Here is a 62,043-nt window from a genome sequence, read left to right as displayed (position 1 = left end):
TACAGAAAATCACTGATTAGAAGGAATTCCTAAAATAAAATTAAAAAGAAAATTCCGTCTATTAAGAAAAACAACCGAGCACACTATTTTTGACTTTTAGTTTTGTACACTCATATCAGTCAGGATCCTGCCAGGATAAGAGATATTGCACTTCAAATTAAGTAAATGGACAATGTACAATGTCCATTGTGCAATGACAATATTCTCGAAGCTGTGAACAATGTAAGAGAAAATGAGAATTAATGCAAAACCCTAGACTAGTGACAGCAGGGGTAACATTATTCCTGGGCCTAAAAGGGACAAGGTTAAAGAGGAATTGTAAAAGTCTAGAAACAGAATGTTTTCTGGATGGAGAGGGCCAGTAAAGAGTAACACAGCCAGCCCACTATAACCTTAAAGAGAAGAAATAAATAAAATGATCAGATCTTAGGTGTCAGATCTCTTGCTACTGTTCTACTCTGGCCAAGTCTAACAGAAAATAGAGGCAACTTGGCCTGTTTATGATCTGAGATCAGATTCCCAACACACAGAAAAAAGCAAAGAATTTAGACTGAAACCAAAGGGACAAATGGAGGCTACTTTTATGCTTTGCAATCAGTCTTCTATTTCATCAAGGTGACAACAGGAAAAAGGAAACTGGACATCATACAAGAATTATTAGTTACCATATCACTGCAAAGTGATCTAATCCCAAAATGTGAGTCACCATCAATGTACTGCTTCTGAATTAGGTAGGAGGAAAAAAGAAATAAATATGTAGTTAGCACAACACATGGCTCTCGTCCCCACTGTGTGTACCTGCTCATGAGGCCTATTTTGACAAGAGAATTCTCATTCTACTTTATCTTCCATTAGTACCTACCCTTCACATCTGTTGATGGACACCTAGATTGGTCCCACAATTCGGCTATTGTGGATTGTTCTGCTATAACTATGGTTATGCATGTATTACTATAATATTCTGATTTCACTCCCTTTGGAAAGATACCCGGTACTGGTACAGTTGGATCATATAGTGAATCCACTCCCAGTTTTCTGAAGAATCTATACACTGATCTCCATAGTGATGTCACTGCTTCCAAATTATGAGAACTACTGGGCAAAGGAGTACAAAGCATGCTCACAAATCAATTGTGAGCTTCCATTTCAACTCATGTCTCAGACCCACAAACTGCTCAAGATAGATGCTTCCCAACTCAGGCTCAGTTACAAGAAGAGCCCAGAAGGTCAGAGGCTGTCACCAGCTGTATTCTTTTTTTTTTTTTTTTTTTTTTTTTGCGGGTCTGGGGATGGAACCCAGGAGCATTAAACCTCCAAGCTACACCCACCTGCCCTAATTTTTATTCTTTATTTTGAAACCGGGTCTCACTGAGTTGCAGAGGGCCTCACTAAGTAGCTGAGGCTGTCCACCAACCGCAATCCTCCTGTCTCGAGCATCCCGAATGCTGGAATTACAAGCGTGCACCACCAAGACCAGATAGCTGTATTCTCTTGTATTCTGAATTCTCACCTTGGAGCATTCTTTTCTGGGCACAAGACCTCCAAGCCTATAAACAAAGTTCAGAAGAAAAGGAGGCATAAGTTTTACCTATACATTATTTGGTTCTTATAGTAACTTTTTTCACCTTCAGTTTATATATTGGCCACTGACTTAATGAATCACATTATTTGCAAATAGCATGCAAAACTTGCAAGCTGAATACTTACTAGTGAATGGCTTCTGGGTTGGGGAGTATAAATAAAGCCAACAAATTAAGTGGTTATGAGTCCATTGGCACACTTCATTTCCTATAAAAAATGCCAAGAGTCTACGTTATGCCTTGACAATAGATACGGCAGGAGAGATATTCTATGTCCACAGTGATAGAAGAAACATTATGGGTAGGAAAGTAAAATCAGGACCCAGAATACATTTATATCTCTATGAAAACAGGTCTCTAATCTTTCCATAATATAATGGCTTAACTCTATTCTGCCTGCCACACAGTGGACAGCTAGTCAGCCGAGAACATAGTTAAGTATAGTACCATACAGTATACAAAGGGTTTGCCTCTGTGTTGGTACTTTGGACACTCAGCAGTGACCGTAGCCAGATTAACCTAGTAAGGGAAAATTCTTGTTGATTCTATGCAAAGACTTTATCTCTACTGCTATAGCCACTTTTTAACACCAGTTAAGCACCATTTAAATACCAAATTAAAACCAAGAATGGTGGTGCACATCTGTAATCCCAGTACCTGGGAGGCTAAAACAGGAGGACTGCAGATTGGAGGACAGCCTTGGCAAGTAGTGAGACTCTATCAACCTAGTGAGACATCGTTTCAAAATAAAAACAAGGCTGATGATGTATCTCAGAGGTAGAATGTCCCCCCCAGTTCAATCCTCACTACCACAAAATATAGTTATAATAAATAAAATACCTAATTAATACCTAGTACCTACCAATTAAGCACTCCTAGGACAGTTGAAGAAAATGGCCAATTGTCATTATAGAAACAAGTCATTTTATATCTATACTAAGAATAATATCTAGTAGCCTTCTTCTTTTCTTTCTTTTTTTTTTCTTTCTTTTTTACCTCCATCCTACATCCCCAGCCTGATTTTATTTCTTATTTGAAAACAGGGTCTCACTAGGTTGCTGAAAGCCTCGCTAAGTTGCCGAGACTGGCTTTGAATATGTCATCCTTTTGTCTCAGTCTCCCAAGTACTGGGATTACAATTGTACACCACACCTGACTCCAATAGCCTTTTTCATATGGAATAAATATCATAATTTCTGGGGCCCTTTCTGAAAAATCCAGCTGTATTCTCTCATCTCAGTAGTGTGTGTGTGTGTGTGTGTGTGTGTGTGTGTGTGTGTGTGTTACTGAGGATTAAACCCAAGGGCATTCTACCTCTGAGTTATATCCCAGCCTTATTTTTATTCTTTTGTGTGTGTGTGTGTGTGTGTGTGTGTGTGTGTGTGTGGTACTGGGGGTAGAACCCAGGGGCTTTTCTACCTCCGAGCTATACTCCCAGACCTATACTTTATTTGGAAACAGGGTCTCACTAAACTGCTCAGAGCCTCACTTAGTACCTGTGATCTGGCCTGTCTCCCAGCCTCCCAAGCACTGGGATTACAAGTATGCTTCACCACACCCGGCTTTATTCTTTATTTTTGTAGCAGGGTCTCAGTTATGGAGGACTCACTAAGTAGTTGAGGCTGGCCTTGAACCTGAGATCATCCTGTCTCAGCCTCCCTAGTACTGGGATTATAAGCATGTACTACCAAGCCCGGCTCATGTCAGTAATTTTATGATCTTTTTCTGGCTCAGATAACCAAACAAACCATTATCCCTGCCCACAAATTAGAAAAAGCTGCACCTCTGGCTATCATACCTTCCAAGGGAAATGTACAATGGATTCCTAGAAGTTCTTCCCATTAAGAAGGTTTTACTTCACCACTATTCCCAGGATAACTTCTGAGTTTGTTTTGGCTATGCCAGATTGAAGATTAGCAATGTCAGAAAAAAAATAATACTTCTGCCAGCCAGGGAAATAAAATTTTCTGTCCTGGGCAGGGAATCTAGGTGGTACAGCAGGGCCCATGTGACTTCCACCTCAGAGCCCCGTGCACCTTGATGCTTCACTTGAGTTCTGAGAAAAACTTCTTCAGGACCTTGGTGCACTTTTTCCCCTGGAGCATCTTATAAGAGAGAAGTTCATGGGATGAGTGGCAAAACTTGATCCTGAAGTGAGCCTGTTGCATAAATTCTCTGGAAAAATCTACCCAGTGCCAATTAGGGTGGGAAAGAGGAAGTTTATTACACTGGCGGGCCAAAGTTAGAATAGTTCCTGAAAAACTCCAGCCCTGAGCTCCATGTGAGCTCTCATTTGTAGATTTGAGAAAAAGAGTGGAAGCAGGCAGGTTGGTTTAAAGAAGCTGAAATGTGGTCCTCAGTGATTGCAGGGTCTCTTGAGGAAACTGGATAAGGGAAGGGCAGGAGGAAATTCCTGAGCAGGCTACTGACCTATGACCTTCAGAGTCATCTTATTTATAGGTGGTTGCCTGGAACATGGCCCTCTGCTGGCCACTTATCTGTAGTTACATTCTTTTTCAAGTACCGAGGAAGGGGTAATTCTCAGCCTTCCATTGTAGTAATTTTTATTATTCTACCACAAGCCTTGAAAACACAACTGGTACTCATATTCTTCCTGTACTATACAGTCTAGATTCCTTGGCTGGCAAATCTGCTTGGCTCATAAATTCACTAAAGCCCTCATCCATGAGCATTCCAAGCCACTGTATACAATGCCTTTATCATCACAACTGGTTACGGGAAAAAAAAAAAAGTGAGCTATGTGGACCAGCTGGTGCCAAATGCTGGCCTCCCTGCTCCCATTAAACAACAGCCTGACTTTTTTCTAATGATCAGTTATCTCTCCTAAATTAGCAGTTGTTCTTTTTGCTGGGTTTTTTCTTGATAGAAGAAGCTTGACTTTCCTGGGAAATTGGCCATTGACCAATTGTGTCTCTGATGGAAGAAGCTTTCTCTTATGAAAACCAGGACTTCAGCTGGACATGGTGGTATATGACTATAATCCCAGTACTTGGAAGCCAGAAAAAAGAAGGATCACAGGTTTGAGACTAGCCTCAACAACTTAGTGAGGCCCTCAGCAACTTAGTAAGACCCTGTTTCAAAAAAATTAAATAAAATAGGGCTCGGTATATAGTTCAGAGGTAGAATGCCCTTGGGTTCAATTCCTACTACCACACTCACACACACAAAAAAGTAGAGGAAATAAAGAAAGAAACCAGGACTTCTAAACACATAGTGCCAAGTTAAGAGGATGAGAAGCTCAAATTATCAATCATATCTTGTTTCCTGGACCTAAACTTGTTATTTAATATGGGAACACTATAGCCAATAAGAATTATTAGATATATATATGCACATATACATACATATGCATATATATAGTATATAATATTATATTGTATAGATACATATATAAAATGGGAGTAGGGAGGACAGAGTATGGCACCAGTTGACCCACATAAATATACATATATATATATATATATATATATATATATATGTATAGTAACAGATGTACATACTATGTATGTATAGATATAGTAGCTCAGAAAATGCCACCTCATTCTCAAACTATTGTCTCCAAGCAGGTTCTTTTTTGTTGTTGTTTTGAAGATTTAAAGAAGTTTATTAAAAAGATAGAAATACAGAAAATAGTTACAGCCCCATCCCAAAATGGCATGGCGGAGGGTGGTCCGAGCCGATTCACCACCCACCCCCAAGCAGATTCTTCAGCTGTACTTGAAGTAAAGCCTCACTGCTCTATTAGACCAGTAGATTTTATGTGACAGGGCCACTAGATCTAATGGACATGTGCGTACTCCCACACCTCCATTTCTTCAGTATGGGTTCTTGGTATAATCTGATGTTCTGTGGCATTCTGTGTCTGCATATTAATTACTCTGTACTCCTAAGGAAAGTGGTTGCTCAAGCCCATAAAATCCTGTGTTGTAATTGACCAATATGTGCTTGATGGAAACTTTGCATCTTTTATTTCTACCAATTTTTCTAATACCACAGGATATGCCAGGTAGTATTACCTAAGTGCCAGGAACATTTTCACAAAGCTTTTATCCACTGCAAAACAAATCTTTTCCAGATCTCCACTCCACAAAAAAAACTGACAGTCTTTTATGTCTTCCAATACATAGGTTTGGAGTGGTGTTTCTGATTATAGACTATGCTTCCTTCAGAAACAGAAGAAACCTACCAGGCTTTGGGATTGCTTATTAGTGAAAGGGGGTACAAGATACAATAATTTTTCTTCATTTTGAAGGGAATTTCCTGACAGGCTCCAGATCATTGAAATCCTAAAATTTTAATAATGTGAAATTTCATGTTTTTTTTTTTTTGCAATACTGGGAATGGAACTCAGGAGCATTCTACCTCCAAGCTACACCCCCAGCCCTAGTTTTTATTCTTTATTTTGAAACAGGGTCTCACTGAGTTGCAAAGGGCCTCACTAAGTAGCTGAGGCTGGGCGCAAACCACAATCCTCCTGTCTCAGCCTCCCGAATGCTGGGATTACAAGCATGTGCCACCTCATCTAGCTATTTCATGATTCTTCAAAGAGTCTTCCCTCCTTTGAAAGCACATGGGTATTACAAAGTACCCAGTACATGACAATTCTTCATCTGTTTTTATAGAATGATAGTATTGATAGAATCGGCCATCATGGTAGTCTGTAAATCATTCAAATGGTCCAGGTCTTTTCAGATTATATAGTATGACAAAGGATAAAACTGCAAGTACATTTGTGGTCCAGTCCAAGCAAGTGCTATCTAATTCTCATTTCTGAGGAAGATAGAAATAAAATCTACTAGATGAATTAGATCAGCAGTCACATATACCCAAGGCTATGTTTAACTGCTCCAGTGAAGATATTGCCTTTGGTACAGCAGATGCAGTTTAGGCTATTATTGGGTTGATTTTACAATAGTCATCTGATTTTTATAGGGGGATGCACTAGTGATTTAAGTTGGGATCAGCATTTCTGTATTTTTAGAGTATCTTTTTGCCGCTGCTTCCCCTAAAAAATAAGAGACATTTTTTAAATACTACCTTAGACTGGGAATGGGACAGTCATAATGGTCACTGAGGGGTTGTCATTTTAGTGAGCTCAATATGAACACTATACAGAGTAGGAATCTATGTATCACCTAACTCCTGTGTGCTTCACCTCAAAAGGATAATGATGACCCTTCAGGATAGACATAAATGTCAACTCTGTGTCAAATAGTCCTTAAAGGTGATACTTCTGTTTTCCTAGTGTTTGATTATGCAAGTATATTGTCATAGGTAACTCTGGGGAAAGTATCAGTAGAATCACTAGGCTTTTGTACAGTCTTTTCTCCTACTATTTTTATACTAAAGTAACGTTGGTGATGCCATGTATGCCAACCTCTCCTAAAAAGGTAGTATTAAAGCCAGGCATGGTGGCTCACACTTGTAATCCTAGTACTTGGGAGACTGACACAGGAAGATTGCAGGTTCACAGCCAACCTCTGCTACTTAGTGAGGCTCTCTGCAACTTAGTGAGACTTTGTTTCAAAATAAAGAATAAAAAATAGGGCTGAGGATACATCTCAGAGATAGAATGTCCCTGGGGTCCCATCCCCGGTACCACAAAATAAAAGGATATCATTAGGGTGATCTAACCAGGTTATGGATCTAGATCCACTCAGATACCTTCCTATATCTTTATACTTTTTCCTTTATACTATATCAGAAAAATTCTGACATTTCAACTTTGCTGGCAGTAGTGAGTGCCTAGAACAAAATATCAATCTTTTAACACATACATAATAAATATTTGTAAATTTATTGGCCTATAAATGCTGGACCTTGGGGGAGTCACCTAGAGGAGGGCCCACAAATATGGATTGATTTCAGATATAAAGGTTATTTTGATAACTTTATCACCAGAGAGGCACTATCATGCAGGGATTATGATAATAGATCCTAGTCTACATTGCCAGACTTTGAGTCTAGCCCCACTGCCCAAGACAATTTGATGATACTTAACATCTCAGTGACTCAGATTCTTCCTCTGTAAAATGTGAATAATGAAACAATCTGCTTCAAAAAGTTCAAGGTAAAGCATTTAGAATACTACTTGGATCCCAAGAAGTACTTTATGAGTCACATCATTTGTGATCTCCCTTGGAATACAAATGATGATAAATAATCCTAACTCCATCACCTCAGAAAGGAAATTGCAATTAACAGGCTCCTTTCTATTCTTCGGTAACCATATTAAAAAACAAGCTGCACAAATTTTAGACAAAGAGAACTTTCACACATATCTTAGTAAAATTTTATTTTCTATTTGCTGAACTATTTAAATTGTACATTTCTGAGAAAGAAGTATAATGATTTTAATGTGACTTACTTATGCAGAGTACACAGTTCATCAATCACATTCCCCTCCCCAAAATATCATCCATGTACACTGTGTGCATGTACAGAAATGTCACAGTGAAGCCCATTAATAGGTACAATAAATATGTGGTAATTTTTAAAGTTTTTTTTTAAAGAATGAGTAAGAAAAGTATAGATATGAAGTTGAGAAGGTGGCCTTTTCAGAGGTTAACAGTTATCATAAATCCACAGTCATTAAAAGAGTATGGTATGGCAAAGCAATAAAAAAAATAGAATAGCCAAAAAAATTGATTCCAGAAATAGATCCCAGTATATATCGTAATTTAGTATAGGAAAATACATTGCTTCAGTTCGAAGAAAAGAAATAAAACAAATGGCTATTCATCCAGGAAAGAAAACAAATTGAACACTTTCTTGCCAAGTATCATATAAAAATTCAAAATAGATTAAATATTGAAAATTGGGCTGAGGGATAGGAAGCACATCAACTGTAAGTATTTGGGGGGATTTCAGAACCTGATTGTAAATTATAATCAAGGGTCTCTGTAAACATCATTGTAAACAAAAGAATACTGTTTAGTAATGAGGTTTAAATCTTTTTGTAATCAAAACAATGGCTTGAAATTCAGCTGTGATGGGGCTTGAACAAAGAAATATAGAGTAGTGGTAGAGATTAGGAGAGGATTTTGAAATGATAAAAAAGTTTTTAAATGCTAATTATAATGTGCTGGAAGGAAGAAATACAAATGAAGGGTGCAAAGTTCTCATTCAAAAATAGGCCTCTAGGAAAAGCTAGAAGAATGGAATATGAGCATAAATTCAACTACAAAATTGATTTGAAAGTGAAAGGGCACTGATATAGAAACCAGGGCCATAGTTTCTGGTTCTTGACTCTCTCTGGTAATTTCTAATTATGTGCCCTTGGGCAAATTACAGTCACCCCTCTATTTTTTTACTTTAGCATGTTAACTTGAACAGATTAAAACAATGTTGTCGGCAATTCTTTCTAGCCCTAAATTCAAATTGTCTATATATCAGACTAACAAGACTGTGAGATAGAGGAGTCTGATAGAGTCAAAACATAGGCAAATTAGAAAGAGGGGCAACAGAAAGCAAACAAATTAGGAACAAAGGTGTTAAAGTCAAGATAGATAATAAACAGATCAAAGATCACCTGAATAAATGCTTTGTCTATCAATAGAATAATCTATCCAATATAGAAAAGGTAAAAATATTATTTGCTCATTTGCATGACACTTTCCTAGAACATGAACTTTCAACATGGTAGGTTATAAAGGACATATAATTTGGGTTTTCAATACTTTGATATAGAGAGTGTCAAAAAAAATACATCCCTTCTAATTGAATGAGGAAATAGACACCACCAGTAGATTTCTGGGCATATAGCATATATCTTGTGTATTTCTTTGAAACTGCATAATGTCCTTTCTGCAGCTACCAGGAGGGAGAATCTGTAATTCCATACCTTCATAGCCAATCCATTTATGAAATTTTCCTATAATGCACAAGATGATTGCACAGTCGCCTCATTGCCACTTTCATGTCCTTGTTCCTGAATGTATAGATAACTGGGTTCAAAAATGGAGTGATGAATGCATCAAAAATTGCAAGATATTTATCCAGGTGGGATGTGGGAGAGGGCCATGTGTAGAAAAACATCAGTGGCCCGAAGAACAAGATGACCACGGTGACATGAGCTGACAGTGTAGAGAGGGCCTTGGAAGTACCCCCAGAAGAGTGTTTCCAAACAGTGAAGAGGATGAAGATATAGGAAATGACTAGCAAGACAAAGGAGCCCACAGAAATGAGTCCACTATTGACAGTGACCATGAACTCAAGTTCTTGAGTATTTGTGCAGGCAAGTCTGAGAAGCCGAGGAAGGTCACAGTAAAAACTATCAAATATATTAGGGCCACAGAAAGGTAAACCTACTACAAAAACTAACTGGACCAATGAGTGGATAAGGCCAATGATCCAAGAAGTGACTAAAAAGGATATACACATTTTGGGGCTCATGATGGTCAGGTAGTGGAGAGGCCTACATATGGCCACATATCTGTCAAAGGCCATGGCTATGAGCAGCACCATTTCAGTGCCCCCAAGAGCATGACTGAAGAAGATCTGGGTGATACATCCCCCAAATGAGATGGATTTGTGCTTCTTGAAAATATCAGAAATCATCTTAGGAGCTGTGATTGAGCAAAATACCATGTCAATGATGGAGAGGTTTGCCAGGAGGAAGTACATAGGGGAGTGCAGATGAGAATCCAGGGTTACAGTGAACACGATGACGAGGTTCCCCATCATGCTTGCAGAGTAGAACAACAAGGAGAAGACGAAGAGGAGAAGCTGGAGCTCCCATGAATTAGTGAATCCCAGGAACACAAACTCTGTTACCACAGACTGGTTGTTTCCATCCATTTCCTCAGATACTAGGATCAATTTTCATCTTCCCTAAAGGAAGGAAGAAAAATGAAAAAGTACTAGTACTCAAGAAAGAAAGGCTCTGACCATGGAATAATTATATTAACACTTCACACAGCAAAATAACCTTCATTACATGCATCCTGGGTTTCTATGTAGAAAAGTAGCTGGTTCCCAAATGGTATTATTTTGTTACTACTATTACTAAGTTAGTTCCATCTCTATTTTATTTACTATTTGTTTTGTTTTGTTTTGAAACAGGGTCTCCCTAAGTTGCTGAGGGTTTTGCTATGTTGCTGAGACTGTCTTTGAATGTCTCAGCCTCCCAAGTACTGTGATTAGAAATATGTGTTCCCACACCTGGCTTTACCTTTTGACTTTGATTTTTCATATGAATGGATGTGATTTCAACCGTCCCTTTTTTATGTTATTTATATTGTTTAATTGTACTTTAAAAGTTTCCCTTCTTTCTTCAACTTTCTTTTGTGTGTGTGTGGTACTAGGGATTGAACCCAGGGGCATTCTACCTCTGAGCTACACACCCAGCCTTAGTTTTTATTCTTTATTTTGAAACAAGGTCTCACTAAGTTGCAGGGGGCCTCACTAAGTAGCTGATGCTGTCCATGAATCTGTGATTCTCTTGTCTCAGCCTCCTAAGCACTGGGATTACAAGTGTGTGCCACCACATTCAGCTCTGTCTTCAACTTTCAATTTTTCTCATTCTCCAGATCACAAAATTCAAATCTCAAAGTCCCAGGTAAAAGATCCTTCATATGCTAAATCTGTCCAATCTGCCTGCATCTCTGTGTGTAGTTAGCATTTATTTCACTTTACTTCTGATGATTATATAAAAGTTGATCTCTCCAATTGTAAGAATCATGCCTGGTCCACATGGGTTGCCCCCACCACCATCACAATCACCAACAGGGACTAATACAGTCAGTCACAAGTGCTTCACATTTGTTAAACCAAGAAATAAATTAATAGGACTGAAGGATGACATGAGTTAAGAGAGCATATCATAATTTAGTAAATTCAGCTGGATATGGTGACGCATGCTTGTAATCCCGGTATTTGGGAGGCTAAGGCAGGAGGATCACAGTTCTGCAGCCAACCTCAGCTACTTAGTGAGGCCCCCTGCAACTTAGTGAGACCCTGCTTCAAAATAAAGAATAAAATAGAGTTTGGGGTTAGAATGCCTCTGGGTTTAAATTCCAGTACTGCAAATAAGGAGGAGGAGGAGGAGGAGGAGGAGGAAGAAGAGGAGGAAGAGGAGGAGGAGGAGGAGGAGGAGGAGGAAGAGGAGGAGGAGAAAAATTTAGTAAGTTCATATTAATAGTATGCCAATCAGAAGATAACACAAGACTGCAAGATCATTCCTAAAATTGTTTAATCACACAAAGAAATAGGTGCACAAGAATATTCTGTCATAAAATGAATATGGCCGTTCAGTTATTAATTTTTAAAAATCAATAAAGGGCTTCTGTCTCAGATAGAAGAAATCATTTTATTTTATAGCTGATACTATCAAAACTCATTGTTTCTTACATAAAATAATGTTCTCTGATGGAGATGTACACATCTATTTGACTTCCAAAAATAAGAATGATGTTACATAAGGCAGTCTGATGCACCTTCTTCCCAGTCTAAAATTGAGCAAGGCTCATTTTAGCAGGAATGCTGCACAGCAGACATTCCCAGGAATGGGCGTGCGGCATCTCCTTCTGAGGAATAGTATTAGGCATGAGTATTTTGGGATTTTTGGAAATTGGCCTTGTTATCAAAAAGGTACTTGAGACTTATGTTATTTATGGCCCCAAATTGTTTAAAATAATTCAAGATTTACCCCCTGAAGCTTGAACATTTATGTACGGTTGCACTTGAATTTCCAAATGACCAACCTAACAAAAATTCTATAAAGATTCAGACAATCACAATCAAAACAAGCCTTAAAGGCAACTGATCCTCCCTGGGCTTTTCCCAGGCAAATATTAACAATAAACCTAAGACAGAGCCAAGACAAGTTGTTCCCACCGTCATGAGTTCTGGGAGGCCAGCATATGTAATCAGAGGTAGGCTATGGTAGAGTGCCTACTGACCCCCAGTAACCCTAGCCCCTTGGTCATACACTGGGTATGTGGACAGCAGCAGAATACATGGGTACCCAATCACGGCCTTGGGACATGAGAAAGTATAAAACGTTCCTCTCCTCAGTAGTGCCTATTAATTAAAAAACAATGATGCATATCACTCAATTTAATGCTTACTATAAAATATTGTTATAATATTGCATTAGTAGTTAATAAATTCTGATCTTTTCCTTAGTTGCTTTAAGAGGAAATGTTCCCTTAAGAAAAAAAAAAAAAACTGGCCATCTGTCACCTTACCTTGATGTATTATTTCTTTATGTATTTACTGATGTATTAATTCTGAAAAAAAAATTGTAAGAGTAGAATGTAGCCAAAAATGAAAGTATAAAATGCTTGCCAAAACCGAAAGTAGAGAGAGCAAAAATGTAAAATAAAGAGAGCAGCTTTACCCTCCACTGAGTCTGCGTGCTGTTTCTCCACCGAACTTCACCGACTCCTCGCCCCACCGCTCGCGGACCCCAACTCCTGCTAGGGCTGGATCCTGGCAGTAGTCTTTTTTCAAAATACATTTGGAGTGGATAAAAAAGTACCAGAAATATAATATTGTGGAGTGAGGAGTTAATAATGTCTGTATCTATACTTGGGAAGAGGATGATAGTTGAGATATAAAGTCCATAAAAAGAACTAAAGGGTTAGTGGCCAGATCCCAGCATGGGAAGGTAATATAATATTAGAGTTCTTTAGAGATAAAGAAAAGAATTATTTTGTTCATTAATTAATAAGCACTTTGAAAGATTAGAATACCTGACACTGTTCAAGAATTTGAGGCTATCACACTGAGAAGAATTCTTGCTTTTGTATAGTCAGTATTTACCATAGAAAATGAAATTCTGCTGACAGCCTCAGCAGGTAGTAAGACTTTCATCAACCTGTTGAGAGCCTGTTTCAAAAATAAAATTAAAAATAGGGCTGGGGGCATCATTTGGGGGTTGGATGCTCCTGGGTTTGACCACCAGTGCCACTACATAAATAAATAAATAAATAAATAAATAAATAAATAAATAAATAATAAAGTCTGGGGGTATAGTTCAGAGGTAGAATTCCCCTGGGTTCAATCTCCAGTACAAGAAAGAAAGAAAGAGAGAGAGAGGAAGAATGGTAAACTTAGCTACTAATGAATTTATAAGAAAAAGAGCAAAACTAGAAGAGGATTTATTGGATCATTCAGGGGGGAAAAAAAGTTGAGATTCTGTGTAAAATTTGCACAAAGACAGAGCCTAGGCAGAATTCAAAGTGAACATTTTTAAAAGCTAAATTCACTTTTTAAATCAGAAGTGAAATGGATTAAAACATGAGAAAAAAAGACAAAGAGAAAGTAGATTACTGAATGCAGCAAGAGGAAAAGATAGTCATTTAGATGAGAAGTTGTGATAAGGAAGAGATGGTACAGTGGAAATTTGTTTAAATGTACCAACTTAAAAGTTTCGTGCCCCAAACATTTCCTATTAACATCCAGTTGTATTATTTTAGGATAACATACCATGGTCTGTAGTCTTGCTTTCACTGCTAATGCAAGGCTATTCCATTAAGCTATTATAAACAAATAGATATGTTACCACATGGCTTTCTTCAGCTGAGATTTTTTTTTCTTTTTTTGTGGTGCTGGGAATTAAACCCAGGGATGTTCTACCTCCGAGCTACACTGCAGCCCTATTTTTTACTTTTTCTTTGGAAACAGGTCTCGCTAGGTTGATAAGGGCCTCAATGATAAGTTGCTTATAATCCTTTAAAAAGCAAAGAGAAAACAATGCAAATAGCAAATGTCAGCATATCTGGAAACTTACTCTGCTATCTTCACATTTCTTGAGGACTGCATCTCTGGGTGACCGTCTCTGTGGCCTCCAGGAGACCCTGGGCTCTGAGCACCTGATCACTTTCAAGCATTCCCCTCAATCCTGGAAAGACGTGTCCTCCCCTAAGATCAGTAGGAGATATTCTGTTTTGAGTATTCTACTTCTGTCTTCACTTTATGGAGCTGGGCAATGTTTTAGAATAGATTTATGACAACTTTACATTTTAAATTTTTGAAACAAAAGAGAAATGTCTATTTTCCTCAATTAATAAAAGTGATTAAGCTAGAAGAAAACTAAAAATATGTTGTTCTGACTTAATTTCTTTTTTTGTTGTTGTTTTTTCATCCAGTACCTACATATTAGTTCTTCCTTGGTTTATGAGGTTTGAAAATTTATTTCCTGGGTTCCTTGCTTCTTATTAATGTAATAATCCAAAGGTTCTCCTCTGCAAAAAGAAAATCTTTCACCTTTTAATAAAGCCGATGTCAACTAGGCATGGTGGCGCACACTTGTAATCCCGGTACTTGGGAGGCTGAGACAGGAAGATCTCAGGTTCTTGGCCAGCTTCAGCTATTTAGTGAGGCCCTCTGCAACTTAGTGAGCTGTTTCAAAATAAAGAATAAATAGGATTGGGGGTGTAGCTCAGGGGTAGAGTAACCCTGGGGTTCACCCCCAGTACAGCAAAAAATTAAAGTAAATAAATAAATAAATAAATAAAGCCAATGTTCACTAATTCCTCCTTTGTGGGTTTAAAGTTGTCACAACTCTCAGATTAATGTTTAATATTCTTCAACTTGGTAAATGTGCTCCTCTGCACCCCCTAGTTTTAATCTCTCAGTTCTTCAGCCTTTGCTCGTAGGATCCACCTTCTGTCCCTTTATTTTGACTAATCACCCATTTCACCACCAAGCTGCTCATTGTATTGACCTAGAAAAAACACAATAGATATTTTTAAAATGTAAACAAGAACCTGACAACTAGCTGCTGGCTGTCAAACATTGCCTTTAATGCCCTGCTTTTTTTCTCCATTCTTTCATCATCTAATTTTAACCAATACTATAGCATTTTCATTTGGGGTTAATTCGGTACCTAAATTCAATAAGTGTTTTTCTTCCAAACAAAATTTCAATCACTCTTTCTCCATCTTCATTCCATAAAACTGGGGTTTTCTTTTTAAAACTGTACTTGTACCACCACTTCACCAACTTTCTATTTAGCTCTTCTCTAAAGAAAAGCAGACGACAAGCTTGTTAGGACGATCAGCACGTCTCCCAGTGCTACTAAATGTCCCTTAAGATTCCTGGCTGAAGCAAATCACGGTGCGGATTACAGACTGCAGTGTCCCTCACCAAGTCATTTCCCAATCCTAGTTTTATTTTTTCTTTTTATTTTTATTTTTTGGGGGGTGGGGGGTACTGGGAGTGGAACCCAGAGGCTTCCTACCTATACTCCAAGCCCTATTTTATATTTTATTTGGAAACAGGGTCTCACTAAGTTGCTAAAGCTGGCTTTGAACCTGTGCAATCCTCCTGTCTCAGTCTCCCAAGCGCGGGGATTACAAGCGTGCACCACCACGCCCGGCCCCAATCCTAGTTTTAAAGCAGGGTTGCAACAAGCATGGTGGCGCACACTTGTAATCCCAATACTTGGGAGGCTGAGACAGGAGGATCGCAGGTTTACAGCCAGCCTCAGCTACTTAGTGGGGCCCTGCTTCAAAAACTTAATGAGACCCTGCTTCAAAATAAAGAATTTTAAAAAATAGGGCTGGGATATATCTCAGAGGTAGAATGCCCCTGGGTTAAATCCCTAGTACCAAATACTTATATATGTAATTAAGCTTGCCTCTTGTTCTCTGTAGCCACAGAAATTTATATTCTGCTGTGATCCTCATCGCTTCCACCACCAACACCTGTTTCTGCCTGATCCAAGCCAAAGCTTCATTGAGAAAAGCAGCTGGTTACCTGCCTCTTCGTTGTCGCTGGAGATTATCTAGTTTAACATCTCCTTGTCATTCTTCCTTTGCAGCTATTCACAGCTATTCACAGGCTATTATCTCAGTCACATGGAGGTATATAAAATGTTTCTATAAATGGAAAAGTTAGCTAATTAGCTGCAGTGGAGGACAGTGACCAAACAAAGCTATAATGACCTGGTACTGCAAAACTAATCAATTAGCCTAGGAAATTGTCTCCTAAAAATGTATTCATTGTGGTCAAAGCAACGAGGGGAAAGGTTGATAATGGGTCACAGGAGGGCAAGGTGACAATGAAATATTTAAGGAAATCAATCTCTATCAATTTGTGTGTGTGTGTGTGTGTGTGTGTGTGTGTGTGTGTGGTACTGGGGGTGGAACCCGGAGGCTTTCTACCTCCGGGCTATACTCCCAGACCCATTTTATATTTTATTTGGAAACAGGTCTAAGTTGCTGAGAGCCTCACTAAGTAGCTGAGGCTGGCTTCGAACCTACGCGATCCTCCTGTCTCAGCCTCTCAAGCGCGGGGATTACAAGCGTGCGCCACCATGCCCGGCTCTATCAATTTCTTTGCCCCTTTAAAAGCTATCATAATGAGTGAAAATAACTCCAAGTAATCTAATAATATTCAGTTTCCAAGAGATTCATAAAACTCATATGGCTGGGGGTGCAGCTAGGAGGTAGAAGGCACCCTGGATTCAATCCCCAGTGCCACACACAAACAAATATCAATTTCACTACATTCCTTGTTTAGGTTAATATCCTTTATTTTTCTACACAGCACTGAGTACATTTGACATACCAAATCACTTATTCACTATGGTTGTCTGCCAAAAAGCCAACCAATTTTAGTTGAAAGACTATTAGTTATTTAAATTAATTTGGACAAAATAATTTCTGAAATAATTATTCTCCCTATGGGAAACTTGGCAAGAATCTGTTTCAAAATTAAAAATAAAATAGGTCTGGGGGTTGTGTCTTAAGGGTAAACTGCTCTGGGTTCAATCGACAGTACTGAAAAAGAAGAGAGTTAATCTGACATGGTATTTGGGGTAGGGCCTTCTGGGAGGTGATAAGAATAACTAAAGTCATCAGGATAGAACCTCCATGATTATTAGTAGCCTTCTAAGGAGAGACACATGGAGAGATTAGAAGAGACACAGATAGCCAGGCGTAGTGGCGCACGCTTGTAATCCCAGCACTGGGAAGGCTGAGCCAGGAGGATTGCGGTTCGCGGACAGCCTCAGCTACTTAGTGAGGCCCTCTGCAACTTAGTGAGACCCTGTTTCAAAATAGAGAATAAAAAATAAGGCAGGGGTGTAGCTAGGAGGTCAAATGCCTCTGGGTTCCATCCCCAGACCCACAAAAAAAAAAAAAAAAGAAGAGACACAGATACATATTCATACCCTCTGTCTATTGCCATGAGATATGCCAGACAGGCTACGACAAGATGTAGCACCTCAAACTTGGGTCTCCAAAAACATGAGCCAAAATAAAATTCATTTCATGAAAACTTAAAATCATTTAAAATACCCTTATAAATATCAATTTTTTCTATATATAGACAAGTGAAAAATAAATTACAAAAAATTAGCTATCTCATCAACTGGGCTTGGTGGCACACGCCTGTAATCCTCGTACTTGGGAGGCTGAGATAAGAGGATCAAAGGTTCGAGACAGCCTCAGTAAGGCTGCAAGACTCAGCAACCTAGCAAGCTCCTGTTTCCAAAAAAATGGCTGGTGTGTAAGTCCAAAAGAGTACGCTCCTGAGTTCAATCCCTAGTACCACAAAAAAAAAATTAAATATCTTATACTATGACTTTGATTACATTCTAACTTTAACAAATTGTCATAAGCATTTTGAAGATAAAGGCTTTGTCTGCCTTATCATATGTTTTCTTCCAAAGCAACCTTTAAAGTTCCCTGCAGTCAAGGAAACCTAACATACTTGTTGACTAACAAAAGAATCCAATTGTTGAAATAATTCCATTGTCTCTTACCGTGTCTGTCACTTGGAAGCAGAAATAATATTAATAAATGTTGACTTTAAGATAATAAGAAAAAGAAATATTAAGAAGCAATAGGATTTGTTTCTCTGTACCTTTATTTTTTATTGACAGATAATTTTACATCTTTGGCAGAGGCAGTGCCATTCCTCCTGTATGACAGGGTAGCAGCTGGGAAGTGAATTCCTCAGGGCTGGAAGGCTCTGGCAAAACTGAAGCCATCATCACTCTTGATTTTAGTTATAATAATGATAATATTAATGATTCTTTGGGGGAAATGAAAATTGCTTTAATAGGGATAGCTGTTCTGTAATAATTCAGAAATTGATATGAATATGACTGAAAAAAGCCCTAAGACTTATGCTGGGAACAGCACTAAGAAGAACATGACCCTTGGAGGGTTAAAACAGAAGACTTCCCTCTTTTGTTGTTGTTTCTTTAGGTGGGTGGGTTTGTTTTTGTTTATTTTGTTTGTTTGTGCAGAACTAGGGATTGAACCCAGGGGCATTCTACCTCTAAACTCCATCTCCAGCCCTATTTTTTAATTCTTTATTTTGAAACAGGGTCTCACTAAGTTGTGGAGGGCCTCACTAAATAGCTGAAGCTGACCATGAGCCTTCAATCCTCCTGTCTCAGCCTCCCAAGAAATGCGATTACAAGCATGCGCCACCACGCCTGGCATGGAAGACTTTGTTATTACACTGACTCAGAAGTTTTGAAGTCTCTGGTTTGGTTTGGTTTGCTTTGCTTTGCTTTGCTTTGCTTTGCTTTGGTTTGGTTTGGTTTGGTTTGGTTTGGTTTGGTTTGGTTTGAAAACTGGCCCATTTTAAAGTTCAGTCTGATTATATAGCACTTAGAACAGTGAGTCCATTATACTTTGGTCTGGTCTGCTGGAGCCCAGTGTAGGAGGCTAGATCAAAACAATGGCTTCAGCCAGGTGCGGTGGTACAGGCCTGTAATCCCAATACTGGAGGCTGAGACAAAAGGATCATAGGTTCAAAGCCAGCCTGAGCAACTTATCAAGGGTCTCAGCAGCCTAGCTGTTGAGCCTTTTCCAAAATAAGAAATAAATTCAGAGTAGAGGTGTAGTTCAAATGTAGAATGCCTCTGGGTTCAATTTCCAGTACCACAAAAAAGGCTTCCCACCAAAATTGTTTAATACAATTTTATGCTTAGTTAGCAATTATTTATGTCAAAATTTATCTTTTCAAAAAAACTGGTGTGATTTCTGTCTCCTTACTGGACTTTGGAAAAAAAAAAAAAGCCAGATTATGGCTGGGCATGGTGGTACACACTTGTAATCCCAGTACTTGGGAAGCTGAAACAGGAATATCCCAAGTTTTGAGGTTAGCCTCTGCTACTTAGTGAGAACTTTTTTCAAAATAAAGAATAAAAAATAGGGCTGGGAGCAGGGAGTGGTGGCGCACGCTTGTAATCCCCGCGCTTGGGAGGCAGAGACAGGAGGATCGCGCAGGTTCAAAGCCAGCCGCGCTGGCTTGAGACCCCGTTTCCAAATAAAGAGTATAAAATAGGTCTGGGAGTGTAGCCCAGAGGTAGAAGGGTTTCCAGGAACCCCAGTACCCGAAAAAAAAATAGGGCTGGGGACGTAGCTCAGATGTAAAATGCCTCTGGGTTCCATCCCCAATACCGCAAAATAAAAAAAAAGAAAAAGATTAGTAGTAAATAGCTGGCAAATAATGAACTAAAGAGATCAAAAACAAATCAGCTAAGTAGGAATACAAACCAAATGAAGTAAAAATAATTATCTTTACAGTAAGATAGCCTACGTAAAATAGGAAAAATATAAGATGATAACAAGCCACATTAATGACTTTAAGAAATGGATTCTTAGCCAGATTTGATGATGCACACTTGTAATCCCAGTGCTTGGGAGGCTGAGGCAGGTTCAAGGACAGCTTCAGCAAGTAGTGAGATTCTCACCAACTGAGCCATATGCTGTTTCCAAATAAAAATAAACAGGGCTGGGGATGATCTGAGAGGTTGAATGCCCCTGGGTTCAATCCCCAGTGCCACAAAAAAAAAGAATTGTCGAACATTTATTTACTCTATTTACCATTATATAATCCCGTTGGTGAGATAAGGTAGCCGTGACCTGTAGTCTTCAAGTCTGTTATATAAGATTGATATTACCACTCAATATAGGGAGAAAACAAAAGACAGGGTCAAAACACATTAACAGATAGTGACGTTGTGGTTGTTTAACATGGTTTATATAGACTATATCCATCTGAAATTCAAGTTACACTTTGCTTTGTCGTATATCCTCAGTGTATTTAAGAAATTTTACTATAGCTCACAAACTGAGTGCATAGTCTTCTCATTGCCGCCTTCATCTCTTTATTCCTAAAAGTATAGATAACTGGGTTTAGAAAAGGAGTAATGACGGCATCAAAGATGGCAAGGAATTTATCCATATGTGATATGGGAAATGGGCACATATAGAAAAAGATTAAAGGCCCAAAGAACAAAACTACCACGGTGACATGAGCTGACAGAGTGGAGAGGGCCTTGGATATACCACCTAAAGACTTCTTTTGAACAGTCACCAAAATAAAGATGTAAGAGATGATCAGAATTAAAAAAGAGGCCACGGAAATAAATCCACTATTGGCAGTAACCATGAGTCCCAAAGTGTAGGGCTCTATGCAAGCAAGTTTTATAAATCCAGGAAGGTCACAAAAAAAACTGTCTAATTCATTAGGGCCACAGAAGGGCAAATCCACGACAAAAGCCAACTGAGTCACTGAGTGAATAAGGCCAATAATCCAGGAAGCCACTAAAAATAAAACGCATCTTCGGGGGCTCATGATGGTGAGGTAGTGGAGAGGCTTACAGATGGCCACATATCGATCAAAAGCCATGGCTATGAGCAGCACCATCTCCGTGCCCCCAACTGCATGGATAAAGAAGATCTGAACTACACAGCCCCCAAAAGAGATGGTTTTGTGCTTTCTGAAGAGATCATAGATCATCTTGGGAGCTGTGGAGGAGCAGAATATCAAATCGATGATGGAAAGGTTGGCTAGCAGGAAGTACATGGGGGACTGTAAACGAGGGTCCGAGGTCACAGTCAGCAAAATGAGAAGGTTTCCCATCAGACTTGCCACATAGAACACACAGGAAAAGAGGAAAAGGAAGAGCTGGATTGCCCACGAATCCGAGAGTCCCAGGAACACAAACTCAGACACCACAGAGTGGTTGGCTCCATCCATCACCTCTGTCAGTAGTGATGATGCTCATGCTACCTGAAAGAGGAGAGTAAGGAGAAATTGACTTAGGACAAATGGCACTGAACTGGGCAAAATCATGGGCAATTCAATAGTTGTCAGAAAACTAGACAAAGGCCAATGTATGCATCTGGAGACAATTTTCATCACAAAGCAATTCATATTATTCTGTTGTATATTTTATTGCCAAAAATAGTTTGCACAGAAAAAATAGTTCTTTCACTTACTTGGATAGATATCTCTATTGCAATTTTTGTTGTTGTTGTTGTTGTTGTTGTTGTTGTTGTTGTTGTTGTACTGGGGTTCCTGGAAGCCCTTCTACCTCTGGCTACACTCCCAGACCTATTTTATATTTTTATTTGGAAACAGGTCTCTTAAGCCAGCGGGGCTGGCTTCAAACCTACATGATCATCCTGTCTCCACCTCCCAAGTACGGGGATTACAAGCGTGGCCCTACTGCATTTTTAATATTATTTTATAGTCATATCTCATATGTAACTGTAAGATAAAAGGCCTTTTAAGTATTTGAAATATTTAACTAGCCGGGCGTGGTGGCGCACGCTTGTAATCCCAGCACTTGGGAGGCTGAGACCGGAGGATCACACAGGTTCGAAGTCAGCCTCAGCTACTTAGTGAGGCTCTCAGCAACTTAGTGAGACCCTGTTTCCAAAAAAAATCTATAAAATAGGTCTGGGAGTATAACCCAGAGGTAGAATGCCCCTGGGTTCCACTCCCAGTACCACACACACACAAAAAGAAATATTTAACTATTTTTGTGGGTTTGGTGATGGAACCCAGGGGCATTGGACCTCCAAGCTATACCTCCTGTACTATTTTGTATTTTTATTTTAAAATAGGGTCTCACTAAGTTGCAGAGGGCCTCACTAAGTAGCTGAGGCTGTCCATGAACCGTGATCCTCCTAACTCAGCTGGTATTACAAGTGTGCACCACCACACCGGGCTTCACTATTTAACTATATGAAATATTAAAGTGACAATGGGTTTCATAACTAGGAGAGTCCTCAATATATTAATACCATATATAATCAAATTGTCTGGTCTTTCCAAATACTTCCTTTTTTTGCAGTACTGGGGATGGAACCCAGGGGCATTCTATCTCCAAGCTACACCCCCAGCCCTATTATTTATTCTTTATTTTGAAACAGGTTCTCACTGAGTTGCAAAGGGCCTCACTAAGTAGCTGAGGCTGTCCGTGAACCAAGATCCTCCTAAGTCAGCCTCCCAAATGCTGGAATTGCCTTCCTTTAATTTTTAAATACTAGAGATGTAAATTTCTCTTCTCTGTAAGTTGGACAGACAAGGTAAGTTATTTTAGAAGAAAGCAATAAATACAGAAGTAGAGGATGCTAGATCATGGCACTGCCATGAGTGCTGGAGAAACTAGCACAATTATGGGTACAGTGGAAGAGGTTTTGGCTAAGAGTTTGAGGAGGGAAAAATGTAAGGCATGGAGTAAAAGAGGCAGCCAAAGAGAAAGCAAGAAGCCACAAATCCCAAGTAGAGGAGAACACGTAAGAGTGAATGTATGGGATGAGAGAAGATTATAAATGTTCCTATCTACTTACATAGAGAGGAGCTCACTGACAAATAAATGCCTAATAAAATAGCAAGACATGAGGGGTTTTTTTCTCATAAGTTTGACAAATATTTAAACATTTGACAAAATTCAAAATTTTAGAGGAAAAGGAAAGAGAAGCATGCTCATAACACCTGATGGTGGGAAAGCAAGCTGATGAGAAATTTTCCAATTTGGAAATATCTTCTACATTTTTATATGTTCATAGACTTTGACTCAGTTGTTCTACTTCTAGGACATTTTCTGAAAATACATATGTGTGCAGGTGAACAAAGCAGACAAAGAATAGCATTTTGTTGTTATTTTAGCCAAAGCACTGTTTCTAAGGATAGAAGCCTGACAATACAAGCTAAATATTAGGAGATTAGATAATTAGCTTTAATAGAACCCTTCCTTGGAAAACTATTTTTGTAGCCATTTATGATACTAAGATAAACCTAAGTATATTTAAACAGGATAGACATGAGAGAGGTTGGCAATTTCCAATACTACTTTTACCCACCTGGGTTTAAAAATAAAATTAGAGCCGAGCATGGTGGCACATGCTTGTAATCCCAGCACTTGGGAGGCTGAGACAGGAGAATCACACAGGTTCAAAGCCAGACCCAGCTACTTAGTGAGGCTCTCAGTAACTTAGTGAGACCCTGTTTCCAAATAAAATATATAATAGGTCTGGGAGTTATAGTCCAGAAGTAGAATGCCTCTGGGTTCCATCTCCAGTACCACCAAAAAAATAAAAATAAAGTTAGACAAAATAATAAATGGAAAATGTCTAGGTTAACACAAAAAACATGCTGACAACTATTGTTTCTAAGGAATGGTTGGAAAGTAATGAAGAGAACATTTAGTTCTCACTTTGTGCTCTTCCTATCTTAAATTTTTGTAGTGCGAATATATTAATTTCACTCTTGCAATGAAGATAAATGTAGGCCTTTTACCAAGATGGCGCCAAAGGCGAAGAAGGAAGCTCCTGCCCCTGCCAGAGCCGAAGCCAAGGCAAAGGCTTTGAAGGCCAAGAAGGCAGTGTTGAGAGGTGTCCACAGCCACAAAAAGAAGAAGATTTGCAGGGCACCAACCTTCTGACAGCCCAAGACACTGCAGCTCCAGAGGCGGCCCAATACCCCAGGAAGAGCGCCCCAAGAGAAACAAGCTTGACCATTGTGCCATCACCAAGTTCCCCCAATCACTGAGTCGATCATGAAGAAGATAGAAGACAATAGTACATTTGTGTTTATTGTGGATGTCAAAGCCAGCATACCAGATCCAACAGGCCGTGAAGAAAACTTTATGACATGGAGGTCGCCAAGGTCAACACCCTGATCAGGCCTTATGGAGAGAAGAAGGCATGTGTTCCATTGGCTCCTGACTATGATGCTGTGGATGTTGCCAACAAAATTGGTATTGTCTAAACAAAGTTCAGCAGGATAATTCTAAATATATGGCTTTTCACTCTGTAAAATAATAATAATAATTAATAATAATAATATGAGCCAGGCATGGTGGCACACATTTGTAATCTCAGCATTTGGGAGGGTGAGGCAGGAGGATCAGGTTCGCAGGCAGCCTCAGCTACTTAGTGAGGCCCTTTGCAACTCATGAGACCCTGTTTCAAAATAAAGAATAAAAAATCAGGCTGGGGGTGTAACTCAGAGGCAGAATGTCCCTGGGTTCCAGCCCAGACCACAAGAAAAAGAAAAAGAAAAAAAATACGAGTGAAGCTCTCTATTTAACTCACTAAAATAAAAAGAAAATAGGTTTTAGTAGGGATAAGCAACTAAGTTCCAGTGCACCTTTGCAGAGTTCTAAACCCCACAACTTTGTTTATCACAAAGCACCACCACTGCCACAGAATGTGAAAACAGAGAAATGTCTCAGAGACCATCCACTGCCCAGTCAACTCTCCTCTGCCAGGGTCTGCTCATCCTTGTGCAAACCAACGTAATCATCTGTGAAAAATAAACTGAAATTTTTGTGAGATTATCTTCAGTTCAGCAAAGCCAATAATTACAGAGTTTTTTTTTTTTTTAAATAAACCAATGTTTGGAGTCACTCAGATAAAGCTTATCTGCTGGACTATAGTGGCACACACCTGTAATCCCAGTACTTGAGAGATTGAAGCAGGAGGATCTCAGGTTCAAAGCCAGCCTCAGCAATTTAGCAAGGCTCTCAGCACTTTAGTGAGAGCCTTTTTTAAAATAAAAATAATAAACTGGGCATGGTAAGGCACACTTGTAATCCCAGTACTTGGGAGGCTGAGACAGGAGGATCTGGGTTTGCGGACAGCCTCAGCTACTTAGTGAGGCTCTTTGCAACTTGGTGAGACCCTGTTTCAAAATAAAGTATAAAAAAAATAGAGCTGAGGGTATACCTCAGAGGTAGAATGACCGTGGGTTCCATCTCCAGTACCGGAAAAAAATAGAAAAAATAAAAATAATAAAACAGAGCTGAGGTTATACCACAGAGGTTTAATCTCCAGTCCTGGGGATTAATCTCCAGTCATACATACATACATACATACATACACACACACACACACACACACACACACACACACACACACACTCATATCTTCTACCTTCTAAACTTTAGTCTCAAGTTACTAACAAAGTTCAATTATTTAAATCTACTGGATAATACTAAAATTTTCAAGAAAGCATTTCAATCTGATGCTCACAGAACTTCCGCCACCAGTTTGTTCTTCCTGAGATGAGTAGGAAGAGTCCAGGACACCATTTAGTACACAAGAACAATGTGTGGGAAGCGGCGCCCGAGTTATATGCTTCCAAAATGATTGTTCTTACCAGCTATCAGTGCAGCAAGACTTGTAAACAGCTGTGACCTGAATAGGACTTTTTCACTGAATGCAAAATTCATTTATTTAGAATTAAAGAAGCCAAATACAAGGAGGGTAAATGACTCTCCTGAAACTACAGAACTAATTGATGGCAAATTCAGAATTAATATGTTTGCCCTCTGGCCTCTTCCTTTCAGATTACCTCCACTATACGATTTTCTCTAACTATGATTGATCTTATTTTTGCATCCAGTCTGTAGCCCAGTAAACCATAACATACCAAAGATACAAAACAGCAAGAGAAGAGTTTGAAATTTTCACCATAAAAGAAAAGAATAGCTGGGTGTGGTGGCGCACGCTTGTAATCCCAGTGCTTGAAAGGCTGAGACAGGAGGATCGCACAGGTTCGAAGCCAGCCTTAGCTACTTAGTGAGGCTCTCAGCAACTTAGTGAGACCCTGTTTCCAAATAAAAATATAAAATAAGACTGTGAGTGTAGCCCAGAGGTAGAAGGCCTCTGGGCTCCATCCTCAGCACTGCACAATAAATAAATAAATAAATAAATAAATAAATAAATAAATAAATAAATGTTTAAAGTAATGGATATGCTACTTATTCTGAAATGATAGTTGCACAATGTAGACAAAAACATCACATTGGCTGGGTGTGGTGGTGCACGCTTGTAATCTCAGTATTTGGAGGCTGAGACAGGAAGATTGCAGGTTTAAGGACAACCTCAGCAAGTAGTGAGACTCTCGTCAACCTAGAGAGACCCTGTTTCAAAATAGAAATTAAAAAAAAAAAAACTAGGGCTGGGGGTGTGGAGGTAGAATGTCCTTGAGCTCAATCCCTAATACCAAAAATAAAGTCACACTGTACCCCATATATCTGTACAATCATTATGTGTTTTTAAAGTTTTAAAGTAAAACCAAGTGTGTGTGTGTGTGTGTGTGTGTGTGTGTGTGTGTGCGTGTACCGATGTAAAAGCTAATAGTTTCTTTAGTATTGCTCGAAATTCTTTATATTTTACTTCAACTAGACAGATCTTCTGGTCTTTCTTTCTTGCCTGAAGACAGACCCACATGCAAAACATCTGTGCAAATGCTACAAAATAACCCCTAGGATACTGGACATGAAATCATGGCATGTCTGCTCATTCCTTGGTCTGCTACATTTTTTTTTTTTTTATTTTTTGGGTGGTACTGGGGTTCCTGGAAGCCCTTCTACCTCCGGGCTACACTCCCACACCTATTTTTACATTTTTCATTTTGTTTTTTTTTTTTTTTTTTTGGTGGTCTGGGGTTCCTGGAAGCCCTTCTTCCTCCGGGCTACACTCCCAGACCTATTTTTTATATTTTTGAAACAGGGTCTCTTACGCCAGCACGGCTGGCTTCGAACCTGCGCGATCCTCCTGTCTCCGCCTCCCAAGCGCGGGGATTACAAGCGTGCGCCACCATGCCCGGCTACATTTTTCATTTTGGAAACAGGGTCTCCTAAGCCAGCATGCGCGGCTGGCTTCGAACCTGCGCGATCCTCCTGTCTCTGCCTCCCAAGCGCGGGGATTACAAGCGTGCGCCACCACGCCCGGCTATCTGCTACATTTTAATTGTTGGTTAATCTGCTTTGAATAGCCTATAGAATAACAGAACTGGTTCATTTCTTGAGGTGGATTAAATTTTCCCTCTAATTGCCATGTGTTTCCTCTTGAAGTGCTGACCTCCATCAAGACAGTTTCCATCCATCAAACCTACCTGGACCACTGTTGAAATTATCATAGAATTAAAAAGACATCGAATGCAGAATTCTCGCCTTTGAAATGTTATCATCACTTGGCATAAAATGTTATATGTAATACCTTCATAGACGAAAAATAGCTAATTAACAGCACTTAACAGTTGCTTAAATACTGCTGTAGAAACCTGGAATTGCCATTTTGAGCACATTTTGCCAAGGGAATTGTTTCCAGGGACCACAAAAACTTGACCACAGCAATCAAAGAGAAAAGTTGATAATGGGTCACTTGAGAGAAAAGAAGAGAGACTAGGGAATTTGTATGTGTGAATATCATATACTTTTTAATCTTGTTACCTGCTTGCTCTTCTCATTTATAAGGGGAAAGACCCTGTAAAAGTGAAAATGTAAACTTCCCAAAAATGAAAATAAAGCTTATCACCTCTGTAGGAAGAAAGGAAGAGCAAAAAGAGAAAAAAAAATCCTAGAATGTGATCCACATCTCATATAAAGGATAACTAAATTAGATGTAATAAGTCGTACGGTTGTCTGGTCAACACTTAGCGAATCCTCTGTTATGTGTATGACATAAAGAAATGAACAGATGCCATAAGAACAGCACAGGAGGACGAATTCAAAAGGCTAGTGGGACTGCGATGAGGGAAATTGCTAGTACTTTAACCTCTCAGAAGTTGAGATCTTTTTCTTTAAAAACTTCAAAAAATTATGCATACACATGTACAAATATGTAACAATAAAACCCACCATTATTACAATTATAATGTACCCATAAACATACAAATAAACAAAATCAGCAGAACAGAAAATCTCTGGTTATATTTTCTTTCTTTACCTAAAAACTATTCAGAGAGTAAGTGGAAGGGCCTTTGGTAAACTGTAACTACACAGAGTGCTTTATGTCAATTTTCTATTGGTGTATAACTAAGTAGCTTACAGCAATAACATTTTTTACTCATGAGTACAATTCAGGCTAAGCTTAGTGGATAGTTTCCACTTGTCTCCCCTGTAGCCTCGATCATTTGATGGCTTGACTCGGGTAGTAGGTTTAAGAAGGACTCATTCACATGTCTGGAGCCTTGACATGACTTACCAGCTGGGCTTCTCTCTCATAAGGATCCTACTGAATGACAAAACTTTCTGTTTATTGAGAAGGGAGAGAGGGTGTTGGGGATTGAACTCAGAAGCATCAACCTTTGAGCTACACCCTTAGCCCTATTTTTTATTTAAAAAAAAAAAAACAGCGTGTTGCTAAGTTGCTGAAGGCCTCTCTACATTGGTGAAGCTGGTCCCCAACCCTCAATCATCCTGTCCCAGCCCCAAGTACTGAACTTACCATCATGCCCAGCTTCCAAGTTTCTTTATATGCTGATGGGGAGTGCTACAAGAGAACCCAAGGAGAGAATAAATTTCTGCTGCTCAAGCAGAACAGAAAAATATCTGAAATATTGTGGTACACAGGACACATTTGTCTTTACCAGGTCTTGCAGCCCAATGTTTTTATTATCTTAATGTTACTTAACTTTATTCCAGTGTATACTTTTCATGTGTGATGACATTATTAAAATTCTAAACACCAAGATAAATATTTTACTTATTCCAAATATTATTCTACCTCTTTACTAACCGAAAAATATTCAAGGCCTCCTTCTATTGACAAAATGAATAAATCCAGATGTGAAGGATTTTACTTACAAAACCCTAAATTTACAGTTGAAAACATTTGTGACCATCATTCATATAAATGCTATCAAGAAAGCATACTAATATCTTTCCTCTAGATTTTATTGTTCTACTGTGCCTCATATAACATAAATGAACTTTTAGTGTCTGCTATCAGATATGACAGCTATTGTTAAATCCTGCTGTAAGAGGGCATCAGGATTAAAACTCCTTTTCCAATTATACTTCCATCACCAGTTGGCTCACTTAATAAGTGATCATTCTATTCTCAAAGCAAATTCACAGAATTTTTCTCTTCTTTCAAAAATACATCCTGAATTTGTCAACACTGAAGCATCTGAAATGTTACAACCCTTGGTGAATATACAGCTAATCTCCACCTAATTTAATACATCAGCCTCCTAATAGGTCTCCCTGTTTAAACTCTTCCTTAAATCTATTCTCCAGTAGAAAGCAAAGTGATATTTCCAAGTGAAAGCAGCATCTTGTCACTCCTCTACTTGAAACTTCCCAGTGGTTTCTAACAGTAACAACCTAAAGTTGAGAGGGGCCAGCAGGAAAAGATAAGCCTGAAGACTAAACAAGGGCCAGATGGCTGAGCATAGCAACACACCCCATAATCCCAGTACTTGGGAGGCTGAGACAGTAGAATTGCAGGTTCAAAGCCAGCCTCAGCTACTTAACAAAACTCTGTTCCAAAATTAGAATTTTAAAGCAAGCTTGGAGTGTAGCTCAGGGGTAGATGCTCCTGGGTTCAACTCCAAGTACCAGAAAAGGGGGTTGGGACAAAAGATGAAGAAATTTATTACCCTGTTAATTAGTTCAAACTTCATTCTGAGGACAATAGGGAGATACACTGAAGACTGATGCAGGATGTGATGTGACAGGATCTTTACTAGAGCAGCTGGGTAGAGGGTAGATTCAGGGAATCTTAGTAACTACAGAGAAACCCATCAGGAGATTATTATGATGGTATAATAAAAGTGCCACTGAGTAATGATATAACTGAATAAATTCAAAAATATTTAGAAGGTAGATTTAACAGTCCTTGGGAGCTGATTAATGAAGAGGTAAGGAAGAGGATATTCCAGTTAAAGGAATAATGGAGCCACCATACCCTAAGAATGGACAATAACATGAAAGCTGGTTTTGAAGAGGAAAATGATAAATTCAACTTGTGACACTGAACATCACTTATTGGGCAGATACTGAAGTGGCAATGTCCAGGAGTACATGGCTGAATCTCAGCAGAAACATCCAGACCGAATATGTAGATTCGGGTGTCATCCAGGGGTACCTAATGACAAAAAGAAAATAAGTCTCATGAGGAGACTGTATAAATGAAAAGACAGTAGGCTTGAGAAGGACCTCTAAAGTCAGCCACAACTTCAGGGATAAGCAAGAGGAACAAATGCCAATAAAGAACACTAAGGAGAAATGGTGATTAAAAAAAATATCGAGAAGGGGCCAGAGAGAAGGGAAAAAAAACAAACCTGGAAAGGACAGGAGAATAAGAATTTTATAGAGCCAGGCATGATGGCACACGCTTATAATCCCAGTACTTGGGTGGCTGAGGCAGGGGGATCCAGGTTTGCAGCCAGCCTCACTCAGCTACTCAGTGAGTCCTCCGCAAGTTAGTGAGACCCTGTTTCAAAATAAAGAAGAAAAAATCGGGCTGAGGGTGTAGGTCAGAAGTAGAATGCCCCTAGGTTCAATCCCTAGCACCATAAAAAAAGGAATTTTATACAAGATTTAAAAATTGGCAACATTGAATTTCATTCAAAAAATAGAGAAAAGCACTGAACCTCCCAACAAAGAAAAGCCCAAGGCCAGATGGTCTCACAGCTGAATTCTGTTGTCCTTTGCTGATATTTCCTGTGCATTTGTGATTTTCTCCGTGTATTCAAAGGCCTCGAAGAATCTAGTTATTTATTTTATATAGACTTCCTAGATCACTAGGAGATTAATTATACCAATTAAGTCCACAATGAGGATGCCCTTTCTTGCAAAGATTTAAGGCATGGGTCTGACATGCTATATTACAAAGCCTTGTGACTGAGAAAAACATTTACAGATGTTGTCTTTTTTTTTATTGGTACAATATAAATTCACATCATAATGTGGATCATATTGGAAAAGGTATACATTCACACAGTGCTTGGTGCCCTCTGCCCCCCCCCGCTTCCCCTCCCCCACTCCCAGCAATGAGTGCCCAGGTTGACCATGCTACATTCACACTTACACACATATTTGAATGTAGCTCCTCCATTAATCAACCTCAGCCTTCTTCCTCTCCTAACCTTCCTTTCTAGCTTTTCTAGCTTTTCTGAGGTTTCTCTCTATTATCTGGAATCCCTCTGGTATCCCAAATACTCCCTAGTTGGGCATATTAGAGAAAACATATGCCCCTTCTCTTTCTGTACTTGGCTGATCTCACTTAACATAATGTTCTCCAGGTCTTTCCACCTTCTTTGCAAATGACATGATTTTGTTCTTCTTTATTGCTGAGTAGAATTCCATTGTGTGTATTTCCCATAATTTCTATTTTTTTTTTTTTGATGGTACTGGGGTTCCTGGAAGCCCTTCTACCTCCGGGCTACACTCCCAGACCTATTTTTATATTTTTCATTTGGAAACAGGGTCTCCTAAGCCAATGTGCGCAGCTGGCTTCGAACCTGTGCGATCCTCCTGTCTCTGCCTCCCAAGCGAGGGGATTACAAGCGTGCGCCACCACGCCCGGCCATAATTTCTATTTTTAGAATAGAAAATAGCCAGGCAAGGTGGCGCACGCTTTTAATCCCAGAGGTTGGAAGACTGAGACAGGAGGATCACATAGGTTCGAAGCCAGCCTCAGTTACTTAGTGAGGCTCTCAGCAACTTAGTGAGACTCTGTTTCCAAGTAAAGTATAAAAAAGGTCTGGGAGTATAACCCAGGGGTAGAAAAGCCCCTGGGTTCCACCCCCAGTACCACAAAAAAAAAATAGAAAATAGAAATTTTTTACAGCTGGGGAAAAAAATATCCAATCTTTCTGAAACTCTTCCCCAAAAAAGTAGAAATAACATTTCCAAACTCATTGCATGAGACCAGCATAATCTTAATGCCAAAGCCAGATAAAGACACCACAAGAAAAGAAAACTATAGGCCAATATTTCTAATGAAGATCACTGCAAACATCCTCAACAAAATACCAGCAAATTGAATTCAACAGCGCACTCAACTGCTTAACCAAAGTCAGGTCCTTCAGCCTGGGACCTAACTAGAGAAGACATCGACTTGCTGAAACCATTCTCAAACCAGTCTGTAAAGATGGGCAGGTCAAAGGGAAAACAGAGTGATGTTTCTTAGCTAAAAGCAACATCTTGCCATTCCTCAACTTGAAACATTCAGTGGTTTCTAATAACAGGATAAAGTTGAGAGGAGCAAACAGGAAAAGAATAATCTGTATCAGGTCCACTTGGCTGAAGCTGGGTCTCCAACAGAGGCTGCAGGTAGCAAGACCTCTTATCTGAGGCTCTAGCAGGTGTGGGAAACAATGGTTCTTGGTTGGACTGGACTGTCTCCAGGATCTCTAGCTTTCACATATGATAAAAACATGACCCTTGACTTTCTCAGACTGGTTGATTCATTTAGTACAATGTTCTCCAGTTCCATTCATTTTCTTGCAAATGATATAACCTAAAATAAATTTTCTTGGTTAAAAATATAAACAACCAGGTGTGTTAGCACATACCTATAATCCCAGGACTTGGGGACTGAAGCAGGAGGATCACAGGTTCTAGGCCAGCCTCAGAAACTTAGTGAATCCCCATCTCAAAATAAAAATAAATAAATAAAATAGGGCTAGGAATGTAGCTCAGAGGTAGAATGTCCATGGGTTCAGTCCCCAGCACCAAATATATATAAACAAAAAGCAAAACCAAAAAATATCTGAAAAATGTTTAATGACATACTTCACTGATTATATGATAAACACTAAAATTCATGAGTTCATCAAAAAGTTTAAAAAATCTCATGTCCAAAAATGATTACATAGTGACAATTGAAGTTTCCTATAGAAATCTGGGAAAATATGAGCTATACAAAAAGATGAGGCATAACAAGATGGCCTTTCCACCCACGCTTCCAAACCACCATAGTAGCACCCCAGATTTCTGCCAAACACCCTTACCTCTGTTTCTTTCTCCCACCTCATCCCCAAACAGTTAAGAATCTAGGGTGCTTTCATAGAATGGTATGTTTCTAGGTGAGCTTTTATCTTCTGTTTCTTAAACCTCAAACACACATTCCTTAAATTGTGCTCTCCATAGGAAGCAACATCAGTGTTACTACATCAGAGTTGGAAGAGTGACATCATCTTTAGAATCAGGAAGGTCTGCAACAAAGTCTCCAGTTACTAAACAGCACAATTCATGTGCCTGATCTGAATGCTTAGGACCACTGTAGGTCAGTGCTAGCAGAACCAGCTTTCAGGATGGCTCAGTCTCCCAAGCAGTCATTGCTTTAACCAGGCATGGTGGTGCACACCTGTAATCCTAGAATTTGGGAGACTAAGACAGGAGTATCTGGGTTCAAGGCCAGCCTCAGAAATTTAACAAAATTTTCTTTCAAAATAAAAAGTAAAATGGGGCTGGTGGTGTAACTTAGAGACAGAATGCCCCTGGATTCAATCCCCAGTAATACACACACACACACACACACACACACACACACACACACACGCATACGGCCCATGCTAAGAGCAGTGTGCTCTCGACCCAGGTGGAAAACATTAAGAACTCACACAAAAAACCCTTCAGTATCCAGCTTCAACTTATTAAGAAGTTCTGGCATAGCCAGGCATGGTGACACATGCCTATAATCCCAATATTTGGAAGATTGAGACAGGAGGATCACAGGTTCAAAGCCAGCCTCAGCAATGTAGCAAAACCCTCAGCAACCTAGCAAGACATTTTTTCAAAAAAAAAAATGAATTGGGGGTGTATCTCAGAGGTAGAATGCCTTGCCCCTGGGTTCAATCTCCAGTACTACACACACATACACACACACACACACACACACACACACACACACACACAACACACACAGAGTTTTAGCATGCTGTAGCATGGTAGGGGGAGTGTAAATAACAAGTATCTACTGTATATTTGAAAAAGCCAGAAGAAAAAATTTTAAATTATTACCATAAAGAAATGATTTATGTTCAAGGAGATAGATATATTAAGCCTAATTACATGGCTACATAATTATACTTGTATCAAAACATAAGAATACCCCGGGGACTACCAAGAAGATGAGGACAGAGAAAAGCAGTGTTTACAAGTCCTGCTAATACTTGATCTCTATTGCCACAAAATCAGCGCTTTACATAGCCAGAAAACACTATCAGCAGAGAAATAAAAACTGTAATTACAAGGGACAGAGAAAAAGAAAACTAGAAGAACAACCAGAGATGAGAAAAGAAACCAGCCCACATCGCGGCGGCAGATGCCGCGCCATCTTGCCTCACAGCACCAGGCTCCAGAGAGAAAAGGTAAACAAGGAGCTGAAGTGAGCAGCTATGGATCATTCAGGTGTAATTCAGCAGTTCTTTCAGAGCAAAGAATGTCTAAAACTTCCAGTGGCCAAGCTCATCATGCCTACCAGGGATTCAGAACGGAGCTCAAAACCATAAAATAAATATGCCAGCCGAGGGCATAGCAGCAGTGCCATATTGCCAACAGTGGCAGCAAGTTCACCACACCCGTGACAGCTCCAGATTAGTGCATACAATAACTGTAAGTGAAATTGCGCCCCCTAAAGGAGAAATCCCAGCACTGCACCCCCCAGGACTTGCACAGCTTTGATAATCTCCCTGGATATGAGATTTTGCAATGCAACCCAGTGAAGGAGTAGCGGTGGCAGAGAAACCACACGTTAGTAGCAGCTCCCCATGGAAAAATGCTCAGCCCGGCATGCCCACGGTCTCATGCAGCCTCAACTAACTCCTGGGTATGAGACTTTACAATTCAACCCAGTAAAGGAGTAGTGATAGCTGAGATTACCACAAACTCCAGAGATCCATAAGTGAAGCCCTGGTGACCCAGAGAATAACCCAGAGAAGGCACAAACTTCTGAAATCATGGGAAAGAGGAACAAGAATGGAGCAATGAATGCCCACAACCCCAAAATACCAGAACCTGATAACACAGAAATGCAGATATCTCCAGAATATTAAATCAGGAATATAATTGTAGAATTAATACAAGACCTTTGAAAAGAATTTAGAGAAAGTCAAAAAGAAATAAAGGATGCAATCATTAAACTAAAGGCCTCAATTCAAACTCTAAACAATCAATTATTCCACATGGAGAATAGAATCTCACTCCTAGAAGATGATCACTCCAAAACGAACACATAGTTTAAAATTTAGTAAAAAAAAAAAAAATCCAACAGCAGGAATTTGACATTGAAGGAATATGGACCCATTTTAAGAGAGTTAACCTAAGAATAATTGGCATAGAGAAGGGAAAAGAAGGTGAAACCAAAGGGAACAATAATCTCTTCAAAGAAGTAATAGCAGAAACTTATAGAACTCCCTTTCGTCATTATCAGAGAAAAGGTTCCCCATGCCACATAATTGTCAAAATCACCAATGTAGAAGTGAAGGAGAGAATCTTAAAAGCAACAAAAACAAAAAGGCCAAGTAACATTCAGAGGTAAACCAATTAGAATCACTCCAGACTTCCAAAACTAAGTCATGAAAACCAGAAGGGCTTGGAGTAATATATTCCAAACTCTGAAAGAAAACAACTTCCAGCCAAAAATCTCCTACCCAGAAAAAACTATCTATCAAATTAGATAGGGAAATAAGAAGCTTCCATGACAAACAGAAACTGAAGGAATTTGTGTTTAAAACCAACGCTAGAGAAAATACTCAAAGAGATTAACTACAAAGAAGAAATAGGTAATACACACCAGAACCAGAGAAACAAGATTTCCCATCCAGCAGACAAATATGCAAAGAAGAATAAACAGTATTTCAAACGGAAATAAAATATTAACAATAGGAATTAAAAATCATCTCTCAATAATCACACTGGATGTAAATAGCCTCAATTCCCCAATAAAAAGACATAAACTGGCAAAATGGTTTAAAAACCAGAATCCATCCATTTGCTGCTTACAAGAAACACACCTTACAAGTAAAGATAGGAACAAACTCAAATGGCTGGAGCAAGCTAATTCATGCTAACAGAACTCGAAGACAAGCAGGAGTAGCAACTATGATATCAGACAAGTTAGACTTCAAAACCAAACTTATTAGAAGAAAAAAAGAAGGTCATATTTTACTGGTAAAAGGAATAATCCAGCAAGAGGAAGGATCAACATCTATGCCCAAAACATAGGTGCAGCTACTTTCATAAAACAAACACTCTGTGACATTAAAACACACATAAATCCCAATACAATAATACTAGGAGACTTCAACACACCTCTCACACCATTAGACCAATCTTCCAGACAAAATTCAGTAAAGATGCCTCAGAACTAAAGAACACCATTAATCAAATGGACTTGTTGGATATATATAGAATATTTCAAAATCTACAGCAGAGTTTACATTTTTCTCAGCTGCTCACAGAACCATCTCCAAAATTGATCACATCCTGGGACACAAAAAGAGCACTAGCAAATTCAAAAAATGTTACATACTTCCTGTGTCATTTCAGACCATATGGAATGAAACTAGAAATCAACTATAAGAAGATCCAGAGAAACCACATAAACATGTGGAGACTGAACACCAAACTTCTGAATGAAGAATGGGTCATAGAAGACATAAGAGGTGAAATCAAGAAATTTCTAGAAACAAACGAAAATAAAGATACAACATAACAAAACCTCTGGGACACTTTGAAGGCAGTATTAAGAGGAAATTTATAGCACTGAGTACTCACATTAAAAAAAAATCTTCAAATATAAACCTAATGACACACCTCAAAGCCTTTGTTAAACAAGAACAATATAACTGTAAAGCCAGTAGAAGACAGGAAATTATTAAAATTAGAGCAGAAATTATGAAGTAGAGAATAAAAAAAATACAGAAATCAACAAAACCAAAACCTGGTTTCTCGAAAAAAATTAACAAGATCGATAAGCTGCTAGCCAACCTAACTAAAAAAAAAGAATCGCTGGGAGTGGTGGCGCATGCTTGTAATCCCCACACTTGGGAGGCAGAGACAGGAGGATCGCGTAGGTTCGAAGCCAGCCACACGCTCTGTCTTAGGAGACCCTGTTTCCAAATAAAAATGTAAAAATAGGTCTGGGAGTGTAGCCCAGAGGTAGAAGGGCTTCCAGGAACCCCAGTACCACCAAAAAGAAAAAGAAAGAAAGAAAAAGAAGACATTACTACTGACAGTGTAGAAAGCCAGATATTATCAGAAACTAGTTTGAAAAACAATACTCCAACAAAATGGAAAATCTGGAGGAAACTGACAACTTTCTAGATAAATACTACCTTCCTAAACTAAGTCAAGAAGACATAGAAAATTTAAACCAAACAATACCAATCAAAGAGACTTAAACAGCAATAAAAAGCTTACCATCAAAGAAGAGCCCAAGACCAGATGGTTTTCCAAGTGAATTCTATAAAACCTTTATAGAAGCCGGACGTGGTGGCACATGCTTGTAATCCCCGTGCTTGGGAGGCTGAGACAGGAGGATCACACAGATTCAAAGCCAGCCTCAGCAACTTAGTGAGACCCTGTTTCCAAATAAAATATAAAATAGGGCTGAGAGTATAGCCCAGAGGTAGAAAGCCTCTGGGTTCCACCCCCATTACCACGAAAATAAATTAATTAATTAACTAATTAATTAATTAAAACCTTTATAGAAGAGCCAGTGCTAATACTCCTCAAACTATTTCGTCAAATAGAAAAAAAAAATGGGACTCTCCCAAATACATTCCATGAAGCCAAAATCTCACTAATACCAAAACCAAATAAAGACAGTTTTAGAAAGAAAAACTACAGGCCTATATCTTTGATGAACTCGGATGCAAAAATACCAAACAACAAAAAAAAAAACTCAATTACATCATTTTCAGGGAAATGGATGGAACTGGAGGAAATTATGCTAAGTGAGATTAGTCAGTCACAAAAAATAAGAAATCAGATGCTTTCCCTACTATGTGAGGGTTAGGGAGAACTGGGTCATAGGAGGAACTCTTGAAAGAGGAAATCCTATAGAGGAGCAAACAAGACAATCTAAAGGAGGAGAAAGGAGGAGGGAAAGAGGAAAATTTCTAAACATATCAAAGTCAATCACTAAGCCAAGCTAGGGAGGGAGGGACGGGGAGGGAATAGGGTGGGAATTGGGTAGGGGTTAAATCAGCAATGAGTACATGTTTGTACACACAAGTTTTTTACCCCAATATGTTGTATGAATATAATGCACCAATAAAAAAAAATTTAAAAGAAAAAACAAACAAACAAAATACTAGCAACACACACTCAAAACCACATAAAGAAAATCATACACAATGACCAGGTACGGTTCATCCCAGGGATGCAAGGCTGGTTCAAAATGTGAAAATCAATTCATCATATAAACAGAACCAAAGACAAAAATCACATGATCATTTCAATAGATGCTTAAAAAGCATATGATAAAATCCAACATCCATTTATGATAAAAAAAAAACACTGCAGAGAATTGGAGTAGAAGGAACATATCTCAACATCATAAAGGCAATCTACAATAAGCTCACTGCCAACATCATATTAAATGGGGAAAAACTTCAAGAATTCCCCCTAAAAACTGGAACGAGACAAGGATGTCCATTATCACCACTTCTCTTCAATATAGTACTAGAGACTCTAGCCAGAGCAATAAGGCATGAAAAGGAAATCAAAGGAGTACAAATAGGAAAAGAAGAACTTAAGCTTTCACTATTTGCAGATGACATGATACTATATTAAGAAAACACAACAAATTCAACCAAAAGGCTTATAGAACTGATCAACAAATTCAGCAAAGTGTCTGGATACAAAATCAATCTTAAGTTTTGTTTTTTTTTTCAAAATGGCGACCGAGGGACACAGCACTTCTCAGTAGCTGAAGCAAATAAAGTTTAAATACTTAGAAAGCAGTGTCTAAATCAACAAAATAAATACATACCAGGAACCAAAACACATCCAGGTACCTCGGCGGAACCCTGAACTTGAAGAAGAAGAACAAAGATCGGACACGGGACCTGCTGCAGATACAATTGGAACACTGATCAGAACGCTGATGGGCGGGCTGCCTTTGCAGCTGCCCAAGGAGCTGCCTGCCTGATATTACCACGGAAAGATAATTCGGGACTAAAAACGGACTTAGGACCGCATCTTAAGCAGTGAGCAGCAGCCACCAGAATTCTGTGTGCCCACCAGCGACCGGATCACAACTGCATAGAGACTCCCACGGATTCCTGCACCAAGTCAGGTACCTGAGGGTGCCCTGGCAAGTTGGGGTCCTAGCGTGTGTGCAGCCTCAACCCCCCAGCATGGGCTCAAGCCTCAGATCCCAGCACTCTCCTCGCTCAACTTCCCTGCGCCACGGTCTCCTGCTGGTAGTCAGTACCTGTACACTGCTACCCCTAAATTGAAGTCTGCTTGTGTGTCTAGCCCCTGCCACCTTGCCAGAGCCTGCCTTCCAGGCTGTGAAAGCCCTGGGTGACCCGGAAATCTCCTTGGGGCACCCCCAGCTTCTACGTCCCACGGGAGGCAGAGACCATTGCTGGACAACGCGCACTGGACCCTTAAGCACCTACCCTGCACCCCTGGCCCACCGCTGGGTGTTCCCACCCTCCTGGTAGCCAGAGGCTTAGTGCTAAGTGAGAACACAGCTCAATACACCTTGGAAGAACATACCAGCAGCAATAGACAGCTGCATCCACTCTCACTTGGGTCCAGTATTAGCAGCACATCCAGCCTGCACTCTTGGAATAGGCAGAGCTCTGGCAGTAAGTGTGAGCATCCAGGAACCAGCATCCATTTGCCCAGGGTACATCTTGGGACCACACCGGCTAGCCCAGCTGGAATTTCCAGAGACACAAGAAAATCCATCGGCCCACAAAATCTGCTCAGGACCTCAGGGGGAGGTTCCAATTATACTTTGGTCATTCTCCACCCCTGCTGTAGGGACGCTCAGGCTGGAGGCTAGGGTGGTGAGTGCAGAGGTGCTGACCACAGGTTAGAATTTCGCAGAACCTGTGAATTGTACAGAATCAAATAACAGTGAAATCAGACATCCGGACACATAAACCTAAAGCAGCTAAAGAAGAGAAAGGTGTCCAAACACCCAGAGTGACTTAAGAAGATAAAAATAGAGTACAAAGAAAACTAAGAGACATTGGATGGTATTCTGAAAGCTACCAAAGCAATCAGATACACACATATTATTTGGACCTGACCCCATATGCGTAAATAAGGAGGACTGTTTGTTTTACTTTTAATGTGAATGTTTTGTTTTATTTTGCTTTTACAGTGCTTTTGTTTTGGTAGGGTTATTGCTGTTTTATTTTTTTTTTCTTTTAACCCACACTTCTTTTACTTTAACTTGTATATATATATATATATATATATATATATATATATATATATATATATATGATAGTTTGCCTTATTTTTTTATTTCACACAGCTGCTAGTTCCTTTTACTTTTTTCTTGTTCTTTTTTCCTCTTTCTTCCTCTTCCCTTCCTTTTTTTTCACTCTCCTCCTTTTATTGGTTTTCCTTCATTTTTCTTGGATGACATAATAGTCTTGGTATCTTGGGTGGATTCTTTTTTTTTTTTATGTCTGTCTGCTCCTTCCATAATCCCTATTTACAAACCTACCCACACTAACCTACATACTTTTCTCCCCCAAAACTTTTCCCCACAATATACCTCCTGGTTTAATACTCAATGTATCTCTTATATCCATAATTACTCTACCAACGACAAGAGTCCTAGTAGTTAACTCTCTCTCATTCCTAGCAAGTTATTACCTTATCATACTTAAAGTCTTTCTCAACCTAACATATCCTCTACCTAATCTGACTCCTTTACCAATCACCCCAGCTCCTTACACATCACCCACCCTCAACACTGGAAAGGCTCTGCTGACTAACCAATACCCCCAAACTCCTAATATTAAGATTTGACTAAGCACAGTACTCACGAACGATGGGTAGAAATCAGAAAAACAGGACAGAGAACACTATAAATATGAGAACCACGAATTATGAAGAGACAGCAGAAATCACGAATACTGACCTACTAGAAATGCAAGAAGGGGAGTTCAGAATCTTGATGTTCAATATGATGAAAGGATTTAAAACAAGTATAGAGGAGGTTAAAGGTGAATTAGAAACACTAAAAAAGAATCAGAAAGAGGTCTGGAATGAAATGAAAGAGGCAATAAGTGAAATGAAGACAGCAATAGAAAGAAATTCTGGAAGATTAGATGAAATGGAAAACAGAATATCAATATTAGAAGACAGTACATCCCAAACCGAAAACACAGTCAGCGATATACAGAAATCATTACAGCAACAAAACCTAAACATCCAGCAATTATGGGATAATATGAAGCGCCCTAATTTACGGATAATAGGCATCGAGGAAGGGATAGAGGTACAGACCAAGGGCATCTGTAATATCTTCAAGGAAATAATCTCAGAGAATTTTCCAAATATGGAAAGAGACTTGAATCTTCAAGTCCAGGAGGCATACAGAACTCCACTGAGACAGGACCAAAGAAAAACCACTCCACGCCACATAATAACCAAATTGACCAGCATAGAGGCCAAGGAAGGAATCTTAAAAGCAGTGAGAACAAAAGGATGGGTGACATATAGAGGCAAAACAATAAGAATCACCCCAGACTATACAACCCAGGTCAGGAATGCTAGGAGAGACTGGTACGACGTGATTCAGACCCTGGAAGAAAATAACTTCCAGCCAAGGCTCATCTACCCAGCAAAACTACTATTCAAGATCAATGGGGAAGTCAAAGCCTTTCAGGATAAACAGAATCTCAAAAAATTCATGAATTCAAAGCCAACACTAGAGAAAATTCTTAAAGAAATAAGTCATAAGGAAGAAAAAAGAAGCAGACTTCAGAATCAGAGAAGAGAGGAAGTTAATAAGTGGGCCATTTAAGTAAAGAAGAAAGATCACACCACCCAAGAGTAGACAGAACACAAAATGGCAGAAAACAAAAATCATATTTCAGTAATATCTCTTAATGTCAAAGGACTTAACTCACCAATCAAAAGACATAGGCTGGCAATGTGGATTAGGAAACATCCAAATATATGCTGTCTGCAAGAAACTCACCTCACAGCCAAAGACATTCACAGGCTGAAGGTGAAAGGATGGAAAAAGATATACCATGCCACCAGTGACCAAAAAAGAGCAGGGGTAGCAACCCTGATATTCAACAAAACAGACTTTAAACTAAAACACATCAAAAGAGACAAATCAGGGCACTTCCTTTTATTAAAAGGAACAATACACCAAGAAGATATAATGATAGTAAATATTTATGCCCCAAATGTGGGTGCAACCACATTTGTAAAACAAACCCTTCTGGACATAAGATCCCAAGTAGACCCAAATACAATAATTCTGGGAGACTTTAATACGCCTCTCACACCACTGGATCGATCTTCAAGGCAAAAGATGAGTAAAGACGCTTTAGAACTAAAGGAAACCATAAACCAAATGGACCTAATAGATGTTTTCAGAGTATTTCAACCAGGAACTACAGAATACACTTTCTTCTCAGCGGCCCATGGAACCTTCTCCAAAATTGATCACATCCTGGGACACAAAGAAAATACCAGCAAATTCAAAAAATGTAATATAATTCCATGCATCTTTTCAGACCACAATGGAATCAAAGTAGAAATCAACAACAGGAAACTCAAAAGAAAGTACTCAAATTCATGGAGAATGAATGATACACTATTGAATAACGAATGGGTAAGGGCAGAAATTAGGGAAGAAATAAAGAAATTTATGGAAACAAACGAAAACAGAGACACAACTTACCAAAACCTATGGGACACCATGAAGGCAGTTCTAAGAGGAAAGTTTATTGCATTGAGTGCCCACATAAGAAGGACAGAGAACCTCCAAGTAAAGAACCTAATGACACAACTAAAGGACCTAGAAAGACTGCAACAGTCTATTCCCAAAGCCAGCAGAAGGCAAGAAATCATCAAAATTAGGGCAGAAATAAATGAAATAGAGAACAAAAAAACAATTCAAAGAATCAATAAAACAAAAAGTTGGTTCTTTGAAAAGATTAATAGAATTGATAAACCCCTGGCCAACCTAACCAAAAGAAAAAGAGAATCAACTCAAATATCAAAATTAGAAATGAAAAAGGAGATATCACCACTGATAGTGAAGAAATTCAAAATATTATCAGAAACTACTTTAAAAATTTATACTCCAATAGATCTGAAAACCTGGATGAAATTGACAGATTTCTAAGCACAGTTAACCTTCCTACACTCAACCAAGAGGACATAGCAAGTCTAAACCAACCAATAACAACCAAAGAAATAGAAATGGCAATAAAAATTCTTCCACCAAAGAAAAGCCCAGGCCCAGATGGGTTCCCAGCTGAATTCTACAAAACCTTCAGTGAACAACTAATACCAATACTTCATAACATGTTCCGGGAAATTGAAAGAGAAGGAACTCTTCCAAATTCCTTCTATGAGGCCAGTATCACATTAATCCCCAAACCAAATAAAGATACCTCAAGAAAGGAAAACTACAGACCAATATCCTTAATGAACATAGATGCAAAAATTCTAAACAAAATACTAGCTATATGCATTCAAAACTATATCAAGAGAATAATACATCATGACCAAGTCGGTTTCATCCCAGAAAAACAAGACTGGTTCAACATACGCAAATCAATACATGTTATTCACCACATAAATAGAACCAAGAACAAAAACCACATCATTATAGCAATAGATGCTGAAAAAGCATTCGACAAAATCCAACACCCATTTATGTTAAAAACACTGCAAAAAATTGGGATAGAAGGAAAGTACTTCAACATCATCAAGGCAATATACTGCAAACCCAAAGCCAACATTATAGTGAATGGGGAAAAACTGCAAGAATTTCCGCTACAGTCAGGAACAAGACAAGGATGCCCACTTTCACCTCTCCTTTTCAATATAGTCCTTGAGACTCTTGCTGCAGCAATCAGACAAGAGAAGGAAATCAAAGGAATCCACATAGGAAGAGAGGAAGTGAAATTATCCTTATTCACAGATGACATGATCCTTTATCTGGAAGACCCAAAGAACTCAACCAAAAGACTTCTTGAGCTGATCGACAAATTCGGAAAAGTTGCAGGTTACAAAATCAACCTAAAGAAATCAGTGGCCTTTCTTTATGCCAACAACGAACCCACAATGAAGAAAACAAAAACAACAATTCCATTCACTATAACCTCAAAACCAATAAAATACCTAGGAATAAACCTAACCCAAGATGTAAAAGACCTCTACAACAAAAACTATAAAACATTAAAGAAAGAAATAGAAGAAGACCTTGGAAGATGGAAAGATCTCCCGTGCTCATGGATAGGCAGAATAAATATCATCAAAATGGCCATTCTGCCAAAACTGATCTATAGGTTCAATGCAATTCCCATTAAAATACCAGTGACATTCTTCAGAGACCTAGAAAAATCAATCATGAACTTCATATGGAGAAGGAAAAGACCTAGAATAGCCAAAGCAATTCTCAATAACAAGAAACACGCAGGAGGCATTACAATCCCAGACTTCAAACCATACTATAGAGCAATAGTAGTAAAAACAGCATGGTACTGGCACAAAAACAGATATACTGACCAGTGGATTAGAATAGAAGATACAGAAACAAACCCACACATCTTTAGTCAATTAATCTTTGACAAAGGGGCCAAACACATACACTGGAGAAAAGACAGCCTTTTCAACAAGTGGTGCTGGGAGAACTGGCTAACCATTTGTAAAAAGATGAATCTAAACCCCTATATCTCACCTAACACAGGAATCAACTCAAGATGGATCAAAGACTTAGAAATTAGACCTGAGACAGTGAAGTTAGTAGAGGAGAACATAGGTTCAACACTACAACATATTGGCACAGGCAGTAACTTTCTCAACAAAACCTCCAAAGCTCAGGAAATTAAAGCAAGAATAAACAAGTGGGATAACATCAAACTAAAAAGTTTCTTCTCATCAAAGGAAACTATCAATAACCTAAAGAGGAAGCCTACAGAATGGGAAAGGATCTTTACCAGCCACCATTCTGATAGGGGGCTAATATCCAGAGTATACAAAGAGCTCAAAAGGCTCTACACTAGCAAAACAAACAACCCAATCAAGAAATGGGCAAATTAACTAAATAGACACTTCACAAAAGAAGAGATACAAAGGGCTAATAGACACATGAAAAGATGTTCTTCATCACTGGCCATCAGAGAGATGCAAATCAAAACTACACTGAGATTCCATCGAACCCCAGTCAGAGTAGCAAGCATAAAAAAATCAAACAACAACAAATGCTGGCGAGGATGTGGGGAAAGAGGAACTCTTTTACACTGTTGGTGGGAGTGCAAACTAGTTCAGCCACTATGGAGATCTGTGTGGAGATTCCTGAGAAAGTTGGGAATAGATCCACCATATGATCCAGCTATACCACTCCTGGGTATCTTTCCAAAGGGGTTGAATTCAGAGAAATACAGCAACATATGCATACCTATGTTCATAGCAGCACAATTTGTAATAGCCAAAATATGGAACCAACCCAGATCACCATCAACAGATGAATGGATAGCAAAACTGTGGGAAATACACACAATGGAATTCTATTCAGCCATAAAGAAGAACAAAATTCTATCATTTGCAAGAAGATGGAAAGCCCTGGAGAGCATCATGTTAAGTGAGATCAGCCAAGCACAGAAGGAGAAGATACACATGTTTCCTCTAATATGCCCAAACTAGAAAACACAAAGGATACCAGTAGGACCCCAGATATTAGAGGGGAAATACTAGCTAAGTTTTAATGGAAAGATAGGAGAGGAGAAAGGCCGATCTTGATTAATGAGGGTCTACAACTGAACATGTGTAAAATTATGAATAAGACATGGTTAACCTGGACAACCATTGGTGGGGGGGGCACCAAATATAGTGTAAATGTATACTACTTATGTTCAATAAAAAATTGTTTAAAATAAAAAAATCAATCTTAAAAAATCAGAAGCTTTTCTGTGCCCCAACCATAAATCCATTGAAAAAGAAATTCTGAAAACACTTCCACTCAGGATCTCCCACAAAAAAAATAAAATACTTAGGAATAAACTTAACCAAGGAAGTAAAATATCTCTAAAAAAAATTATAAAAAATTGAAAAGAAGAAATCAAAGAAGATCTTAGAAGTTGGAAAGATCTTCCATGTTCATGGATAGGCAGAATAAATATTAAAATGGCCATCCTTCCAAAAGTCATCTACAGATTCAACACAATGCCCATTAAACTACCAAGATCATTCCTCACAGACATAGAAAAATCAGTCCTTAAATTTATTTGGAATAACAAAAAGCACAGAATAGCCAAAGTAATTCTCAACAAAAAAAACCATGCAGGAAGAATCACAATGCCTGACTTTAAACTATACTACAAAGCCATTGTAATAAAAACAGCATGGTACTGGCACAAAAACAGATACAGAGACCAATGGAGCAGAATAGAAGACCCAGAAAAAGTTCACACACATTCAGCCAATTGATTTTTGACAAAGGGGCTAAAAACATACACTGGAAAAAAGATAGCCTGTTCAGCAAATGGTGTTGGCAAAACTGGTTAACCATATGCAGAAAATTGGAAATTAATCCCACTTCCTCACCCTGCACAAGAGTCAATTCAAATTGATCAAAGACTTGGAAATTAAACCAGAGACCTTGAGGCTCCTTGAAGAGGGCATTGGTCCAACACTGCAAAACACAGACACAAATAAACACTTTCTCAACAAGACCCTAAAGGCACAACAAATTAAAAGGTGAATCAGTATGTGGGATTGCATGAAACTGAAGAGCTTCTGTTCAGCAAAGGAAACTGCCAAGAACCTCAATCAAGAGACAACAGAATGGGAGAAGATTTTTGTCACCTACACCACCGATAGAGGACTACTATCTAGAATATACAAAGAACTCAAGAAACACAACACTAAAAAAATAATTCAATAAAAAATAGGCAAGCGAACTAAATAGACACTTAATGAAAGAAATTCAAATGGCCAATAAATGCATGAATAAATGCTCAACATCATTGGCAATCACAGAGATGCAAATCAAAACTACCCTGAGATTTCACCTAAATCCAACTAGAATGGCAATAATTCAAAACACAAACAACAAAAATGCTGGCAAGGATGTGGAGAAGTGGGAACTCTAAAACATTGTTTGGAGTGCAAATTAGTGCAACCACTTTGGAAAGCAGTATGGAGAATCCCCAGAAGAAAGGGAACAAATTTACCATTTGATCCAGCAATACCACTTCTGGGTATCTACCCAAAAGAAAGTAAACCAAACTACCAAGCTAATGCATGTGTATCTACGTTCATAGCTGCACAATTCACCATAGCCAAACTATGGAACCAGCCAAGATGTCCATCAACAGATGAATGGATTACAAAACTGTGGGATATGTACACAATGGAATTTTACTCAGCCATTAAAAAAACACAATTACATCATTTTCAGGGAAATGGATGGAACTGGAGGACATTATGCTAAGTGAGATTAGTCACAAAAAATAAGAAATTGGATGATTTCTCTAATATATGAAAGCTAAGGAGAAATGGGTCATAGGAGGAACTCTAGATAAAAAAAGGAAATCCTATAGAAGAGCCTAGAAGACAACCTAAATGAGGGAATTTGAGGGGTTAAGAAGGAAATTCTCTAAAGCACACAATGTACTTAAACATATCGAAGTCAACCACTAAGCCAAGCATGGGAAGGAGGGATGGGGAGGGAATGGGGTGGGAATTGGGTAGGGGCTAAATGGGCGACCTGTACATGTATGTCCACACAAGTTTTTTAACCCCATTATGATGTATGAATATATGCACCAATAAAAAAATTTTAAAAAAAAATAAGGATACCCCATTAATATATACAATTTTCATGTTTCAGTTTTGTTGGTTTTTTTTTTTTTGCAGTACTGGGGCTGGAACCCACAGGCATTCTACCTCTGAGCTACACCCCCAGCTCTACTTTTTATTCTTTATTTTGAAACAGGGTCTCACTGAGTTGCAAAGGGCCTAAGTAGCTGAAGCTGTCCGCGAACTGCGATCCTCCTGTCTCAGCCTCCCAAATGCTGGGATTACAAGCGTGCACCACCACACCCAGCTCTATGCTTCAGTTTTAAAATGTTCTAATGTTCTGGGCACAGTGACTCATGCCTGTAATTCCAGAACTTGGAAGAATTAGACAGGAGAATCATAGGTTCAAGGCCAGTCTCAGCAACTCAGGAGACCCTCAGTAACTTAGCAAGATCCTGATACAAAATAAAATAGAATAAAATTTAAAGGGCTGGGTGTGTACCTCAAAGGTAAACACTCCTGCATTTAATTTCTAATACCACAATAAATAAATAAATATCCAAAGATGTATGTATACATATATATCTTAGATTCCCAGCCCAGCAGATGACACCACCACAGATCTAGGGGTTATAACTTCTTTGGATGAGCACCCAAGTTCCATCAAAATGTATAGGCTCCCCAGGCATGGTAGACCATGCTTATAATTCCAGTATACAGGAGGCTGAGACAAGAGGATCACAGGTTTGTGGTCAGCCTCAGCTACTTAGTGAGGTCTTCCCCAACTTAGTGAGAACCTGTTTCAAAAAATAAGAATTAAAAATAGGACTGGAGGTTTATCTTGGAGGCAGAGTACCTCTGGTTTCAACCCCAAGTTCTGCAAAAAACGAAGGGACTTGAGGTGTAACTAAGAGGTAGAATGTCCCTAGGTTCAATAACCAGTGCCACTACCAAAAAAAAAAAAAAGTTGTATAGGCTGAGCCTGACTTGATGGTAAATACCTATAATCCCAGAGGCTGAGACAGGAGGATTGCATGTTCCAGGCTAGCCTCAGCAACTTAGTGAGACCCTGCTTCAAACCCAAAAATTTTTAAAGGGCTGGATGTGTAGCTTGAAGGTAGAATGCCCCTGGGTTCAATTCCCAGTATAAATAAATAAATAAATAAATAAATAAATAAATAAATAAATAAATAACTTACTCTCTTTCCACAATCCTGGCTCTGAAACTATGGTTTTCAAGGCACAAGCTGTCAGACCTGCTATCATTTATAATAGATTTGCATATCTCTAATTTTAAAACAAATAACAAATGAATAAGAATCCAGTTTGACCATTTATCTAACGTTCAATCCTTGAAAGTTGAGTTCTGCAATTCCTAAGTCTTGGACTCACCTTTACCACTCCCTCACTAGCAATAGAGACAGTCATGTAGTCAAAGTAATTCGTCTTCAATTCATGCCTGCTTTAAAGTTGCCACTTCTGCAGGTAGTTTTACCTGCACCACAAAAGCTTTCTACATGTTGCCTCCTTTTAGCTTTCCCCTCCAAATTTGCTATCTATGCTATCCTCAAAGAGATCTTCAAAAACTCAGATCCTAACATTTTCCCCTCATGTTCACATTTCTCTCATCACTTCTCAGAACTTGGCCCAAGCCACTAAATGTGTGTATATGGCCTCTACCCACCTCTCCATATCTCTAGTCCTTATGATGCCACAAGAAAGAACAGCTTGGGAGCTCTCTGATGCCCTTGTGAAACTGCAAGACAAAACCCTACTTTCTAAAACATTCTTAACATAATGCCCTACTTCTTTAACTAGAGACTAACAAGAGCTTGGTGACCTGATCATAAACTTGTATAAAAGGAAGAGCTGCGTTTTGTTCAGGGAGTTTGGCTCTCTTGCCTTCTCCCCTCTCACCTCTTCAGGGCCAAAATAAAGTCTCAAAGGCATTCTCTCATCGCATCATCTTGTGCACTACTGGTACAGAGCCCAGCACATGCCTATAATCCTAGTACTTGGGAGGCTGAGACAGGAGGATCACAGATTAGAAGCCAGCCTCAGCAACTTAGCAAGTCTCTCAGCAACCTAGCAAGAACCTGTTTTAAAATAAAAAATAAAAAGTAATGGGAGTGTGGCTCAAAGGTAGAATTCTAGTCCCTGGATTCAATCCTTAATACTACCAAAAAAATCTACTCTTAGAAAATTTTCAACAATATAATGCATTATTACCAATTGTAGTCATTATGCCATACATTGGGTATCAGGACATATTCACCTTCCTCTCCAACTTTCAATATCAATCTTGACTTTCTTCTCTCCTGCAACTGCTAAGCAGAGTTGTTTGTTTCCTTCTCTATGCCTACATTTCATTCTAGGACTAGGGGGTAGTTCAGAGGTAGAATACCCCTGGGTTTAATTCTTGGTACCACAAAAAAGAAGATGGGCAAAAAGCATCTCTTAAAATTATCAAGGTAGCCGGGTGTGGTGGCACATGCTTGTAATCCCAGCATTTGGGAGGCTGAGACCGGAGGATCGCAGTTCGCGGACAGCCTCAGCTACTTAGTGAGGCCCTATATAACTTAGTGAGACCCGGTTTCAAAATAAAGAATAAGAAATAGGGCAGGGGATATAGCTTGGAGGTCAAATGCCTCTGGGTTCCATCCCCAGCCCCGCAAAAGAAAAATTATCAAGGTAAAAATACTGAGCAGTTATTATGAATAATAATATTATATTAAACATCCAGCACAGGGTCTGAAGCACAGAAATCTTCATGACTAGCTCCTTTATCTTTATTGAGTAGAGTACTAGAGATATACAATAACATGGTAAGTACACAAATGTGACCTAAGACACAAAATTAATGGAATCTAACTTTTCAATGACTGTTTTTCTTGTTGTAATTGAGAGTAGAGCTACATTTTGGTTTATCGTTACTTAGGACATCTTCCTGTAACTCACAACCTGGTAGAAAAGTTTCCTCATGGCCACCTTCATCTCCTTGTTTCTGAGTGTATAGATGACTGGATTCAGAAAAGGTGTGAGAACTGCATCAAAGATAGCAAGAAATTTGTCCAAGTGTGATGAAGGGAAGGGCCAGGTGTAGAAGAAGATTAATGGCCCAAAAAATAAAACCACCACAGTGACATGAGCTGACAAAGTAGAGAGGGCCTTGGGTAAACCTTCTTGAGAGCGTTTATGAACAGTGACCAGAATAAAGATGTAAGATATGATCAGTATTAAGAAGGAGCCCACAGAGATGAGACCACTGTTGGCTATGACCATGAACTCCAGTCTATCGGTCTCTATGCAAGCCAGCTTGATGAGCTGAGGCAGATCACAGTAAAAGCTATCCAATACATTAGGGCCACAGAAGGGCAAGTCCACAACAAAAGCCACTTGGGCCACTGAGTGGATGAAGCCAAGGATCCAGGAAACAGCCAAAATGAAAATGCACATCCGTGGGCTCATGATGGTCAAGTAATGGAGAGGCTTGCATATGGCCACATATCTATCAAAGGCCATGGCCATGAGCAGCACCATTTCTGTGCCCCCAATAGAATGAATAAAGAAGATTTGAGTTATACAACCATCAAAAGAGATAGCTTTGTGTTTTCTAAAAAGGTCATAAATCATTTTGGGGGCTGCAATTGAGCAAATGCCCAGGTCAAGAAATGAGAGATTGGCCAGCAAGAAGTACATGGGGGAGTGTAGATTAGAGTCTGAGGCCACAGAGAACACAATGAGGAGGTTTCCCATCAAACTTGCCATGTAGAACACAGAAGAGAATAGGAATAGAAGAAGCTGGATGTCCCACGAATCGGAGAGTCCCAGGAACACAAACTCAGACACCACAGAGTGATTGGCTCCATCCATTGCCTCCAAGAGCAGAGTTGTTTCTAACACTACCTAGAAAATATAATAAAGAGAAAAGTTTTGCAGAGAGTTGCTAATTGCATGAGTTTCACATTGTAAGAAAAAAAAATCAAAACACCTCTTCATAACCCTTTACACTATAGTTGGAGAAAATGGGCAGTATTTCATTGCTACAGGCCACTGCTTCTAACTCCCCAGGTTCCCTAAAAGTCTCCAGGTTTGGATAAGAGAAGATAAGGCAAAAACAAATGATGAATCAGAAGAAAAGTTATGAGAGCCCTGAGAACTCTCGGGAATAATATGGTAAAAGGGAAAGAAAATGGAAATTAATGTCTTGATTTCTTCCTCACGGTTTATTACTCCTGCTCTGGAGTTCCCCAAACCTCAAGCGATTTCTGATGACCTTTATTTTTCTTACCTCTTTGATTGTTCTATATGCAATACTATCATGCTCACTAACACTCTCTCATGTTTATCTTCATGCTATTCCGGTTTTATCAAACCATATTCACTCTTTCTTTATAAAGAGAGGAAATAATATAGAAACCCAAAAGTATCCCGCTTTAGTAGCTCAGTCCAGGCTGTAGAAAGGATTACAAAGCTTGGACTTTGGAGAGTAAGTATGGTAAAGTAAAAACGAGGTCTGAAAAGAGATTTATGACTCAGAATCTAAATATTGATAGAGTGAAATAATTTAGAAAAAATTATACATGACTGATATTCGTATCTCATTATCTATGCCGTATTCACTTTTTTTTTTTTTTTTGGTACTGTAGATGGAACCCAGGGACTTTCTACCACTGAGCTACACCCCTAACCCTATTTTTTATTCTTTATTGTGAAACAGGATCTCACTGAGTTGCAGAGGACCTCATTAAGTAGCTGAGGCTGGCCATGAACTGCGATCCAACTGTCTCAGCCTCCCAAATGCTGGGATTACAAGCATGTACCACCATGCCCGGCTTATGGTTCTTGAAATTACAGGGAAAAAAATGCGCTTAAAATCAGAATAATGTGCTCAAGTCCCAGCCCCAAGCCTGTGGGAACTTGAGGAAGGTCTCTCTCCCATCTCCTCCACACTCAACTCACTTCTTGAACTTGTTCTCATCACCTGTAAAATAAAAGTGCCAAAAGCCGGGCGTGGTGGCACACCCTCATAATCCCCGCACTTGGGAGGCTGAGACAGGAGGATCGCACAGGTTCGAAGCCAGCCTCAGCTACTTAGTGAGGCTCTCAGCAACTTAGTGAGACCCTGTTTCCAAATAAAATATAAAATAGATCTGGGAGTATAGCCTGGAGGTATAAAGCCCCTGGGTTCTACCCCTACTACCACCAAAAAACTAAATAAATAAAAATGCCTAGGCAGGTGATGTCAAATAATTCTTTCTATTCTAACACTTCTATGATTGTATAATATAATGCTAGCCTGATATATAATAAAGCTCACCATAATGAGAGCATTCTCTTCATTCAACTGCTACTATTTTGAACTACTACTAATAGTCACCATATTGTCCCTTTTTGGAGTTGTTTATGTTTCATATCCTGTAGAAGGCCCTCTCTTCAGATTAACCTCCCTCTTCTCTAATTAATTTTATGACTCGATCACATTACTGTGAATTTGCTGTATCATTTGTCATTTATTATAATCATTTGTAATCAATCAACAATTATTTAGTAGATGCCTATCATGGCCAGTGAATATTCTGAACTTACTGAAGCATAAAATATTTATTACCCTTAAATTTTTTACATTTTAGTACTCACAAAATAAGTGTAAATAATAAAAATGTACTATATAAAAATTTCAAATAGTGGGGCATGATGGCACATGCTTGTAATACCATCATTTGGGAGGCTGAGATAGGAGGATCACAGTTCACGGACAGCCTCAGCTACTTAGTGAGGCTCTTTGTAACTCAGTGAAACCCTGTTTCATAATAAAGAATAAAAACTAGGGCTTGGGGTATAGCTCAGTAAGTTGAATGCCCCTGAGTTCCATCCCAGGTACCCCAAAAATAAATTAATTAATTAATTAATTAATTTAAAATGTCAAATAAATAGTATGGTCATATGATTTTAAAGCAGAAAAAAATACCTATGAATCAAAATGATCAGGGATGTTTTCAGAAAGAAATCAGAACCTGTGCTGCAAATTAAGAGATAGATCTAACTTATTTCAATGTACAGAATCATCTCTGAACTTAAAGAACAACTGAAACATTCAGGCAATATATCTCCCAGTCTGGAGTAGTAGTTGATGAGCTACCTACAGAAATCACTATAATGACCAAATCAGGCACAGTGTGCAACCTATAATCCCAATACTTGGGAGACAGAGACAGGAGGACTGCAAGTTCAAGGCCAGCCTCAGCAATTTAGTGAGGCACTCCAGAACTTAGTGACATACTGTTTCAAATTTTTTTTAAAAATAGGGGAAGGGTGTAGTTCAGAGGTAGAATTGTCCCTGGGTTCAATCTCCAGTACCACAAAAAAAATTATAACAACTAAAAACAAAACAAACACAGTGACTAACGTGTGCAAGACACCATATTCCTTTATACACACTGTCTTGTTTGATATTTATGAAAACCATGGATGTTGAGATGTTTGGTTCCTTTTTACCACTAGAGATTAAGACCAAGAAAGAAGTAACATGGCAGAGCAGAGAGTGGTAGAACTGGTACTGAAACTGCTCAGCCTGTCATCCAATCCCTAGAGGAGACTGCTTTTTCCCCATGTCTTTCTAATTGAATGGCATACCTTAGTCCCTTTCTGGGTGCTCCATGTTTTACTCCGCACACATTAGGCAGACCCAGGTGTGCAAAGACAGGTGTGTCCTCAAGTCTTCACAGTCATCTGGATTTCTTAAGCTACTTCGAAAGCATCCATAATTCATCCTGGCTTTTTAAGTATACATGGTAGGAGAAGGCAACTCCATATAAAGCTGCTGTTCAGAGCACCCTGGTTGGCATTCCAGTCCATCAATGTCTTGATCCACATGGAATACTTTAGCTTTTCATAGAAGACACTTAGTTCTTACTCTTCTCTAATTACTGGAAAAAGCAAAAGAACTCGGCCTCCATGTCAGAAATTAAATTAAGCCTAGAACTCATGCAGGCAGACTATATTCACACTTAAAAGACTGCTTCCGAGACAAATTTAGTTCCTTTTTGGATCTCAACCTTGAATGGAAATGGTTTTATTAAAAAAAAAAAAAAACAGAAAAGTAACTTCAGTTTCTGTGTTCTTTTTCTTCTCCTATGTATAGATTCTTGCTAATTCAGCTCAACTTAAGCTGCTTCCCTTGTGTACATTTCATTGATTTCTATACAAAACAATCTTGTCACTATACACATCTATTCAATACTTGCCCTCAGGGACTCTGACATTTTACTACAATATCCATAAGCTATTTCTGTATTTGCCACCAATCCATTTGCTTAAAGACCAAAAGTGCAACTATCCCCAAAACTTAACCACATTCAACCTTCCCCTGGTCAGAACTAGCATTACTTTATGCACAAACATCTATTAAAATGCTGTTATTGTGGGAGGTAGAGCTAATTGGCGCACAAGGGAATACTGACCAGATAACACTGCAGAGACTTGGGGTTGCCAAGTGAGTTCATCTATGTTAGTGAATTGTCACCAGAATCCTGACAAACCAATAGAGGAAGCTGTAAGTGACTCACAAAATGGGCAGAACCTGGGGTAAAGAGAAGAGATAAGAAATGTCTAGAATATAAATGACCTCAAGTATATGAATAAAATGGTAAATCTAAGTACCATCTTAGGGGCTGGGATGTAGCTTGGTGGCAAAAGCCCCTGCTTTGCTGGTGTGGCACTCTGAGTTCGACCCCTGGTTCCAAAAAGACAAAAAACTAAAACCTCCTTTAAGTTCTATCTTACTCTGAAACCCAAAGCTGAGACTATTCTCTTGTTATCAAATACCAATGGAGAGCCAGGCGTGGTGGCACATGTTTATAATCCTAGTACTCGGGAGGCTAAGAGAGGGATCACAAGTTTGTGACCAGCCTCAGCAATTTGTAAGGCCCTCTGCAACTTAATTAAACCCTTCAAAATCAAAAATAAAGCTGGGCATAGAAGTGTACGCTTGTAATCCCAGTACTTGGGAGACTGAGACAGGAAGGTTGCAGGTTCACAGCCAGCCTTAGCTATTTAGTACAGCCTTCCACAACTTAACAAACCCCTGTTTCAAAATAAAAATTAGGGCTGGGGGGGTAGTTCAGAGGTAGAATACTCCTGAGTTCAATCTTCCGTACCACAAAAATAGGAAGGAAGGAAGGAAGGAAGGAAGGAAGGAAGGAAGGAAGGAAGGAAGGAAGGAAGGATGGATTAGGGGTGTAGCTCAGAGGTAGAAAGCCCAGAGGTTCCATTTCCAGTACCACAAGAAAAAGCAATGGAGACCATATATGTGAACATATATTATACCACAAAAAACCTTTAAGACATGAAATAAAAATAATACAGGCACCTATGCTCTCTAATCATGATCTAAGAAAACTTGAATTTTATAATAATGTCAAAAATTAATTAAATTTAAAAACTTAAACTCCTACTAGATATAACCAACAAGTGGAGGGAAAAAATACAAAGGTATTTTTGTGAAAATCAAAAAACATGAAAATGGAATTTTTATTAGATGGCATAACAGATTGATGTGTTTGTTAGACAAAATAATGATGTTTTTTAAATATTTGCAATTGTACAATATTGGAGAAAATGTTTGCAATAAAGTAGCCATGCCATGTATAGTGACACACCTGTAATCCCAGCACTTGGGAGGATGAGATAGGAGGAGGATCACAGATTTGAGGACAGCCGCAACAACTTAGCGAGGCTCTGAGCAACCTAGTGAGACCCTGTTTCAAAACAAAAAAATAAAAAGGGCTGGAGGGTAGCTCAGAGGTAGAATTACCCTGGGTTAAATCACTAGTACTACCAAAAAAAGGTGCCAAATAAATTATGGAATATCCTGATCATAAAATACACTGAAGCCATAAGAAAAGATTGGGAAAGTTATGTTTGTATTGATACAAAATACCCAAGAGTGACCTTAATGTAAACTATGGACTTTGAATGATAAGGATGTGTCAATATAGATTAATAAATTCTAACAATAGTGAGGGAATACTGGTAATGATAATCTCTCTTTATTATTTATTTATTTATTTATTTATTTATTTATTTTTGGTACTAAGGATTGAACCCAGAAGTTTTCTACCTCCAAGCTACACTTCAGCCCCATTTTATTACTAATTTAGAAACAGGGTCTCACTAGGTTGCTCAGAGCCTCACTAAGTTGCTAAGGCTGGTTTTAAACCTGCAATACTCTTGTCTCAGCCCCTTAAGTACTGAGATTACAAGTGTGTGCCACCATTGCTGTCTATGCCTATCTTTATATTGATAATGCATATACCTCTGGGGTAATTTCCTTACTTTCTGCTTAATTATCCTTTAAACATAAAAAGTCCTTTTTTTGCAGTAATGAGGATAGAACCCAGGTTCATTCTACCTCCAAGTTACACCATCAAGCTATTTTTTATTCTTTATTTTGAAACAGGGTCTCACTAAGTTGCAGAAAACATAAGTAGCCGAGGCTGGCCACAGAACCTGAAATCTTCCTGTCTTAGCCTCCCAAGAACTGGGATTACAAGCATGTGCCATCAGCCTGGCTAAAAAACAAAGTCTTTTAAAAATAAAATAAATGACCTGCTACAAACATCATGTTCAATACTGAGAAACTAGAAGCTTTTTCATTAAGCTCATTAACAAGGCAAGAATTTTACTTCTTACCTCTTTTTTCCAACACTGTTCTCAAAGTCCTGGCTAATGAAATAAGGTAAGGAATTAAAATGTATAGAAATTGAGAAATAAAAAATGTCTTTGTTCATGGGAATGAAAGAAAAAATTGATCATCTATGCAGAAAATCTAAAAAGTATGATTGAAAAAAGTTAACCATATGTGACTCTCCCATTTACAATAAGACAGTCATTCAACCTGAATTGTTTCGTCTTTGCGGCCTCAAACATGATTCTTTTAAAGAAGCCTAAAGAAACTAATTCTGCTCCAATTGGAGTTAGAACATGCATAGAATATCCTATGGGAATTTTAGCTGCTAAACCAAAAAATTTAGCTATAGATAGATTTGGAAGATCTTATCATATTTCATGCAAAAATTGTATATTTACAAACTGTTTAACATCAGATTTAAATAAACAGTACTTGGTGATTATGATCCTTAAAAGACCACAATATGTAATGTTACCAGTGAATTTAAAGGATGATCCTTGGTTTGAAAATCCAGCTTTACAGACACTTAAAGAACTGCGATATTTACTGAGGCCAAAACATTTTATCGCGACTCTAATCTTAGGAGTGAGTGCTTTGATTATAATTTTAACCTCATTAGCAATTGCCACTGCGGCCTTAGTCCAGGAAGTACAAACTGCTAATTATGTAAATGACTTAAATAAGAATGTCTCTCTAGCCTTAGCACAGCAAGAGATTATTGATAGGAAACTAGAAACAAAAGTTGCCGCTCTGGAACAAGCTGTCCTAGGGCTGGGACAGGAATTACAGAATATAAAAATCTTATTGTCCACACGCTGCCATGCCAGTTTTAAGTATATTTGTGTTACCCCTATGCCATACAATTCTTCACTTGATTGGAATAATACTAGAAATCACCTATTGGGTATTTGGAAGGATACAGATATTACACATAATTTGCAGCTTTTACGGTCTGAAATCACTACTATGAGCAAAGCGCATCTGGATGTGAAAAATATTAAAACTTTGGCTGATTCTTTATTGACAGGTTTAAAAGAACTTAATCCTTTCAATTGGACAAATAATATAATTGGCTTTGCGGTCATTGGAGCAATTTTATTTTTCATACTTCTCATATTTCCAATTGTCTTTCACCTAATCTGTCGTTCTATCTTTACCATTCAACGTGAAACCTATGCTCTTATTTTAAAATCAAAAATGGGAGAAATGCCAAGACATCCTGCTGCCTCGGCATCTATGTGTTGAGACCCCACTCCACATAGTTAATCGGCAAAAAAGCCCCGAGAAGGAGGTATCGTCTCTGGCCAAAGTACCCCCCACTTTTAGATACCCTTCACTATTATTCCTTTTAACTTTCTACACGAATTGCTCCAGTGATGTGAAATCAGGACTATAAAAAGAAACTGAGTCCATGGAAATAAACTCTCTAATAATTTGTCTAAACGTCCTTGGCTCTGCTCAACAATAATGAGAAACTGGCCAGAATTCAGGTACTGTGATAAGCATTCCAGCTGCAGCAATTACAAAGGGTCTCCGACCCTCACTCCAATCACTAACTTAGGTTAAGCCATTAACTCCGGTAAGGTAGCTCAGTTCAAGGTAACTGTTTACCCTGGAGATCCTGCCTAGAGACAGAGAAGATAAAACCTTGTGTGTGACTTCGAAGCAATTTAGTTGATAAACAACTTAGCTGCTCAAATACAATAGACCCAAGGAAAAAGATTGTTGACTTTTACCTCAGTATGAGCATTCCTGGAGACAGAGAGACTGACTGCATGGTTAAGAAATGAATATGACAAAATAAAGGACAGATGTTCTAAATATATATGGAGACTTCCGGGAAGATGGCGACCGAGAAAAGCGGGGCTTAAGAGCCCCGCTAACAACAAACCTCCATTACCACAAAATCAGTGCCTTTCATAGCCAGAAAACACCATCACCAGTGAAACAAAAAATCACCAGGCTCCAGAGAGAAAGCGGACTGAGAACAGAGCCACAGAGGAGATACACTGGCCTCGCGCCCGAGGACGCGGCAGACGCGGCAGCAGCGCCATACTGCTGGAGGCACCGGCGAATTCACGGGACGGCTACAGCAAGCCGAGGTGAGCCACTGCGGAACAGCTAGGCGGGATTTCTCCGCGCAGAGAGCATCTAAAGCTCCCAGTGGCCGAGCTCAGCACACGCTGCAGGGATTCAGAGTAGAAATCAAAATCAAGAAGAAAAACGCCAGCCCCATAGCCGAGGGCGTAGCAGCAGCGCCATATTGCCACCGGCGGCAGCAGCAGCGAATTCAGCGAGGCCAGTACAGCTACATCTGCGTACTCAAGAACAGTGAGTCAAATTGCGGGCCACAGAGAAGAAATCCCAGTACTGTACTCCCTGGGACTTGACCCAGTGGGGGAGGGGCGGTGGCAGAGATATCACACCATAGGAGAACGTGCAACCTGGCACCCCCCACAGTCTAAAGCAGCCTCTATCGACTCTCTGGGTCGGAGACTCTGTGATAAAACCCAGTAAAGGAGTAGTGGGGTCCGAGATACTACTGACTCGAGATCCAGAACACCTTAAGGGAAGTCATAGTGACCCAAGGGAAGAACCCAGAGAAGGCACAAACATCGGAAATCATGGGAAAGAGGAATAATACTGGAGCAATTAATGCCCACAACCCCACAACATCAGAACCCGATAAAACAGAAAATCAGATATTTCTAGAAGATCAAATCAGGAAAATAACTGTAGAAATAATAGAGGTGCTTCGAAAAGAACTCAGAGCCAAAAAGAGATAAAGGAGGCAATTAATGAAGTAAAGGCCTCAATTCAAAGCACAAACAACCGATTAGAACACATGGAGAACAGAATCTCGTTCTTAGAAGATGAGCAATCCAAAAATGAACTCATAGTTTCTAATCTAGAAAAAAATATCCGACAGCAGGAATCTGATATTGAAGAAATATGGGCCCATTTTAAGAGAGCTAACCTAAGAATAATTGGAATAGAGGAGGGAAAAGAAAGTGAAACCAAAGGGATCAACAATCTCTTCAAAGAAGTAATAGCAGAAAATTTTCCAGACATAGAGCAAGAGGTTGATACACAGGTCCAGGAAACTTATAGAACTCCCTTTAGACAGGATCGGAGAAGAGGATCTCCACGCCACATAATTGTCAAAATGACCAATATGGAAGCCAAGCAGAGAATCTTAAAGGCAACAAAAGCAAAGGGCCAAGTGACATTCAGAGGCAAACCAATTAGAATCACTCCAGACTTCCCAAACCAAGTCATGAGAGCCAGAAGGGCTTGGAGTAACATATTCCCAATTTTGAAAGAAAACAACTTCCAGCCAAAAATTTCCTACCCAGCTAAACTTTCTATCAAATTAGATGGAAAAATAAGAAGCTTCCATGACAAACAGAAACTGAAGGAATTTATGTCTTCAAAACCAGCGCTAGAGAAAATACTCAAAGAGATTAACTACAAAGAAGAAATAGGTAACACACACCAGAACCAGAGAAACAAGAGTTTCCATCCAACAGACAATTAAGATTGGTTATCTGTGGAGATTCATTATTTATGTTAGTCTGTTACCTATCTCTAAATGGTATTGTTTGCCTTTATTGTTGTTAATTTTTAGGATTTCTAGTTGGAATATTAATATACCTTCAGATATAGCAATTGGAAATATTTTATCCCATTCTATTAGTAACTGTTAACTCTGTTTACATTGTCTTTGGATATACAATTTTTTTATTTTTTTATTTTTTAGGGAGTCTGTATACTCCTCTGTTGCCTGTGTCATTGAAATCATAACCAAGAAATCACTGTCAATT

The 62,043-nt window shown here is 39.0% G+C and overlaps 1 protein-coding gene and 1 pseudogene across 3 annotated transcripts; one reads left to right on the top strand and one right to left on the bottom strand.

The window, feature by feature from the left end:
- Nucleotides 1-9,461: 9,461 nt before the first annotated feature.
- On the bottom strand, nt 9,462-52,401 carry LOC308271363 (olfactory receptor 4F15; the record flags this gene model as incomplete). 2 transcript variants are annotated; one of them, XM_080707661.1, is made up of 2 exons in its annotated part: nt 9,462-10,064; nt 21,222-21,557. In XM_080707661.1, the coding sequence occupies 2 exons, from the start codon at nt 21,555-21,557 to the stop codon at nt 9,462-9,464; spliced, it is 939 nt and encodes a 312-aa protein (XP_080563787.1). The 2 variants fall into 2 exon arrangements, with proteins under 2 accessions (XP_080563787.1, XP_080563786.1); XM_080707660.1 differs by lacking the exon at nt 9,462-10,064 and adding an exon at nt 52,162-52,401 and having other exon boundaries at nt 20,619-21,317.
- LOC308271369 (large ribosomal subunit protein uL23-like) lies at nt 24,112-24,535 on the top strand (annotated as a pseudogene). Its single transcript has one exon. The product of its transcript is annotated as a large ribosomal subunit protein uL23-like (transcript).
- Nucleotides 52,402-62,043: the final 9,642 nt, after the last annotated feature.

The sequence above is a fragment of the Muscardinus avellanarius genome, assembly GCF_963383645.1.
Source record: "Muscardinus avellanarius genome assembly, chromosome: 12".
Lineage (NCBI taxonomy): Eukaryota > Metazoa > Chordata > Mammalia > Rodentia > Gliridae > Muscardinus > Muscardinus avellanarius.
Note: the sequence above shows the minus strand (reverse complement) of the source record. Positions and strands in the feature narration are given on the sequence as shown.